The sequence below is a fragment of the Aspergillus uvarum genome (genome assembly GCF_003184745.1).
Source record: "Aspergillus uvarum CBS 121591 unplaced genomic scaffold BO82scaffold_81, whole genome shotgun sequence".
Taxonomy (NCBI): domain Eukaryota; kingdom Fungi; phylum Ascomycota; class Eurotiomycetes; order Eurotiales; family Aspergillaceae; genus Aspergillus; species Aspergillus uvarum.
In genome coordinates, this window is record NW_020291378.1 from 54,603 (window position 1) to 116,910 (window position 62,308).

The 62,308-nt window shown below is 50.2% G+C and overlaps 26 protein-coding genes across 26 annotated transcripts; 17 read left to right on the forward strand and 9 right to left on the reverse strand.

Annotated features, from left to right (window-relative positions):
* Positions 1-453: 453 nt before the first annotated feature.
* Positions 454-2,285, forward strand: BO82DRAFT_321377 (putative 2-heptaprenyl-1,4-naphthoquinone methyltransferase). The gene is made up of 5 exons (XM_025632735.1): positions 454-697; positions 744-806; positions 872-1,492; positions 1,551-1,832; positions 1,889-2,285. The coding sequence occupies exons 1-5, from the start codon at positions 485-487 to the stop codon at positions 2,063-2,065; spliced, it is 1,356 nt and encodes a 451-aa protein (XP_025486817.1). The 5' UTR covers positions 454-484; the 3' UTR covers positions 2,066-2,285.
* A 912-nt stretch (positions 2,286-3,197) lies between these two features.
* BO82DRAFT_436479 (ankyrin repeat protein) lies at positions 3,198-9,085 on the reverse strand. The gene is made up of 6 exons (XM_025641119.1): positions 8,060-9,085; positions 7,769-8,008; positions 7,392-7,713; positions 5,670-7,338; positions 4,590-5,608; positions 3,198-4,534 (listed from the first exon to the last, which is right to left on the reverse strand). The coding sequence occupies exons 1-6, from the start codon at positions 8,987-8,989 to the stop codon at positions 3,510-3,512; spliced, it is 5,205 nt and encodes a 1,734-aa protein (XP_025486818.1). The 5' UTR covers positions 8,990-9,085; the 3' UTR covers positions 3,198-3,509.
* A 1,571-nt stretch (positions 9,086-10,656) lies between these two features.
* BO82DRAFT_358950 (uncharacterized protein) lies at positions 10,657-11,872 on the forward strand. Its single transcript, XM_025636435.1, has one exon. The coding sequence runs from the start codon at positions 10,783-10,785 to the stop codon at positions 11,485-11,487; it is 705 nt and encodes a 234-aa protein (XP_025486819.1). The 5' UTR covers positions 10,657-10,782; the 3' UTR covers positions 11,488-11,872.
* Positions 11,873-12,554: 682 nt separating this feature from the next.
* On the forward strand, positions 12,555-14,559 carry BO82DRAFT_201753 (putative FAD binding monooxygenase). Its single transcript, XM_025630612.1, has 2 exons — positions 12,555-12,617; positions 12,691-14,559. The coding sequence occupies exon 2, from the start codon at positions 12,933-12,935 to the stop codon at positions 14,235-14,237; it is 1,305 nt and encodes a 434-aa protein (XP_025486820.1). The 5' UTR covers positions 12,555-12,617; positions 12,691-12,932; the 3' UTR covers positions 14,238-14,559.
* Positions 14,560-15,581: 1,022 nt separating this feature from the next.
* BO82DRAFT_346633 (flavin-containing monooxygenase) lies at positions 15,582-17,628 on the forward strand (the record flags this gene model as incomplete). The annotated part of the gene is made up of 4 exons (XM_025633762.1): positions 15,582-15,875; positions 15,946-15,956; positions 16,023-16,272; positions 16,327-17,628. The coding sequence occupies 4 exons, from the start codon at positions 15,582-15,584 to the stop codon at positions 17,626-17,628; spliced, it is 1,857 nt and encodes a 618-aa protein (XP_025486821.1).
* Positions 17,629-17,707: 79 nt separating this feature from the next.
* BO82DRAFT_346637 (NAD(P)/FAD-dependent oxidoreductase) lies at positions 17,708-19,338 on the reverse strand. The gene is made up of 2 exons (XM_025633763.1): positions 18,779-19,338; positions 17,708-18,709 (listed from the first exon to the last, which is right to left on the reverse strand). Exons 1-2 carry the CDS (start codon positions 19,313-19,315, stop codon positions 17,858-17,860), a joined length of 1,389 nt encoding a protein of 462 aa, XP_025486822.1. The 5' UTR covers positions 19,316-19,338; the 3' UTR covers positions 17,708-17,857.
* A 458-nt stretch (positions 19,339-19,796) lies between these two features.
* BO82DRAFT_346639 (aromatic amino acid and leucine permease) lies at positions 19,797-21,496 on the forward strand (the record flags this gene model as incomplete). The annotated part of the gene is made up of 1 exon (XM_025633764.1): positions 19,797-21,496. The coding sequence occupies one exon, from the start codon at positions 19,797-19,799 to the stop codon at positions 21,429-21,431; it is 1,635 nt and encodes a 544-aa protein (XP_025486823.1). The 3' UTR covers positions 21,432-21,496.
* A 446-nt stretch (positions 21,497-21,942) lies between these two features.
* BO82DRAFT_358952 (putative 2-haloalkanoic acid dehalogenase) lies at positions 21,943-22,773 on the forward strand (the record flags this gene model as incomplete). Its single annotated transcript, XM_025636436.1, has 1 exon — positions 21,943-22,773. The coding sequence occupies exon 1, from the start codon at positions 22,030-22,032 to the stop codon at positions 22,768-22,770; it is 741 nt and encodes a 246-aa protein (XP_025486824.1). The 5' UTR covers positions 21,943-22,029.
* A 314-nt stretch (positions 22,774-23,087) lies between these two features.
* BO82DRAFT_358953 (uncharacterized protein) lies at positions 23,088-24,647 on the forward strand. Its single transcript, XM_025636437.1, has one exon. It carries the CDS (start codon positions 23,386-23,388, stop codon positions 24,610-24,612), a length of 1,227 nt encoding a protein of 408 aa, XP_025486825.1. The 5' UTR covers positions 23,088-23,385; the 3' UTR covers positions 24,613-24,647.
* On the reverse strand, positions 24,632-26,040 carry BO82DRAFT_425908 (short chain dehydrogenase/reductase SDR). The gene is made up of 2 exons (XM_025640344.1): positions 25,074-26,040; positions 24,632-25,020 (listed from the first exon to the last, which is right to left on the reverse strand). Exons 1-2 carry the CDS (start codon positions 25,713-25,715, stop codon positions 24,652-24,654), a joined length of 1,011 nt encoding a protein of 336 aa, XP_025486826.1. The 5' UTR covers positions 25,716-26,040; the 3' UTR covers positions 24,632-24,651.
* A 185-nt stretch (positions 26,041-26,225) lies between these two features.
* On the forward strand, positions 26,226-27,132 carry BO82DRAFT_295728 (uncharacterized protein; the record flags this gene model as incomplete). Its single annotated transcript, XM_025631879.1, has 3 exons — positions 26,226-26,523; positions 26,588-26,907; positions 26,947-27,132. 3 exons carry the CDS (start codon positions 26,226-26,228, stop codon positions 27,130-27,132), a joined length of 804 nt encoding a protein of 267 aa, XP_025486827.1.
* Positions 27,133-27,809: 677 nt separating this feature from the next.
* BO82DRAFT_321400 (uncharacterized protein) lies at positions 27,810-28,586 on the reverse strand. The gene is made up of 3 exons (XM_025632736.1): positions 28,386-28,586; positions 28,272-28,322; positions 27,810-28,216 (listed from the first exon to the last, which is right to left on the reverse strand). Exons 1-3 carry the CDS (start codon positions 28,504-28,506, stop codon positions 27,909-27,911), a joined length of 480 nt encoding a protein of 159 aa, XP_025486828.1. The 5' UTR covers positions 28,507-28,586; the 3' UTR covers positions 27,810-27,908.
* A 1,131-nt stretch (positions 28,587-29,717) lies between these two features.
* Positions 29,718-30,932, reverse strand: BO82DRAFT_358958 (uncharacterized protein). The gene is made up of 3 exons (XM_025636438.1): positions 30,409-30,932; positions 30,145-30,342; positions 29,718-30,059 (listed from the first exon to the last, which is right to left on the reverse strand). Exons 1-3 carry the CDS (start codon positions 30,455-30,457, stop codon positions 29,881-29,883), a joined length of 426 nt encoding a protein of 141 aa, XP_025486829.1. The 5' UTR covers positions 30,458-30,932; the 3' UTR covers positions 29,718-29,880.
* Positions 30,933-32,113: 1,181 nt separating this feature from the next.
* BO82DRAFT_358959 (uncharacterized protein) lies at positions 32,114-32,961 on the forward strand. The gene is made up of 3 exons (XM_025636439.1): positions 32,114-32,308; positions 32,418-32,530; positions 32,610-32,961. The coding sequence occupies exons 1-3, from the start codon at positions 32,191-32,193 to the stop codon at positions 32,724-32,726; spliced, it is 348 nt and encodes a 115-aa protein (XP_025486830.1). The 5' UTR covers positions 32,114-32,190; the 3' UTR covers positions 32,727-32,961.
* BO82DRAFT_378671 (sugar porter family MFS transporter) lies at positions 32,950-34,671 on the reverse strand (the record flags this gene model as incomplete). Its single annotated transcript, XM_025637638.1, has 4 exons — positions 32,950-33,230; positions 33,299-34,080; positions 34,137-34,524; positions 34,575-34,671. 4 exons carry the CDS (start codon positions 34,669-34,671, stop codon positions 32,950-32,952), a joined length of 1,548 nt encoding a protein of 515 aa, XP_025486831.1.
* Positions 34,672-37,416: 2,745 nt separating this feature from the next.
* BO82DRAFT_369212 (uncharacterized protein) lies at positions 37,417-38,181 on the forward strand (the record flags this gene model as incomplete). The annotated part of the gene is made up of 1 exon (XM_025637153.1): positions 37,417-38,181. One exon carries the CDS (start codon positions 37,417-37,419, stop codon positions 38,179-38,181), a length of 765 nt encoding a protein of 254 aa, XP_025486832.1.
* A 566-nt stretch (positions 38,182-38,747) lies between these two features.
* Positions 38,748-40,596, forward strand: BO82DRAFT_395992 (CMGC protein kinase; the record flags this gene model as incomplete). Its single annotated transcript, XM_025638815.1, has 5 exons — positions 38,748-39,052; positions 39,112-39,449; positions 39,506-39,822; positions 39,868-40,114; positions 40,165-40,596. The coding sequence occupies 5 exons, from the start codon at positions 38,748-38,750 to the stop codon at positions 40,341-40,343; spliced, it is 1,386 nt and encodes a 461-aa protein (XP_025486833.1). The 3' UTR covers positions 40,344-40,596.
* A 746-nt stretch (positions 40,597-41,342) lies between these two features.
* Positions 41,343-42,207, forward strand: BO82DRAFT_436491 (MARVEL domain-containing protein). Its single transcript, XM_025641120.1, has 4 exons — positions 41,343-41,549; positions 41,606-41,718; positions 41,782-41,907; positions 41,964-42,207. The coding sequence occupies exons 1-4, from the start codon at positions 41,403-41,405 to the stop codon at positions 42,097-42,099; spliced, it is 522 nt and encodes a 173-aa protein (XP_025486834.1). The 5' UTR covers positions 41,343-41,402; the 3' UTR covers positions 42,100-42,207.
* Positions 42,208-42,237: 30 nt separating this feature from the next.
* Positions 42,238-42,684, forward strand: BO82DRAFT_358961 (YqaE/Pmp3 family membrane protein). The gene is made up of 3 exons (XM_025636440.1): positions 42,238-42,327; positions 42,390-42,524; positions 42,580-42,684. Exons 1-3 carry the CDS (start codon positions 42,311-42,313, stop codon positions 42,653-42,655), a joined length of 228 nt encoding a protein of 75 aa, XP_025486835.1. The 5' UTR covers positions 42,238-42,310; the 3' UTR covers positions 42,656-42,684.
* Positions 42,685-43,848: 1,164 nt separating this feature from the next.
* On the reverse strand, positions 43,849-44,779 carry BO82DRAFT_378673 (RTA1 domain-containing protein; the record flags this gene model as incomplete). The annotated part of the gene is made up of 3 exons (XM_025637639.1): positions 43,849-44,144; positions 44,229-44,450; positions 44,617-44,779. The coding sequence occupies 3 exons, from the start codon at positions 44,777-44,779 to the stop codon at positions 43,849-43,851; spliced, it is 681 nt and encodes a 226-aa protein (XP_025486836.1).
* A 929-nt stretch (positions 44,780-45,708) lies between these two features.
* BO82DRAFT_369216 (uncharacterized protein) lies at positions 45,709-46,483 on the forward strand (the record flags this gene model as incomplete). Its single annotated transcript, XM_025637154.1, has 3 exons — positions 45,709-45,938; positions 46,156-46,343; positions 46,449-46,483. 3 exons carry the CDS (start codon positions 45,709-45,711, stop codon positions 46,481-46,483), a joined length of 453 nt encoding a protein of 150 aa, XP_025486837.1.
* Positions 46,484-48,329: 1,846 nt separating this feature from the next.
* On the forward strand, positions 48,330-49,831 carry BO82DRAFT_358962 (uncharacterized protein). Its single transcript, XM_025636441.1, has one exon. It carries the CDS (start codon positions 48,383-48,385, stop codon positions 49,694-49,696), a length of 1,314 nt encoding a protein of 437 aa, XP_025486838.1. The 5' UTR covers positions 48,330-48,382; the 3' UTR covers positions 49,697-49,831.
* Positions 49,832-50,874: 1,043 nt separating this feature from the next.
* Positions 50,875-51,687, reverse strand: BO82DRAFT_425922 (uncharacterized protein). Its single transcript, XM_025640345.1, has one exon. The coding sequence runs from the start codon at positions 51,499-51,501 to the stop codon at positions 51,037-51,039; it is 465 nt and encodes a 154-aa protein (XP_025486839.1). The 5' UTR covers positions 51,502-51,687; the 3' UTR covers positions 50,875-51,036.
* A 1,882-nt stretch (positions 51,688-53,569) lies between these two features.
* On the forward strand, positions 53,570-55,725 carry BO82DRAFT_201952 (amidohydrolase family protein). Its single transcript, XM_025630613.1, has 4 exons — positions 53,570-53,586; positions 53,650-54,434; positions 54,506-54,558; positions 54,623-55,725. The coding sequence occupies exons 2-4, from the start codon at positions 53,713-53,715 to the stop codon at positions 55,381-55,383; spliced, it is 1,536 nt and encodes a 511-aa protein (XP_025486840.1). The 5' UTR covers positions 53,570-53,586; positions 53,650-53,712; the 3' UTR covers positions 55,384-55,725.
* A 252-nt stretch (positions 55,726-55,977) lies between these two features.
* On the reverse strand, positions 55,978-56,803 carry BO82DRAFT_358965 (hemerythrin domain-containing protein). Its single transcript, XM_025636442.1, has 2 exons — positions 56,564-56,803; positions 55,978-56,452 (listed from the first exon to the last, which is right to left on the reverse strand). Exons 1-2 carry the CDS (start codon positions 56,648-56,650, stop codon positions 56,009-56,011), a joined length of 531 nt encoding a protein of 176 aa, XP_025486841.1. The 5' UTR covers positions 56,651-56,803; the 3' UTR covers positions 55,978-56,008.
* Positions 56,804-57,198: 395 nt separating this feature from the next.
* Positions 57,199-59,404, forward strand: BO82DRAFT_395997 (flavoprotein WrbA; the record flags this gene model as incomplete). The annotated part of the gene is made up of 10 exons (XM_025638816.1): positions 57,199-57,335; positions 57,395-57,480; positions 57,545-58,277; positions 58,313-58,331; positions 58,486-58,492; positions 58,627-58,632; positions 59,018-59,021; positions 59,237-59,276; positions 59,341-59,358; positions 59,397-59,404. Exons 1-10 carry the CDS (start codon positions 57,309-57,311, stop codon positions 59,402-59,404), a joined length of 948 nt encoding a protein of 315 aa, XP_025486842.1. The 5' UTR covers positions 57,199-57,308.
* Between the last annotated feature and the right edge of the window lie 2,904 nt (positions 59,405-62,308).

A 62,308-nucleotide genomic window follows, 5' to 3' on the forward strand; every position in this document is an offset into this window, starting at 1 on the left:
CTGCAGACTTCAGCCAGCCATGTCGCCAATTTGCCTTGCGGTGAGTGGGTGAGCCGAATGCCCCGGAATTTCCAAGCTCAGATTCTCAAATTTCACACATAGAGCTTTTCAAAAGGTTGCTAACAAGGCTCCAGTAAGGGAAAGCTCATATAGTGAGACATGCAGCAAGCTGAACCGAGCTGTCCTGCAATCACTCCCTATACGAGCCAGCGAAGCTGTCAGGCCGCTTTGTGGCTTGCGCATCGACGTTCGCTTCGCTATCCATTCCAATATGCACCAATCAAACAGCTCCCTGATTTGCTTGGGCTTTGGGCTTTGAACCCTCCAAAAATGGGGAGACAAGCAGACTGAATGATTTGCAAGACTGTACTGTGTGGTCTCAATTAACCAGCGACAACTACTTAACCCCGATCAATGGGCAACAGTGTCGCTTTCACGGTAATAGTGCACACCAGAAAGAATTCACTCGCTCTTAATCACCACGATGTTCGAAGGCCTGATCCAGTCATACTCTCAATCATTTGTTCTGCAGGCTTTGGCCAGCATTGAGCATCAAGAGCGGTTGACAGTAGTGATCAACTGTCACGCCAAGGAGCCAGAAACCGTTGTCTTCGGACCCAAGTCAGCGGACAAAGGTGTACAAATCGTGATCTTGGATCATAACGCTTGGGTTCGCATCTGCCAGGCTTTTGATTTGGTAAGATGATCTTTCACCATCTCAGGACGATCTAATCCTTTTCCAGGGTTTCGCGGAAGCATACATCTACCAAGAGCTTGAATGTGACGACCTCCGTCATGTGTTCCAGGTTAGAATCCCAACCCAGGTCTCCCATACCCTCAGCAGCAAGGCTAGTGTCTAACGTAGACCCAGCTTTACCTCCGCAACCGTACCAGGCTAGGCTTTGGTAACCGTCTCCTCAGTTTTCTTCCCCGCCTCCGCCACCTACTCTTTACCCCAACGAACACTCTCGCACACTCCCGCTCAAACGTGACATTCCACTATGATACCTCCAATGCCCTCTTCGCCGCCCTCCTTTCCCCAGACATGAACTACTCGAACGGATGGTGGTCGAACAATCCCCATGAGACCCTCGAGGCTGCGCAGATCCGCAGCGTACACAACATCTTACAGAAAGCCCGCATCGCCCCAACGGACCACATTCTCGACATCGGATGCGGTTGGGGAAGTCTGGCAATTGAGGCCGCCCGGCTGATCGGGTGCCGCGTGACGGGCATCACCCTTGCGTCGGAGCAGAAGGCGCTGGCTGAGAAGCGTATCAAGGCTGCCGGGCTAGAAGATAAGATCACAATCCTGCTGTGTGATTACCGAAATGCGCCAATGCCGGCAGGCGGGTATGACCGCATCGTGTCGGTGGAGATGGTAGAGCATGTCGGGAAAAAATACATGGATGGATTTTTCGGGACGATCTCTCGGCTTCTGAAGCCTGAGGGAGGTATTCTCGTGATGCAGGCGATCACGACGAACAACATGGTGAGTGTGTCTCTTCAAACTGTTTTGCGACGTATAGCTGATGCGAAGGGATGGGCAGATGCATGATAACAAGCCCGGTATTACCACCTTCACCGATCGATATATTTTCCCCGGCGGGTACCTTTGTTCCACGAATGTGTTCCTGAATGCGTTGCATACCGGGTCGAATGGCACGTTAGAGCTTGACTCTCTACAAAGCATCGGGCCGAGCTATATCAAGACCCTGGTGACTTGGCGAGAGAACTTCCTTGAGAATTGGGACCTCATCCGCAAGGATTACATTGACAGACACCCCGAAGCGACCGAGAATGAGATTGAGGCTTTCCGACGGGTGTGGGTGGTAAGTACCTATTCTCTCGCAGCGCTGCAGTGGGCGTGACCATTGATGGAATCTAGTATTATTTCACCTACTGCGAGGCAGGCTTCCGCTCGCGTGTGCTCACGAACCATGTCATCACCGCTGTCCGAACGCCTGAGCCTGCGATAAATGACCCAATCCCGGTGTTTGATGAGGTCCTGGAGCCAAACTTGGGATTCGACAGCAGCCACTTCAAGTATGAAATTTTCGAGTAGCTACCCACAGGTCGGAGCTTGAGCATGGTGGGTTCGCCGGTTCGGTAAAATGGACAGGACTTGTTCCACAGAGAGCGTGCGTCATAGTATCGGCGAAGACGCTCGCTGTTGCAGGATAATTCTGCTTATCGAATTCTCTCAATTTGCCAAAGTCGCTTCAACGTCACCATGTGAATAGTTACATCTCTCAGTCTGAGACCGGGATTATCGTAGCAAGCTGCTGACTGAAATCGATAACAGAGAGTGCCGATTCGGCTCCCAGTACTGCCAAGTGAGGCGTAACACTTTGAGGCATTCAGGTCGTCAGTAGCGGTACCACATAGACTGTCATCACGTGATGCTGTAGCTCTTTCTACCAAGTCCCCTTACTCTTTACAGATACAGGACGCCAAGCAACCCATAAATTACTCCCAGCGTTGCCCCGAGCTGCCTGAGGTCTCCCACAACGACCTTCCCCACAGAAGAGGTCAAGCACTCAAAGTGAAGTCAACAAGCCCCGACCTCGGAAGCCGTTTCATAAAGCTCGTGCCAGCTTCGCCCAGCCCGCGCCAACCGGATATCTTAGTGCCCTCTTCTCCGGTCTTCGAACATCTCGATGTCCGAGATTTGACCTATCCTCGTGGAGCCACTTACTATACAGGCCAAAGGCCCATCTACCCTTGGCCCTCGCGCATCGCTTCTTCTGCCTTATACTTGTCCATCGCAGTCACCCACATTCTTTCGTGTATACTCCCAAAGACCTACCTACCGCTCTCTCTGCGCTCCGTCAACGACGCCAAGAACGATCCGCCACGGTTCCGTCGCTGCTTCGCATACAAACAGGGAGCATCTGGGTTCGAAGCATACGCACTAGAGAGATTCATTGTGGCGGGGAACATCCAGCCATTGCTCCAAAAAAGACTCTCTGTGAAAAGCACACACAAAGGTGCATCCGTATCTATAGACCTGAAGGTCACAGTCCTATTTAGAATTAGAATATTAGACTGCACAAGTTTATAATGCTCTGCGGTTGATATGATGTTGTGCTCGACTATACAGAGCATGGAATAAAACTAGATTGCTGACAACGAGCTGGCAGACTAACGCCGCGAATATCTAGGACGGGCTCACCCTGGACGTATAATGGGAAGGAGCTGCGTGCTATTTAGGGAATTGACGATGCGCTAGCTATACGACATCATCCTGTGACACAAATTTGATCTGACTCTTAGGGAGCGCACCTAAAGCACATTGACAAGATCTGCTTCGAGGAGATGAAGACATAACACATATGTTGTAATCATGTTTGCCAAGATCGACACCTCGAAGCTGAAGAGATAGAAAAAGCTCATTCATTTATGCTCGGATCACGAGCCCGATGACAAGGACCGTATGAAGAACAACATGATTCTGAACCGTGGGCCTCCTCATCCAATGCCCATGCCCGCATCCACCACTCCGCCTCTCAATCATTATAGTAGAAGGCCCCATAATGCTTTGGGCCTCCATTCTTGTGCCAATAAGTAACCTCATCATACTCATCTTGATCCTGACTCGAAACTCTCGTCCCCTGCTCGCCTCGCAACGCCAGTCGCTTTGTCACCTCCGTGGCCTCGTTCAAACTCACCAACCGTCTCTTAGCTGGGTGGCGAGCAGCTGACTCACGAGCAATTCTGTAAACGGCGTTCTTCGGATGTTCTGGCGCGCGGTAGTTCGGATCAAAGGTCCCCGTCGAACGCTCAAGGACACAAGTCATCTCGGGATTCTGAGCTCCCTCTCGAGTTCGGTCTCCTCTCTCTATTGGAGGGCAGGCCGAAGTTACGTGTGTCACCCAGCTGTCGGTTGCGAGCTCAAGAGGCGTACTTCCCACAGCATTTTCACGGAACAGCAAGTCAGGACGATACTCAAGCAATAGCCTCAGCAATTCAGGGTAGCCAGAGCGGACTGCTTCATGAACTGGTGTATTTCCTGCACCGTCGAACATCTCCAGAAACCTTTGGCTGATTGGGCTTGAGAAATCCAACACGCAACGTGCAGTAGCCTGGAAGTCTGGATTTTTGTCGTCTTGGCTATCTCTCGCCCATCCCTGCTGATTGCTCGAAGAATGGAGCCAGCGTGCAAAGGGGGTGAGAGATCCTGGGTCATCGGAGGAGCGCTCAGTGAGCAGAGAAGAGGCGAGGCGAGGGTCAAGCATACGGAGGAGCTGTTGAGTGCTGTCCGGTGCTAATCGCGGGCGGTTGCATGCGTCACAGAGCGCTAGATGAATGAGGTTGTTGCCCTTCTTGTCGCGGACGGTCTGGTCCGACCCTGCGTTGATAAGAATTTGGGCGATTTCTGGTCGATGAAGGGAGAATGCCAATGCTAATGGTGTGTGACCATCCACCGACTTGACTTCCAGATACTCGGGAGCACGCTGGACCAGGTACTTAACCAATGCGATTGAATCCTCTGACAGATCTGCAAGCACCGCGCAATGTAGCACAAACTGACCTGGTTTCTGTGTCAGCTAAAAAAAGTCTAGAAAGCAATTTTACCCGGCACTCACTCTTTGATGAAAGCCATTTTGTAAGTGCTGTAGTCGTTTTATCCCCCTCTTGAGCCAACACCTTTAATCTCGCGTCGTGCTGGTGCTCCATAATGAACTCTGTGTAGAGCCTTTCCGGCAGTGGACTCAGGTACCACTCGACACTCTTCGAATTTCCTTCAATCGCGGCCAGAAGAAGTGGATGATCGTTCATTTCAGCCCATGAGTTCGTCATCCCTCTGCCAGCCGCCGCCCAATCCGCTCTCTTTTTGCCATGAATGGACAGCCCTTGGTAGAATATTGGTTTCTCCGTGGGATCAACTTCGCACGATTGTAACATAGCATCTAGAGGCAAGTCGGCGCCCGTGTGTCGAATAAGCTCTTCGAGACAAGTCAAATGCCCCTTTCGCATCGCTAATCGTGAGGCATCACATGATACTCGATAGACCCTTTTATCAGGTGAAGCATTTGCTTCGGTGAGTTCCTGACCGGATTTTAAGAGGAAACGCAGCAGCTCAATTTTGTTGACCCAAATTGCATACTCGAGAAGGCCGTTGGGACAATCAGACGTGTCCTTACAAAGTTTGTCGCCGGTCTCCAAAGCGTCCATATCTTTGTCGGTCTGGGCCGCAAGGTACCTAGCCCCTTGACAGTTCCAGTTGAACATTTCATAGGCGGAGACTTCACTCTCAACTTGCTCTACCGCCTCGCCTATGTCCTCAGTAGTAAACTTGCTAGAGACCACATTCTTGCGGAAACCAATACTGTCACTTTCGTCGAGCAACAAATCACTGTCATCTAGGTCCAACTCATATTGTTCATGGACGTCAGACTCTTTCGGCTTGAATTGGGCTTGAGCGATCTTGAGAATAACCCTCGCCAGCTGATAATGGCCACGTATGGCAGCAATGGAGAATGGAGAGAAGTCATGACTATCGCGCGCAGCAATCTGCAGTGGCAGATGGTCGCTTTCTGCGTCTCCAACTGTCAAGGTAAGGCGCTTGACGGTGTCCAGGTCGCCAGCCCAAGCTGCTTGGAATCTGAGGGATTGAGAAACAGTTAGAATGTACCTATAATAAGCCCTGCAGGTGTAATACTTACAGTTCGACATAGGCTTCCTGCTTTTTGTCAGTCATATCGCGCACATTGGGGAATTGGAGCTCGGGCTCGAAGGGCTTGAGCTTCTTCGGTTCCTTTGTACTTTCTTCTCGGAACTCGATAAGATCTGGGCATAGCTCGTGGAGAGGCTTGCCTCCCTTGCTAATAAGAGCAGCTTCTAGGGTCTCGAAATCAGAGACAAGGGTTTTAACAGCTAGATCTTTCTCCGCTTGACCATTCTCTTGCAGGCCCTGGTTGTTGGACTTGCGGCCCAAACGTTTCCCTGCCCTATTCTGATTTTTGGCGTCCCACACAAGGCTTTTGGTCGACCACCGTTGATATGTATTCTCAGTGAGATCAGACAAATAGTCTTTGTCGAAGCTGTATGTCTGCCAGCAACGCTGCTGTGACTCGTCTTCCGGATAAGCACGAAGCGCCTTGAGCTTATTCCGAACGCAGTCTAGCAAAGACATTCCGTCACCATTGCTTCCCAACTGGTAATCTTCATCCTGAGCCCTATAGGCTTCGGGTGTGAGAGTGTTGACGTCAGCTCCAAGTTCCAAGAGCTCGAGAGCAAGCAGTGGTAGATCCTGCTGGATTGCTAACATGATAGGCTGCGTCAGTCGGTGTCGGAATATTTCCTTCAGCCGATCATTTGATCTGTCTCGAAGCTGCTCGTAAGCCCCTTGACCAGGCTTCACAAACTGTTCGAATTGAATGAATGGGCTTGCCCCGGCCTGCAACAACTTTTGTGCCCCTTCACGATTCCTTGACGAGATTGACGCAATGAGCGGCGTCAAGATCTCGGGATACCAAGAAGAACCTCTGCATGTGAAGTAGTTAATTGCTTTCCGCGTTGCGGGGGCGCTGTAGCTCATAAAGACGTCCAGAAGGTTGTTGTACCAAGAGGCAACGACGTAAGTCAAAGGGGTGGTATTGTCCATATCAGCCTGTGTGGGTGATGCGCCCAGCTTCAGAAGTGCTTCGGTCATCGTGGCTGCCTCAGTGGGAAGTAGATTCAGTGTCAGAACCAGGTTCAAGATAGCGGCTTTGGGACTGTTGTCGTAATCATGCACCAGTTTCACCGGCAAAAGCACGTCTGCTCCGAAAGATGACACGAGCTCGTGGGCCACATCAGCATGGCCGTTGAGAATGGCCAGATGAAGTGCAGTTGTACGACTATCCCAGGATGCGGCATTTATGTCGTAAACATCAGGCTCATCTTCTGCGTCTTCAATCGGGAGAGGGTCGTCAATGTCCGTCTCAACATTCTTGTCCACCTTCACAAATGACCCGGTAGTAAAAGACTGTGCCTCCTCAGCGGGACTAGGATCATTCTCCTCATTTGCCTTAAGGCTATCTGCTTCGCCTTCATTTTGGTCACTTTTCGTAAGTAAAATACGGACCATATCCACCGACCCTCGTGCAGCAGCTAGGTGCAGGGCAGATCGGCCATCCGCCAGGCGAGACACCAGCCTTGCGCCATGATCGACGAGGCATTGTACAATTGCCGGTGTTGAGGACATGCAAGCTAAATGCAGCGGTGTCCGGCCCGTGCAATCGCGACTGTTCATACTTAGGGTGTCCGTTGAGACACATCCCCGCACCTTTTCCAAGTCGCAGTCAACGATCGCCTGGCAAAGTACTTCTGTGTGTCCCAGATAGGCCATATCTGTGTCAATCGTTAGTGCAGGCCTTGTGATAAGGAGACTTGCGTGCGCTTACCAGTCCACTCGGTCTCTGTAGTCGGATTAAAACTTCCGATCTCTTGGCGTCCAGGATCGTCCTTGATAAAGGAAACGTCTCCCGAAACATAAATCTTGCTTTCCTTTTCCGCGATCTCACAGTCCTCAGGCGACATTGGTATGGGACAACAACCACAACAATCTTGGATAACATCCTCCACATTCCCAAAGAAAGCAGGATGTCTGTGAAGGTGAACCTGTCTTTCTTTTTTCTTGTTCCATTCCGCGTTGAGTAACAGGTCCTGTGCGTAAATAAGTCGCTCAATTCTCTTAGCGTTGTATCTGGGCCCATATGGAAGTCTCTAATGCTAGAATATCAGCAGGTCAGCCCGTTGTAGAACGAATAAGAAGACGTACGAATGTTTCATATGAAGAGATATGGTCTTCGTTCTCCCACTCCGCAACTTCATCATCCCAGTCGCTCTTGAGATCACCACGCACGCCCTTCCGCCATGACCTGCTTTTGGGTGCCGGCCGACCACGCTCCTCTCGTCTTTGTTCAATGTAGAAGTCTCGGTCAGTTTGCTTAGGTAGTCTCTCTAAAACCAACAAGCGGGCCAAGCCAACTACCCTTGTGAAGCTTCGCTCGAATATAGTCTGTCCAAGGTCTTTAGCTTAGAGATAAGAAGGTTGCAAGGGCCTACTTACTGGATCGACTTGTGATCTGTCTAGCTCTGGCCAGAAGACTTCGAATCCACGACGAGAGTATTTGGAAAGGCGATTTTCATACGAGGGAGAGCGCCTTGTCAGATCAATAGTGTTAATCTGTGTGATATATGAAGCCAAAGCACGAGGCGAGACATAGACTTGCTTGCCGTCAAAGGCGGCGCAAGAACAGTCCACATCGAATCCAGTTAAAATCTCCGCTACTGAGTTGTAGATGCGCAGGACAATTTGAATGTGGCGGGTCGGATGCTGGGAGACGATTGTGATTGTGTTCTTGGTTCTCACCGTTGTCGCCTCGTAGAGAATGGTGTTCTTGATCCGGTCTTCGATCTGCTTAATTTTCTCCAGGGCCTGTTGCTCATTCAGCCCATACAAGAAGAGATCAACATCGGATGCGGGGGCTATCTTCTCATGGTAAAATTTGCGCAGCGAACGCTTCGAGTCATTGTATTTTTCTGGCACGGGAAGTAAGCAAGTCACAACCGCACTTCCTGCGACTACCACATTCGACCAGTCGAAATCACTCAACGCGCCCTCGGAAAAGATGGTGAAGTTCCTTTGGAATTCTTCCAACTTCGGAACCACCGCTGGAGAACCATTGGATCGGCGGTCTTGCTCTTTCAATGGTAGAATATACTTCTCTTTCTCTCGCGGGGTTTCCGAGTCAAGCTGACGTGCCCGGACGTGGATATTGGCTATGCCATTCTCGTCGTACAGTGGAACGACGTTCAAATGTGGATCTCTTAGAAGGGGATGAGACGGCTCCTGGGCGAACAACTTCCGTACCACCGCGTCATATTGATTGTACGGTTGCACAAGGTCATGTACCGAGGCAAGGGGCTGGCTTTGGACCCAACTGGGGAGATTCTGGTGCTTCACAGGTAGAGAAGGAAGTGTAAACATAGTCGCCATATTGGTGGCAAGCGAAGCAGAGAAGTGACGATGTGAAAGGAGTTGGTATGTCTTCAAGGGAAGCGAGTTGAAGACTTAAGTCTAAAGGAAGGAGACTTTCAACCAGGCGGGATGGAAGAAAGATGTAATTTTCAATGATCAACATCGAGGTGGGGGTGTCTTGCCGTGTTATAAAAGTCCAGAAGATCCATCATTGATCGGACAGACTACATTCCTAAAGCGGGCTAGTACAGGCTTCACTTCAGTGCCTGTAGGCAGAAATGTTCACCGCTCTGGCACAAGATCCAGGCACCGACACCTCGTTGCGCTTAGTCTAGGCAGAAGCTCGAAATATGCCTGAGGCATTAGGGACTAGGGCAGCCAGTCATGGCTCATGGCGCAAACGCGACGCTGAGTAGACTGTGACGTCATAACTTGATTCAGCCTTCAATACCAGCTGCCGATCGATTAAACTGGATCCGGTGTGAGTGCAAATCAGATCACCTCGTCCGGATCTCATTAACAAAGATTTGCGGAGTGATCTACATGAACATTTGCGCCACCTCTTCGGGCCTGGACTACATACACATGTATGTCGCGTACATGTGTACTGTACTTAGTAGGTACTCTACCGCGCACTACGAATTACTATGTACTCGGTAACGTGCCTTGAGAACGTAGAAGTGGAACTGGGTTAGATAATCTCAGATCTGCCGGTTTCATCGCAACTCATGATTGGCATTCGTGAAAGAGCTTCAGATCATACCTATAGGGGAAGCAAAAGAGGTAAATCAAGGCGGTCATAAAATGTTGCCACTGGCCCACATTTACGTTGCGAAGGCACCCGGGCATAGTACAAGAAAGCTGGTTTGTCATCTACGGTAAGTAGAGGTGGCTCCAACCATCTCCAGCCACCGGGGGGCGAATACGAGATCTTAGGCTTGTGGCTAGATACTGCAGAATCCTCGGAGGGTTGTCTGATTGTGTCCAAGGACCTTCATACTTTCTGCAAGTATAGATACACCCACCAAGGCCCCTACCTAGGTCTCCTCGTGCTTAATGCATCCGATCTCGGCCTGATCGACCATGTATCACCCTCGCTAAACCTATCCAGGGTTATTTCAAATGGACTAATATGTATGCAGGTTGCACTGAATATAAGTTTGGCTTGGAAAGTTGATAGATAACACAGCTTGGCGAAGATGAATTGATAGACATGCTACTGTTGCTAGCTTGCGTAGACATACGCAGTTTTACAGGTCTCGCGTTCTGATCCGTACCGAATTGAAATTACTGTGAAAACTGCACTGGGTTTCGTGTAAAGATAATAGAGATCTGTTCCGGCAAGACCCGCTACCAATTAATTAACATTATCATCTACTTGCTTGGTCTAGTAAACACTCTAGGGAGTACCAGTACTAGTAGTTCACAATGCGAAAGTGCCGAAGGTATCATAGTGAGTACTATCCGATCATAAAGCATGTCTTACGAGGTGATATTCTGATTCTTGAAAAGGAATCTTTGCTAACTGCATCCCTTGTATAGTTCCTGCAGAGACCAAAACTGTTAGGCCTCTATTACCAAGGCGTTCATCATGCTGTAAGCACTAAGCCTGTTTGACGGGGCTAACTAGCCAAGCAGTAAGTTAGCTGCGGGTAACTTAACTTTTGCTGCAGTTCACTGCTCACCACACCTCTTTCCTTTGTTTCTTTTCTCCACTATCCATTTTCTTCTTCCACCGACAGAGACTCGTTCTATAGTCCGCATTTCTACATCGCAAAGATATTGCTAGGTGCACAAAGAACAAATAATCCATGCTTCAGGAAGTCCAATTCCACCCTCTACAGCCTATTGGCGAAAACATCTACTTCTGCCAGTTTCCCGAGCTAACAAGCAGTGGCCCCGCCCTGATCACCCTCTGTACTCGGCTGGGAGACGCCACGCCTCCGCGGATCCAGAAATATATCTCAGGCTATCAGAACTTGTATCCGACCTCTGCGATTCTTCTGATCACGACGCGCATCCTAGAGATCGGTCTACTCCCTTTCAGCGTCCTGCACGCGCGGTTGGCCCCGGCCCGGGATGTTTTGCGGTGGTTCAACAGCAGCGGCGACCATAATGACAGCTATTCCATCCTCCTGCATATATTCTCTCATGGCGGATGCAATACCGCCATCCAATTAGCCCTCTCTCTCCAGATAGAGGATACGAGAGGTCATCCACCACTCGAATTAGGGAGATACCTGGGCGGGATCATCTTTGATTGCTGTCCGGGTGATACCTCCTTCGGGCGCGCGTACCAGGCCGCAGCGCACTCTTTACCGCCGCGCTCAGTGCTGGCGCAAGCGGTCGGCAGAGTACTGCTTTATCCGGTGATTGGTGTTATTACTGGACTCCAGCAGACGGAATGGATGAGCTCGATTCGGGGCCTGCGACGGCAATTGAATGACCCAGCAGTTTTAAAAAAGACGGCTCCCAGGCTGTATTTGTATGCAACAGCGGATCAAATGGTTCGATAGGAGGATGTGGAGTCGCACCAGAGAGAGGCGGCTGCCGACTTGAAGAAGTGTTGTACAGTGAAACAGATTGCTTTTCCAGATAGCCCACACTGCGCCTTGGTGAGAGATCATTCTGATCGTTATTGGGCTAAAATTGAAGTGTTTTGGGAGGAAAGAGCGACGACAGGAGGTTCTGTGGTGCCTCCGGACTTGCCATTAAGTCATAAGCCTCGGAGTCGACTTTGATGATGTTGACGGTCAGAAACCGGACCGTGGAATCGGACTGGTCATGATTCTCAGTTCCGCGAAGGGAGCTGCAAGCTATGCTGGAAGTAGCATGCCCCCAAAATCAAATTGAAGCCATAGGCCATTCAATGACTGGTCATCTGGGGGACTCATTCGCTGAGGGAGTTGGTCAATGACAAGATTGTGCGGGCGGGTCTGCTCAGCCTTGTAGTGGAGCCGTCGGAGGAAGGCCTTGAAGTCCGCGCCGTCTCCTACTGTCCGACCATGCACCCTCCGCACAGCCGCATTTTTCCACCGCGTTTTTCCACCGCGTTTTTCCACACCAAAGTGTATGCCAAGCATATCCTGAAGTTACTTACAATCATTATTCAGTGTGACAATTACCGGCGAAGCCCACTAGGTATAGATATCTTATCGCTCCAAATATACATTTTGAAGAAGAAGGGAAATCGACTTTCAGACGATTCATCCTACACCCAGGAAGATAGCCGAAATGGCTATTGTATAAATATTGGAACTAAGGTTCGGTTTAGCTAAGTGGTGGTGGACAGCCGTGGATACTCGACCTATCCAGCCTCAGATATACGATATGTATGACGGTTTCAGCATGAACGCTAACTACAAGCCTACTTCCTGTTCACAAATGCTGAGAGCTACAATATATCCAGCTGAGCGACCTTATGATCGGCCTTAATGATCATGGATCTGGAGTACGGGGCCCGCCAGCGGTGGCCGGCCTTGCGAGGCCCACATTTCCCGCCCCATCGGTTCCAACGGAAAGCCGAGAGCCGAGCCTCCTGGTCTCTCCGACCGCTTGTGACTCTTTCCAGTCAGGTGATGGGTGAGCCTTGCTGTTTTCGCCAAGCAATGCGCACTGGTATAAAGAGTCATCGACTTTCCATTTGGTATGAACACCTCATTTGAACAGACAAGCAAGGCAGAAAATGCACGAAACTGAAGTCCTCATCGTTGGCGCAGGTCCCACCGGCCTGGTCACGGCTCTGTGGCTTTCGCGCCAAGGCATCAAGGTCCGCATCACCGACCGAACGGAACGCACCGCCACAACCTCCCGCGCGCTGGCAGTCCATGCTCGGACTCTCGAGCTGTATCGACAATTGGACCTCGGAGATCGGCTGGTGGCACTGGGCCATCCGCTAGGGGCAACGAACATTTGGACACAGGGGGTGCATCGGTTTCGCATCCCCTTCGGTCACTTCGGAATGGGGTTGACGCCGTATCCGTATATCTTGATCGTTCCTCAGGATGCGCAAGAGAAAATGCTGGAAGAGCGATTGAAAGACTTCGGGGTGGAGGTGGAACGGAACATGGAGTTGGTGGATTTCGCGGAGAACGATGGCGGGGTGGTGGCGCGGTTCAGGGACGCGAGAACACGGAATCCTTCGCTGGAGTCGAGCGAAGTAGCAGATGACCTCCAGAAGTGGGAAGCCACGTACATCATCGGGTGCGATGGCGCTCATTCCGCGGTCAGGCACACGGCAGGGATAAAGTTCACCGGCGAGACGTATGGTCAAATATTCTTTGTCGCCGATATCGAGGGCCAAGGGCCTGCCATCAACGGCGAAGGACACCTCCAACTCGACGGCGATGTCACCTTCCTCACTCTTGCCTATGACTCAAAGCGACATGCCCGACTGATAGGCAATGTGGATGGGAAGCAGCTAGCTCACATCCAAGCCAAGGAGGACATTTCAAAGGTTAATTTCGAGGACCTGGCCCTCGCCACACCAGCTATGCGCCAGATGATGGAAATTGACAAGGTGAACTGGTTCACAGCGTATCGAGTTCATCACCGCGTGGCCGACAAGTTCCGGAGCGGTCGCGCGTTTCTCGTTGGGGACGCTGCCCACATTCATAGTCCAGTCGGAGGACAGGGGATGAACACAGGCATTGGTGATGCGATCAATCTCGCTTGGAAGCTGGCTACAGTGTTGCAGCGAAAGGCGGATGCATCCCTGTTAGATACCTACGAGTCGGAGCGACGAGCCTTTGCGCTGACTCTCGTCGAGACGACTGATTCGGCCTTCAACAAACTGGCCGCCAGAGGCTGGCTGGCCAATTTCATGCGCAGCTACCTCATTCCGTTCGTCGTGAAGCTTGCCGTCAAGTTTGGGTTTGTTCGTCGACGAATATTCTTTGGCCTGTCGCAGCTCAAAATACAGTATCAACACAGCCTACTGTCTGCCGGGTCTGCCGGTGCTGTCAAGGGTGGAGATCGGCTACCATGGGTGTCAGTAGGTGAAGACGACAACTATGAATCTCTCAAGGAAATCACTTGGCAAGTCCATTTGTACGGCGAGCCTTCGACTGAGCTGGCGAAATGGTGCCAGCTGAGAAACATTCCGTTGCACTGCTTTGGTTGGTCCTCTGAGCATAGGCAAGCAGGATTGGCACGCAATGCAGCATATCTGATCCGGCCCGACACATATGTGGCTGTGGCTGAGGCCTCAGGTAAACCCGAGCGATTTGATTGTTTTTTGCACGATATCCAGCTCGAAGTTTCATAGCTTTCTCTTTACCACGCTGCCTAATGCCTAATGTCCAAACATCTCAACTCCACGAAGAATAGACTATATATCAGTCTCTTTGCCAACCACATTAGGATTAATTGAAGTCTAGCTAACTCTGCACCTCCCAAGGCCTAAGTAATGGATATGTGCATAAAAGGGTCCACTAAGCGCATCTTCTGAGCGTCATGACTGAGTGAACAACTACAGAAGCCACAATTCAGTGGGCTACGCTGTGGTAGCTGTTCAACCCATAACCTGGAAAGAGCGTCTCTCAGAGGCACCATCTGAGATCCGACCGTATATTTTACATTCCATTTTAACTAATATGAAGGTGCCTGCCTGAAGCGACCTGATGGTTTAGAGCAGCTTTACTGTCAATTTTTTCATGGCATTTGTCTAGATTCTTCGGGCTAAAGCTTAGACGTGAAGCCAGCGAGGGCGATGGGCCGAGATCAGTTGTTCGGATGGGATACACCTGCTTGAGTTGGCTACCTAGTCTGTCCATCGTGTGACAAAGGGACCCGGATGAGTGGAAACAACCTGTGGACAGAATGATTTGACCTCATTCCTGGAAGACCCTACCCAGCAGAGACTAGTGCTTCAAATTCCATCTCATTTGGCACAAAAGACAAAGCCCGACTTTACAGGTGCGAAGGATCGATGATGCTCCGGTAAGATATTCTTTCATGTAGGTCGTGGCGCCGCAGCGGTCGTTGAGTTACGCCATATTTATCCTTCGAAGTCCAGGTGTTTCGACACATGGCGATTTCAGCTTTCGGAAACCGAGCAGATTCTCGAACTGCCTGCTTAAAGAGAATCCCTGCACTGCAGTTAAACAAACTCATATACAGTCTGTGAAGGGTTGGTATTGCAAATTTGTATCTTAAGTTTAGTGTACTGTACACAGAACCGCCGCGACGCGCAACGTGCATACCCGACTCACCTCAAGACAACCTTAAATATGAACTCATGATGGATGAAAGCAACGAGCACAGCCACGTGTACTTACAACCTTCAAAGAGATAAAGAAAGCGCAGGCGTGGTAGATCCGGGCCTAAATCTGGTAAGCGAAATCTGAGTGTAATGTAACGGGCGCGTACCAGAGAACAATAGAGCCGATCCAGAAACAATACACCTCGACTATTGTGTGCACTCGCATGCCTATTATTCTCCCACCCCACAGTTCTTCCCTAGCCAATGCCCTGAAACTTATTTGCTCACAGGGAAGTTTAAGAGAAATCAAATAAAATACAGAAAGACCTCACCGTCCAGAGCGCGTCCTCCAACACAGAACACGGGATATTCAATCTCAACAACAGGAGCTACATCAATCACGCAACGATGACCGAAATTGTAGAATTCAGAGCTCGCGAGCTTCCTATCCGCCAGCAGGGATGTTGCAAGCCTTCAATCCCCGAGAAAGCAAAGCCCGTGGTCGTGGACAAAGAAACCACCCCTGCTGAGGCTGTGACAACACGACCGAGATTCTGCATCGAGGATCATCCCGGTGACCGGCCACGTGGGATTCGCGTGGGAATTGTCGGGGCCGGACTATCGGGGATCACAGCAGGGATCTTACTCCCTGCCAAAGTGCCAGGGATTGATCTGACCATCCTGGAGAAGAATGCTGACGTCGTAGGCGGCCCCTCTGCCATCTTTTCGTTGGATTTGTGTGAGAGCAACTAATCCTAACATGGGCGTCTAGGGCGGTGCATGGTATGTTGCCACCGCTATTACAACTTCTATTTCTATCGTTTCCATTTTCACTTCTCTGTTGTACAGGTTCGAGAATACCTACCCTGGTGTGCGGTGTGATGTGCCCGCCCACGTCTACCAGTCCGGCTTCGCGCCGAATACTCAGTGGAAAGAGGAGTTCGCACAAGGACCAGAGATTCGCGAGTACTGGCAGGGCCTTGCCCGTCGGTTCGATGTGTACAAGTACTTGCGTCTGCAGCGCAAAGTCCTCCGAGCGGAATGGCAGCTGGACGAAGCCAAATGGAAAGTCACCATCCAAGATCTTCGAGACAACAAGGTGACGACCCGTACCTGATCCGATAATCTAAATTAACTCCTGCTAACAAGAGAGAAGATATATGAAGAGACCTTCGACATCTTCATCACCGCCATCGGGTACTTCAACACGTGGCGCATCCCCAATTTCAAAGGCATAGGTCAATTCCAAGGCGCCATATTCCACTCATCCAACTGGGACCACAGTGTCCCGCTCGAAGGTAAACAAATCGCTCTCATCGGTAACGGTGCATCAGGCATTCAAATTCTACCCGAAATCCAACCCATCGCCTGTAAAATCGATCACTACGCCCGTAGCCGCACCTGGATCGTCCATCCGCCCAACGTCGACGGGGACTGGCAACGGGCGTCTCTCGCAGCCGACAAGTTGGAGTCCTTCCGCGACCCGCAGACCTACCTGCAGTACCGCAAGGAGAAAGAGGCGGAGTTCTTCCGCGGGTTCGCCACCTGCTTCCTGGGCTCGCCTGAGAACGACTTCCTGCGGCAGATGTGGACGACCTCGATGCTGGCACGCGTCGAGCACAACGAGGCCCTCCTCAGCGACCTGATCCCGGACTTCCCGCCTTGCTGTCGTCGTCCCACCCCGGGACCGGGGTATCTGGAAGCGTTGATCCAGCCGAATGTGGAGCTCATTCGCTCGGGAATCGACCGCCTGACGCGGGATGGGATCCAGACGGTGGACGGGGTGGAAAGGCCCGCGGATGTCGTAATCTGCGCGACGGGCGCCAACTCCGATCTTGTGCCGCCATTCCCAGTCGTGGCCTTCGGGGTGGATCTCTGCGAAGCCTGGGCATCGGACGGGATTTACGGGTTCCCGTACACGTACCTCGGGACAGCGACGCCCGGGTTCCCCAATGCGCTCTGGTTAGGCGGGGCCCACGTGGTCGGTCCCAGCGGGACAATCCCCAACTGCGTGGAGAACCAGATCACCTATATCGCGAAGATGATTCGCAAGGTCCGCGGCCAGGGGATCCGCACGTTTGTGCCGGCCAAAGCCGCGGCGGATGATTTCTTCGAATATTGCCATGCGTTCTTCCCACGGACGGTGTGGACAGGAAACGATGACTCGACGCCGGGGAAGGCAAACTGTCGGTCGTGGATGAACGGGGGACGGCCGAATGGGTTCGTCCATGGCCTTTTTCCAGGAAGTGCCAGTCTGGCAAACTTTGTTCGGCGGGATCCGCGGTGGGAGGACTGGGAGTATACGTATACGAACCCGAGCGGGAACAGATTCGCCTTCCTGGGCAACGGGTGGACAACACGAGAGATGCAGCCTGATGCGGACTTGACACCTCACCTGAAACAGCCGGACCATATTGATTTGAGATCTTACTTGGAAGGGTGGTGGGATGTCTAGCGACTAGGTAGAATGCTGTTTCCTATCTGATTGACTAGAATGTCAGTGACTAGATTATTTGTTTTGGATGGAATGATTTATAAATGCTAGATTACAGCCGATCTACATGCTAGACCAAATCGCCACAGTCGCGAGCAAGTGTAATAACGAAACAGCCGTCACTCGTTGTATCATCTTCAAGACACTCAATATATGTACACATGCCGTTGTCAGGCTACCTTCCGGGCAATCAAGGCTTGGTGGAAGGAAAGTTGCCCGTCCCGAGAATATCCCCATCGTCCTCCGACCCGTTCATCGCGCGATCGATGCGGAACTGAGACGTCTTGAACAGCCGGGGCATGCACGTGTCCTCGAAGGAAATCTTCTGCACCACCATCCGGGCCAACTCCTGCGCCGAGCGCCAGATGACCGGCATGCCGTGGCCATTGAACCCGGCCAGAATGAACTGGCCCTCCTTGCCGGGCACGGCACCGATATGCGGGTTGGAATCATACGAGTACCCCATGACGCCTGTCCATATCTGGTCGACTTTCGCCCCGGTGTTCTCCCACCCCCGGTACGTGCGTTGCATGTAGCCGTCGTAGTAGTCCTTGGCGGCGTCGATGAGCTCGCTGTCGTCGACGTTGTTGTACCATTGCTCCTTGAAGGGCCGGAACTTGGACGAGGCCCCGCCGACGACGATGCTCCCATCGGCACGGGGGATCAGGTAGGAGAGGGTGTTGTCCTCGGTGCGGTTGATGTAGGAGTTGTTCAGAAGCGGGGCGGTCGTGCCCGCGGGCACGGTGATGCGGCAGCAGATCCCCTTGCACGGGACGATGTTCTTGGCGTATTCTGGCAGCAGGCCTGCGACGTAGGCGTTGTTGGCGTGGATGACGGTGGCGGCGTGCAGGCTGCCGCGCGGGGTCTGGACGGTGAAGCCGCCGTGGGGTGCGGGGGTGATGGACTGGGCTGGGGTAAACGTCTGCAGGTTCACCTTGCCCGACGCTAGAGCCGATTTGAGGAGGTGGAGGATGAATTTGTATGGCCACATCGTTCCCGCGGTGAACGAGGCGCAGGCTTTGGCGCCCTTGACCCCGCAAATCTGCGCTGGGTGATTAGTACGTCTGCTTGAGTTGAGGGATGGGGAGAGCTTTTGGTTGGAGGCACTCACCCCCTCGACATCCTTGCCGGTGTAAAAGACCACGTCATTCATATAATCCAGATCCAGCGACTTCATGCGATCATACACCTCTTTGGCCTTCTGGGCCGCCTCCTCGTTGCACCAGACGTCGATGGAGCGCGTCAGAGTGAAATCGCAGTCAATCTGCTCCTCCTCAATCAACTTCTTCATCGCGTGGAGGTGGGAGATCTCGAACTCCGCGATCTCTGCGCCCGCGCGGACGCCCGCGCGATCGATGTACGTCGGAATGTGGCCGTAGAAGTCCGGACGAAGGTGTCCTCCATTGCGGCCAGTCGCGCCGGAGCAGGCCCCTCGCGCTTCCAGAATGGTGATTGATTTGATGGCGTCTCCATGGTCGCGAAGCAAGTGGTACGCGGTGCTCGTGCCAGCGTACCCGGCGCCAATGATCACCACCTCCGACTGCTCGGGTAGTTGTTCGGTGGACCGGAAGTTGTGTATTTCATGGGGTTGATTCTGCCAGAAACACTCCCCTGGATTGGGGCCTGGAAAGCAAGTGGAAGTTGTCATGTTTAGGAGAAAGCTTGGGGGTGTAGATCGATGGGTGTAGAGTTGTGGTGGTGAAGGTTATCGCGCGCCCCGTGCATCCTTTTTAAGGAGTCGGCGATAACAGCCGAGGCTTATCGTTGTATCGTTTATCGTATGTATTGCTTGGTGGGCAGGTGGGCTTATCGCGTCGATTATCTTATCGGTCGCTGGTCGCTCCTTCTCACGCACGCACACACAGACGGCGGGCCGTCCCGAATAGGTAATTGGAGCCGGTTCTAATCATCCGATAAGCTCCTAGCAAACACAAACCACAACAACAGCGGTCACGGATAGTCGATCCTCACCATGCTAGCTAGCTTCATGTTGATGGACCAACAAGAGAACTTCGATTTGCAATGCGGGGTATTGGGCATCCATGTGCACAATACAAAATGGCGCCACTCTTGCTCTCTCGTTTCTGTGAATCATGGCCTCCATTCCTCTCACGCAATCTTCTGTCGCCATGGATGTTTCCGCCCCCTCGGAGAAGAAGCCGCCTTACCAACAGACCAACGAAAAGTATGATGGGGACCTTGAGGCCACCGCGCCCGGCCACCTCGATGAAGCCCGTGATTTTCATCAGGGGCTGCACCAGCGTCACATTCAGATGATTGCCCTGGCCGGGACGATAGGCACTGGGTTGTTTTTGAGTTCCGGACGGGCAATTGCCCATGCAGGGCCGCTGGGAGCTTTTCTGGCATACACGATTATCGGTGGGGCGGTGTTCAGTGTGGTGGCGGCGGTGGGAGAGATGGGCAGTCTCGTTCCGCTCCAGGGTGGAGTCATTCGCTATGCTGAGTTGTTCGTGGACCCAGCCCTCTCCTTCGCCAATGGGTGGAACCAAGTCTATTCCTATCTTGTCTCCATTCCATCCGAGATTGTTGCGGCCGCCGTGGTCATCGAATTCTGGACCACCATCAACAATGCTGTCTGGATCACCGTATTTGGTCTTCTCATGTTGCTCACGGCCTTGGTGTTCGTGCGCGTCTATGGCGAGCTTGAATTCGGCTTCTCCATCCTCAAGATCATGCTGGTCATTGGCATCAATCTCATGGCGCTGGTGATCACCTGTGGTGGAGGCCCCAATCGGACCAGCATTGGATTTCGCTATTGGCGCGACCCGGGCCCGTTTGTGCAATACCTTGGCATTGGAGGCTCCCTGGGACGTTTCCTGGGTTTCTGGACAGCACTGAACAGTGCTCTGTACTCCTACAGTGGAATTGAAAATATCACCGTCGCAGCTGCGGAAACACGTTCTCCCCGTCATGCCATCCCTATGGCCGCTCGTCGCATCTTTGTCCGGATCCTACTCTTCTACGTCTTGACCATCTTCATGATCGGGCTTGTCGTTCCTTCCGACGATCCCAATCTTCTGGGGTCCTCGGGAACTGCTTCTGAGTCCCCGTTCGTTATCGCAGCTCGGAACGCCGGAATCAAAGTCGTGCCATCCATTATCAATGCTGTGGTACTTACCTCCGCCTGGTCCGCCGGCAACTCGAACATGCTGGGCGGTTCGCGCATCATGTATGCGATGGCAGCCGAAGGTCACGCACCCCAGTGCTTCAAGCGCATCAATCGTTTCGGCATTCCGTACGTGGCTGTGACAATTCTGGGAGTCTTCATGGCGTTGGGCTACATGACGCTGTCGAGTTCGGCTAGTACCGTCTTCACCTGGCTACAGGATATCGTATCGATTTCCACCCTGGTCAATTGGGGATGTATCTGCATTGTGTACCTGCGCTTTCTCTATGCATGCAAGAAACAGGGCATTGATCGACACAAAGAGCTGCCCTGGGCTGCCCCTTTTCAACCATGGGGTACCTGGTTCGCGCTGGGACTTTTCAGCGTCCTATTCCTGACTGGTGGGTATCAGACCTTCATCCACCGTCAGTGGTCCACGGAGACATTCATTTCTTCATACTTGAATGTCCCCATTATCTTTGCCCTGTATTTCGGCTACAAGTTTTGGGCCAAGAGCAAGATCATCGGGTTGGAGGATGTGCCCATTCGGCCGTTCATCGAGCGTTACCAAGCCAACCCCGATCCTGAGCCGGAACCGAAGCGCGGGCTCAGGCGGTTGAACTTTCTCTGGGGATGATGCCACTTGCTTTGGTGTGATTTGATCGAGTATAGCATGTCTGTAATCTAGCGACTTATCTGGCGTGTTTGTTTGCATAACTGTCATAATCAATCTTGTATTATTTCTGTGATAACTGGACCTGCCGTGCCTCGCCACTGTACCATTTACTTTCTCCTCTTGATTGCCGAAAAGGGCAATACTGAAGTAGCAGTAATAGAAGAAGTGTTATCTAGCACCAAATGTGTCAAGCATAGACAATACAAGATAAGCCATCGATTACCCCTGAGCTTATCAAGATTATCGAGTGCTCCGCATATCCACCCACCCCATATCTCATATCGGGGTCAATATACGACCGTGGGGGCCATGTCGACTAACGCTCCCTAAGCAAACTAGCTGCATGCGACAGATTGCCCGGCCGTCTATCATGCGCGACTAGATTTCCCCGCACGGCCGTTGGCCCGGTATCGGCTCGCGATAAGACCGAAAAGCAACTCCGACCTCATCTGTACCCCTCTTGAAGTTCCCCCCTCCTCGACCATCACCGCCACCACCGAACAGCTTCACTTCCAATCTTCCCCAGCCCACCCACATACCACCACACCACCACGCAAAAATGACCAGCAAAAACGTCGTCTTCGACGTAGTCGGCACCTGCGTCTCTTTCAGCGCCTTCTACGAGACCATCCAACAAACCCTCGGCCCGCAACTGGCCGCCCACAACCTCACGGCCCAAACCTTGGGCTTCACGTGGATGACCAACGCGGAGCTGCAGTTCACCTTCTTGTCGATCTCGGAGAGCTACAAGCCCTACAAGCTGGTGCTCACGGAGCTCTTCTACCAAACGCTCTTCATGATCGGCGTCGCCAACCCGACGGCCTTCGCCACCGCGGCCCAGCGCGACGCCTGCGTCGAGGGGTACAGCGCGCTCGCCCTCCGTCCCGGCCTCGCCAAGTGCTTCGCCACGCTCCGCGCCGCGGGTTTTACCGTGTGGTGCCTCACGACGGGGGACACGCAGCGCGTGCGCGGGTACTTCCTGCGCGGCGGGGTCGACATGCCCGCCGAGAACTTTCTGAGCTGCGATACGGCCGGCGTGGCGAAGCCGGCGCTCAAGGCGTATCGGCCGGCGCTGGAGGCGTTGGGGTATGCTGAGGGGGAAGACAAGCCGTGGTTCGCGGCGGCGCATCTGTGGGATGTCGCGGCGGCGACCAAGGCCGGTTTCCGCGGCGCATACTGTACGGTCTACGAGGGGGAGCCGTGCTATCGCGTCTTTGAGGCTGGGTTGGATGTTACGGCGGATGATCTGGTCGGGATGGCGGAAGGGATTGTTCGGGCGACGGAGGGGAGGGCTGAGTAAGGGGTCTAGTTGTTGGTCGGGGAGGGTTGGGTGTAGGGGTTCATAGATTTTAGAGTTTATAAAGCTTGTGTTGTTTTGTGCGCTTGCAAGGGAGATTACGCAGAGTTCGACGATACTAGCTATCGGTATATTCAATCACTGGGTTTGTTATGATATGAGACTGCTCGAGGCCCGATAAGGCTTGTTGATCCCGCCTGGCGGTGTAGCGCCCGTGGTGATCTGCGGCAGATAACATCCACGTGACTAGGAAAGCAATGACATAATCCAGGGGTCTGACAATTTTCGACCGTATAATCGGTGTTTCAGCTTCAGCGTCAGGCTCCAGTGCACCAGCACTGCATGGCAAGCAGCTTCATAATTCTGTCAATCCGCTCAACGCAGTCTTCATGCCTACACACAGACCCATAACTGGAACCTCTGTTACTCAGCATCCCAGATCATGGATGAAGACGCCACGCTCACCCATCGCATGGTGAGCGTGGGCTACGATGGCCGAGACGAGAAGGCACACGTGATCACTGCCTGCAAGGGTCGCCGATGCGTCGTGCGGATCTCCGGGGACTATTCTACAAGTCACCGATCACGCTGGAGACGTACAGGGAAGTGACACAGACAATGTTCGATGCAAATGAGGACCGCGTCACGTGTGACCACGCGACGGACCAGCTGTACCGATGGGCGCTGCGCCCCTTCGAGGACTGGATGAAGCGGCTGGAGCAGCCCACGTACGCGGGCCCCTTTCCGACGCTGGCGCACTACCTGGACCCGCCGGAGCACCGGTGGAAGCTGTACGTGGTCGAGGAGGCGCCCGAGCCGTTCCTGGACTACGACGTGCCGCCGCGGCGGGATCAGCAATTGGGCGTGTGGCTGCCGCGCTACGAGCTGCATCCGGACTGGCGGCTATTCAAGCCGGAAGAGATTCTGGCTTCCCCGGCGGACGATGACGAGGAAGAGCTTGCAAAGCTCCCCACGACGGTCTGGCCGCGCAGCAGCACCGTGGCTGGCGATATGCCCATGTGCTACTTCAAGCCCCTGCAGCGCTGGCGGTGGCAGCACGCCGTACGCGAGATGGAGACGTATAAGGCCTTGCACGAGGTGGAGGACTTCGACGACTTGCGCGTGCCGCGGGTCTGTGGCGTGGTGACGGGGGACAGAAAGGGCTCGTACGTCGGGCTGCTGATCTCGTATGTGGAGCACGCGGGGACGTTGGAATCGCTCGTTGGGCCGGAGATGCCGCTAGACTATCGGCGGGACTTTTTGGTCCAGCTGACCCAGACGCTGGATCTTCTGCACGAGCTGGGGTTGACGTGGGGCGATGCGCGCCCGTCAAATGTATTGATCGATCTTAACGATGGCGCGTGGGTTGTGGACTTTGGCGGCGCGCATGACGAACCGCCTATTGGCGATTGGGTCAGCAAAAGACATTTGCATACGCCGTTGGGAGACCGCGAAGGCTTGTACAATATTACGCGCATGTTGATGGCAGGTATAGTAGATATGCCGTCCTTGCCGTTGGATGACGATGCAACCACCGATGAAGAAGTGGATGAAAATGATGATGATGATGATGATGATGATGATGATGATGATGATGATGATGATGATGATGAGGATGACGAGGATGAGGAAGAAGGACTGGACGAATTGGAGGAAGTGAGGAAGTCTGAAGACCTAGAACAACTAGATGGATTGGCAAAATTCGATGAATTGGCAAACGACGACCATTTAATAGCATGTGACCCTCACCCGGGACTTGATAACATCCGGCCCGGATACCTTCTTCTTTCTATCTTAACTTGCTTTTCGGTTAACATGTACATACCATTTCGCATTTACCATTAGATACCCCTCAAGCCAATTCACATGCGAAGTTTCTACACATCAGCTCTGTGGAGCAGCATCTCGAAGTACAGTATCCTCGGCGGAAAGACCACACCACCTCCAGCAAGCATCCCACAGCTTTTCCCCTGTGTCTGAATCCATACTAACAGCCGCAGGGATGTCTTCTTTTCGACCTATATAGTAGCCCCTCGTTCCTTGGAAAGACGGGTCAAGACTCAAGGCAACTAAATCACGCCCAGCGTCTTCAGTGGTCCGAAATATCGTGGTAACGTGTTTTAGAACAGGCATGAGGAAGTTGATCACCGCGAAAATCATTCGAGTGGACTTTTTCTGCTGACCCTGTGATCTCGCGCTTGGTAGACCACCCGGGTCCATCGCTATCGCCGTGATGCTTGATAACCTATCATCCTGTCAAAAGTTAGCCAAATCCTATTCTGCACCTCTGGTGACAGTCAACATACTCTCTTCAAACGTCGATTGAGATCATTCGCCAACGTGACATTCGCCAACTTGGCCGTGGCATATCGCTGGAAGCCCCTATCATGTACAAGGGCAGGGGGATCTGGTCCCGGTCTGAGCAACTCCTCCATATTAGCTGGAAACCGTGGTCGAAGCGAACACAACGGGTTTGATTTCTCTGGGTAGTGCGTGATGGAGCCTAGCATGACAATGCGGCCGGATGTGACGTCCATGCTTCCGAGAAGCTTCAGGATCAACAAGTAGTGCGCGAGGTGGCACACCTGGAAGGTGGCTTCGTAGCCATCGGCCGTGAACTTCTGTCCTCCTTCAAAGCAAAGCGAGGCCGCGTTGCAGACGATGGCTGAAATGCGAGGGAGTGCTTCCGAGGAAATCAGACGAGAGAGCTTGTCCGCAAAGGAGCGCACGTTGGCCAGCTTGCCCAGGTCGAGGCTCTCGAGATGGACTTTTGCATTTGGGAACCTTGCCACTAGTGCTAGAAGCTTTGCGGTATTGAGATCCTCTTCCGGAGATGGGTTGCGGACAGTTGCAATCAATGTATTTTGAGGGTGAGATTCTAAGAGGGCTTGGACAAAGCCCAGGGCTAGAGAGCCGTTGGCGCCGGTGAGGACCACTGTTTCTTCCATGGCTGCACTTTCGAAATAACTGAGGAAGGTAAAGATCTCAAATCGAGGTAACTATGGCATTGCTGGCTCTTTTTATACCTCCCAACCTTGAATTGCCCACCGTCTGTGCACTCTCCAGAGTTCGCACGACAATACCTTATGGTACCTGGTAGTCATTACTAGTCTACAAGTAGTAGGCGCCTGCCTTGGCGATGAGATCACGGTGGCTGCAGGCATCACTCGGTTGACTCATGCGATGAGGCTATGTCAAAATCTTCAGGGTTCCAGAAAAAAGCATTCCAGAAGGAGTCTACGAAGGAAGCCGGACTTAGCATCCATGATAAATTCCGTAACCAACTACCAGTCGGGCGCTAGGCTACTCTGAGCAGGCGCAGGCCTTGGCATGGCTTGACAAGACCGAGATGCTTTGTCAGCCGTCCCAAGACATCCAGCTCCTGCTTGAACTTCAAGGAGTTACCCAACTCCTTATCCTCCCCTGTGCTGGAGTGAGAAATTTTGCCCTTGCCCAACATGGCGCCCAGAGAAGTACCATTCATCATCAGTACATTCCACCCGACAAAGGCGACCGAGTCGCAGCGGAGAATCGCCTTGTCGCACGCCGCTCGCTCAGCGCATGCCAAGGCCAGGCGCCTGCGGACGCTTCAATACCAGGCACAAAAGAAACAAGAATACCATGCAAGCCTCTCACGAGAGACTCAAGGCCTTCCGATCACTGCACTGGACACATTCCTGCCAGCAGGGAGGACAGACCCGTTCATCAGTTTCGCAAGGGTCTTAGACCCCACCGAGCAATTTCTCTTCGATCACTGTATGTGTCCAGTCGCGGAGTTCTATATCTCTCTTTGCTGACCCTGAATGCGCGCGATTTACAGACGTCAAAGTGGTTATACCTCTAATGCGCTGCAACGAGACGCAGGTGCTCTTCTCGCAGCGCATGAACAGTCTCTGGGTCCCTGTCGCGATCACCGAATCCAGTCTTCTCGACATTGTGCTTCTTGCTTCGAGTCGACATTTGTCGTGTTGTTACCCGCAACAGCAGCAGGAGAAGCAACGTTTCTTCACGCAATTGACACTCCAGTACAAGTCCCAAAGTCTGCAGTCACTGAGACGCGCTATCTCGGCCGAGGTGCCGGCTTTGGATGATACGACGGTCGCAAAGGCAATCATGCTCGCTTATGACGAGGCACGTCCCGTTGGTGACTGGTGTAGATAACAGGCTAATCGTCAATAGTTATATGTTCGCGATGCCACTATGCTGAAGCATCATATCGACGGGGCTGTCAAGATTGTCGCTCTGAAAGGTGGACCCCAGACCTTGGGCTTGGAGGGACTTCTCGAGCACTTCCTTTCTAATCTCATTGCCAAAATGAGAGGTGACTTAGGGGTTCATGTCATGACTCCCTGGGATGTGTGCTGAAATTTACCTTGTTTGGTCTGGGTTTGACGTGCTACGGCCGTTGCACTTTCATTGAGCTAGACTATGGACGAATATCTCGATTGAGCAAGCCTGATCCGGTGCCAACGATTTCGAACTCGCATTCTTCATAACCCCTGCCACTCTCGTGGATTCCTACAGATCTTGCTTGAGCCTCCGGCAATGATCACCATCCTCCCTGGTGACCGCCCCGATTCTGTCAGACCGCTTTCGAAGGGGCAGGCGGTCGCCATTATGGACGCAAGGCAATGGAACAAAGTTGATTCCATGACCGAGAGATGGCCCGCAGTTAGCCGCGGCTTTTGTTAAGTTAGGTGCGATGACGTACCCAGTCATCGCCCGCGGCCTTCCGCCCAATTTCCGACCAGGACGAAAACCGATACTCTGGGCATTCCACCCCCTACATAGTGGTAGCCAAGAAGTGCGACGTGAGTTTCTATCGTTGGGGACGGTCTCACACTGCTCGAATATTGTCCGACCGCCACCTATGTTTTCAGGTTAAGTGTTCTGTTGTACAATCTAGAAGCGAGACTTTTTGATACGAAAGACCGTCCATCAACTCACGAGTGACACAAGAATCAAGCGATATAAGAATCCATGAACAGATACTTTATCGTATCATCTCAGAAGCGGAAAGAAAAATTCAATGATAAATTAGTCACAGTCGCCTATACTTTAAACATACTGCTCAAAGTCTTTCGATATATATACATCTTTCCAGGGTTTCCCCTCTCAAAGTCTGACTCCGCATCACTAAATCAAGCAGCCTTGACCTTCAGGTAGGCAGCCATGTACTCGGAGCTGTGAGCTCCGTACCAGTAGACGGTCTTCTCCTCGACATCGCCGTACCCATCGACGGCAAACCAGGCCTTGTCACCGTGGGTCAGCTGGCCATCCTCGTTGACCGCGAAGCCGGTCATGTTAGCGCCCTCGGGCATGTTGCCGGAGTGGGGGACGGTGAACTGCACAGCGGCGACGGAGTTCTCGACGATGTACAGGTTCTGGAAGGCGGTGGGAACGGCGCCGTCGGCGAGGTAGGTGAGGGCGCCGGCGGAGTTGGAGGTCACTGCATAGGTGATCAATCCTGTTGTTCAGGGAGGGAGGATAGAGCAAGAACTTACGGACGACGGGAACTTGGTCGTCGGAGGTGGCGTTGCCAATGTAGAGGTATTCTGCTATGCGTCAGCATTCTGTAGCAACAAGGCGTGGTAGGTAGGTAGTTGGGGAACACGTACGGCCATCAGTGAGGACGGCGCTGTTGTCGTCGGCGACGAGAGTGAAGCGCTCAGGCAGAGAGGCGGCAGTGGCGGTGATAGCGCCCGCGAGAGCAGCAACGGTAGCAATAGAGAACTTCATTGTGGCGGGAGCGAAAGTCTGATTTGTTCTGGTTGGACTGAGATGAGAAGAGATTGTCACTTGCTGGAATGCTGTTATTATTGTTGTCTTTCTTTCTCAGAAACCCAGTAGCAACAGCTCACTTTATACGTCCGACGCTCCCCTGAACAGCCCCAACATCATGATTCCACCACCCAAGAAATTTGACATCATCGGTCTCAAATATCAGACCACGGAATTAGGGGCGCAGCGGGTCCCGTTGAGACATTGTTTCAGAGCGCCGTTGGCTGCACTGCATGTACTCAACTTATGTCTCCATCGCGATGTGTCAATCGACCTCGTACCGTGGAACCCACGGAAGGCGAACCACGATATACTGTATTGAAACAAGATCGATCACGGTCGCCCCAACTCAGTTCCCGGCCCGTTTGTGAGCGACGGGTCGGTGGATATCCAAACGGCGCCTTTTCTGGAATTATTCTTCTTGGGCTGTGATTGTCCGGCGGGAGGGGGTCTTTTCCCCACTTGGTGGGATGATCGGCAGTGTTGGCGCGCGGGGCGGGGATGTTTAACGTTGGGGTAGGGCGGACAACTGCCATTAACTATGAGTGTATATTTGTACCTCGGTTCTTGAGTCTGGTAGCTCGTGGGGACGGAGGAACTAGACTGATCTGCGATTATGCTTAGTCGAGGCCATTGAGTTAGTTCACATAGTGACGGGGGAGATCGTCCGAGACACGGCTCGTAGAGCCAAAGTCAGGTCGATAAGATCTGCAGGTAGGCAATTGAGACATTCCAAAATAGTAATTGCGTTGAACGTGTTTTCGAACAGGGTGCTAGAATTTGTCTTGTAGTAGGGTGCTACTGATTTCTTCAAGTGGTTTGGTATTCTTGCCGAATAGCTGTCTTCTTAGACACTGCATCACGCCTGTCTATAAATGGGTCATGATCTTCCTCTTCCGTTTCTCCGCGGTACCCCTGACGATATGCACGTAGACTCGGACATAATCCTGATTGCCATTCGGTCAGCTCGTCAGGTACGAGAGACGTCTGCGGAGGTAGTCGCAACTATCCGCTCAGGTGGGTGGAAATACTGGAAGAGCAAAAGGGCTTTGCCCTGCTATGCAAAGGCCACTGTTTTGGCCCACTGCTAGAAACTCGAGGCAGTATTTTACCATTGGAGTCGGAAGACTAATGTATACCTCTTACTGAAATATATTGCAAAGGGTCTGCGACGCTATCATCATCATAAAAGTCATAGGGACCAAACACCCAATTTTTCATCATCTCATCAAGCATCAACCCGACCCGGGTCCCATCACATCCCATTCCATCTTATTTTCCCATCCCAGTCATTACCTTACTCTTCGACAACACCCTTCAAGACGAATCCCTTCACACCCCCCGCAAACAAATCCCAGCCACGCACTTATTCCCATAGCAACAATCCGCATCCCCGCGACACACCCCCATATCTTCCTGGCAGTACGGCCAGTTGGGATCGGTATTCCGACAATGACTGGCAGCACAGTACCCGGAACAGCAGCTTAGTCCGCTTCCGAAGGAACATACCTCTTTTGTTCCCGGATGTTCGAATTAGCCACTGAGCTTGAGAGACTGAAGCAAAGAGACAGGGATTGGGTTTGGGGTTGAGCTCACCGTATACACCTAGGCAGGTCGGCTTCGGCACGCAGGTCACGGTGGTTGTATAGGAGGCGGTCGGAGTGAAGAAGACGGCGGTTGTGCAGGTTTGGGATTCTGGGCAGGAGGGAAGGGTCCCGCAGGGGGTTGGAGGTGTGGTTGTTGTGGATGGTGGCGGCGGGGTGGTGCTTGTAGCGAATGTAGTTGTCTGGGTTTCTGTTCATTCTGTTAATACCCACAGTGAGATCCAGGAGGATAATGGTTGAGAACGGGGACACGCACTGCCTAGGGCTAGAAACAAAAAGAGAGCAAAGAGGTAAAACATGGTCATGTGGATGCAGTGAATCGAGCTGAACAGATTGGAGTCTTGCTCTGGAACAGAAACACACGCTCAAGTGGCGCAAGATCCTGTTCTTATATACTTGCAGCCAGGGTTGCACGGCATCTCGGAGGCAGCGCGAGGGGGGCCGATCAGATGCAGATGCAAATGCATCGGTGTGTACTGTGACCGGGCGGGATACGAGGGACTCGTATGCGATTGAAACATGTCGCGCTGGTTATATGGGCGGATGGGGTGTCTTGAAAATCATAAGTTTGTTCGCCAAGTAGGGAGTGATTGGAGCGCTGCGAATCGAAAATTGGCGATAGGTTCTCCCCGCGGAGGAAGATCGACGGCGCATGAACGAGGACTGAGACACTCCCACACGTGATGCTATTTATACTCCACACTTCATGTCCAGCTCCCTTTACCAAGTCACACCGCGAGCCTCCAACCTGAACGTTATCGTGCGGTCGCTTGGCTTGCATTCTGCTGCGAGGGGGTGTATGTCAACGTCATCAATGCGAGGATGCGAGGTCCTTGCAGGGCGACAACGCAAGCTCAGAGGGACGTTCGACGGCTGTTTGTGACAGTGGTGAGACTGGAGCCATGGATAATCGCATGGAATATGTTGACAGACCTATGGCTGTTTGATGCGATGGATTAAATGAGGTAGCTCGAGCTGTTATGGTCTAGTTGCATTCCTCGTGTTCACCTGCCTTCCTCACCAGATCCCAATGGCAGTTCTCAGCATCACGTGGCCGAGTAAAGATCAACAAAGACACATCCACAACTCTTCGGCCTTTTTTTTTTTTGCCTGTCGCCCAAACTCGCAAATAGTGACGATTTGACGGTAACCAGCTTTGAGTTCCAGTAATCTTGCTAGCGGCCCTTGCAAGAGATCACCTAGTGCATGCTCCATTAAGGCGACGACGCCTAGACCCAGATGTCGACTTCATCCATGTGAAGGGAACGTTGAGACTCTTCCATGTACAACGAATGTACTGTACAATAGACTGAGCTCTGCCCAATCAATTGTCGTCGAGGTTGTGTATAAATGTTGCAGATACTTTCATTCCAGGTAAAGGACCGGGGACGCTTTCTGGTAACAAAGCTTCCTCCTCGAGCTGTTCGGATCTTGCCAACGACGGAAAGTCCCATGAAAGTCCGGGGTACAGTAGACAACAAGCTATCAGTGATCAGTTCCGATGCGCGCCATGAGAGATCGCGTGTGCTGCAGTGAAACATAAGCAGGTATGCCTGCAAGTCAAGCGCTGCTGGCAGATGTGTTAATACTGAGAGGAGCTTTCATCGCTCCAGTAATACAGCTCAGGAGAGCAATAGCCTATTTCCGGTGCTCCTGTCAGTAATCCATTACCTACCCCACAGTCGATCTAATCAATCCAGGATCTACAGCACACCCAAAGCTTATCTTCTTCAACAACAACCCCCATCCCATTTCAACCACAATGAAAGATACACCTGCGAGCGCGACACCACCACCAAAGTCACCCGAACACTTCTAACGCGAGGTAACACGAGTCCGTCGCCACCCCGGTAACTCAACCACCTCCCCTGACATCACCAACTGAACCTTGTTGTCCTCCCGCCCACCCCATCGAATCCCATATTAACCCCACCGGCCCCGAATCTCATCCGCAAACATCACTCCCGTTACTCCCAAACAACCTCCATCCATCGAAAACATCACTCACCACGAACAATAAACAACAAAACAAGACACAATGAGCTCAATCCTCAAACCCACCCGCTCCTCCCCTCTGTTCCTCCGCCCCCTCCTCCTGCGACCGTATCTCACCCGTCCGTACCACAAAGAGTTGCACAGCAACAAAGGCGAAGAGTGTACGTTCTTCTGCTCCGCTTTCCAGCCGTTCTGACGTTATATCATCGTCTAATTTCCTATACACCTCGAAGATTGTCGATAATGCATAGTAACGCTAAGGTGCAATAGTATTCATCCCCCCGTCCTACCCAGACGACATCGAGCCTCCGAAACTGATCCACAAGAAGGAGACCAAGGAGAGCATGTGGGATGAGCTACAGGCTACGATGAGTGAGACCTCGGTACGTTTGCCTCGTCCATCCGTCCAAAAAGGAAGGGATGCGCTGCGAGAGAACACATACTGACGAGGTGATGTGGTAGGTCAAAGCCGATCGAGGTGATATCAAGTTCGAGCCCAAGAAAGTCGGGCAGAAAGCCAGTGCGAAGTCGGATGGGGCATTTCCAGAGCGAGAAGAGCCCAGGATCGATGAGATGTGATTCCTCGCTTTCTTAATCTCGGTGTCGCAGATGATGGCCCGGCTGGGGGAGAAGGTTAGGCATGGTTTGAGGCCGGGTACTTGCAATGTTGACATGGTCTTTTCTGCACTGTACTGTACTTGCGCGGTTCAACAAATTGTATGTAATCAATAAGTGATGTCATCATTCAAGCATGCTATCTATGCTCTAGCTCTAGTTCTACTTCGTTTCCAAAGTTCAATGATCATGCACACGCCCCAATGGAGATGTGATCTACGTTCTCGACCTGCTGCACGTCTGTTTCCACTTTCTGGTCCACGTGAGACTCCTGTGCATGCTGGCCGGGCATGACCGTCCGGCCACCCTTGGAGCTGAATACCCCTCCTGTGATACCCCCCTTGGCAAAAAGCAGAGGGATATCCTCCAACTCGATTCCTTTAGTCTCCGGGTAGAAGAAGTAGACCATCGGGATGAACACCGCATTGAGCACGGCGAAGATGATGAATGTTTTCCACCCAATATTCTCTGCGGCAGGTGGTTAGCTAGGATTCTGACACCGTTCACTCTCAGCAAAAGGAAAAGACTGAACGTACCGAAAGCGATCGGGGTGATCTTCACCACGGCAAACACAGCCATCCAGTTCCATCCAGACGCAATGGCCGACATTCGCGTCCGAACTCGCGTTGTGTTGATCTCAGACGGATAGAACCACGGTACAGGCAGCCAGCCAATCCCGTAGAAGATCTGGAAAATGAAGATAAATGCGGTCGCGCCGTAGGCACAGTCGGTGCGGTTAAGCGACAGCAGAATTGTGACCATCACGAAGCACAGACACAATCCTGCGGAGCAGATCATCAACAATGAGCGACGGCCGAACCTGTCCATCAGAAACACTGGAATTGCAGAACCGACGAGGTAGGTGCACTGCATGCCGCCGCCGAGGAGCATCGACAGGTTGCGGCTCATCCCCATCGTTTCTTGGAACAAGACCGGTCCGTAGTAATTTATCATATTCGAGCCCGTGAATTGCTGGCCCAGTTCGATTGAGATGGTGATCAGAAGACGGCGGAGGTTTTGAACCTCGCCCCATGAGAAGAGCTCCGCAAAGTGGAAAGGCCCTTCCCGTTGCTCTTCATCGAGGACGACTTGAATGTCGAGGATGGTTTTAGTTACAGTCGGATCGTTGAGATGAGTGTCTTGGATGGCGGCGATGACGGCGCGGGCCTCTTCGTGTCGGTCGTGTTGAACCAGCCAACGCGGGGTTTCGGGAAGACCGATTGTCTGTAAAACGAGACAAACGGCGAACACGGCTTGGAAAGCGAGTGGAAACCGCCATTCAAAGGATGAGGTGTAGAAGCTGGTGCCATAATCGAGCCTGAATAAGAGCAGCATATGAGCAAACGTCTAATGTCACGGAGAAAATTGACATGCCAGTACGCAATGACCACACCAAGGATCGTAACAGTACCCTGAAGAGTCAGGAGAGCACCTCGATAGGACGCAGGTGAGCATTCACTTTGGAACACGGGCGCTGTCGATGAGTTCATGCCATTGCCGATTCCAGTGACAATCCGGCCAACAAGCAGCTGTGCTATCGAGTAGGATGAGGCAAGCAGAGCAGAACCAATAATCATGATCGTCGCGCCCGTCAAAAGCATAGTTCGTCGCCCATATTTCTCGCCCAAGAAGTAGCAAACAATAGACCCCACCACGCAGCCAATATCATATAATCCGGTGATGTCGCCTTGCATCGAAGCATCGGGGTTGTTGAAGTCCTTGGCGAAACGGTTATCGGCTCCGACGATCCCAGACATGACGCCTAGATGCGTATCAGCACATGGTCCCCGGCCTTCCAGCAACGGCACTCACCCTGATCATATCCTAAAAGAAGGAAAGCCTGGCACGAGGCTGCGGTGATAGCAAATATCAGGGGTTTCCCCCGAAAATCATGTTTCCAGAGCCGCATCTTGAGTGAAGCGACGGGCAGAGCTTTCGCTTAGGTATAAGGTAGGCAGATGAGCTGAAGGATGATTTAAGCTATCACGCCTCAGCCGAGATGGCGTCCATCTAATACTTAACCAGCAGCTTGGCAGCATCATCTTCAGAAGCTCGCCCTTGATTGTCCCGAGATCAGGAGAGGGTGGAATCCACTAAAAACGAAAGTTATTGGTTGGCTTGCCTATCGGAGTCAGGATAAGCAGCGGGCTTGCAATTTCGGTACACCAAGTCGGTGGATCATCGCGCCGAAACGCGGGGTACCCCATGGGACGGGCACACTGGCGTAATGCTGGCACCGGCCACTCGTGCTCACCGAGTGCCCGCCCCATCGGTAAAGAACTCGGCATTCCGTTTTGCAGCAGAATGATGTAAGCGCAATATCTGCAGTGAGAAATGGTATCAGCAAGTGGTATCTCCTCGCATTCTCGCATTTCAAGGTGGTCTTATCCAGATCATCAAAGTGGAGTAAGTTGTGAGCATTCTGAGAGACAGGATAAATCCCCGGAATTGGCCCAAGAATGGTTGAGTCACGTGCAGGACAGCTCCCAGATTACTCATGATGATCTCTGCACTCCCATTGGCTGGATTATTCGGACTTCTACTCTGACCACCTTAGTGCAGTGCAGTGGTCACTAAGACTGTACATTACGTTCGGCCTGACCATGTCCCTCTCTGCGCACCTCCATAACGGGTCAGTTAGCCTCTGTAGGCAGCCTGAGCTGGAGTGACCTTTAGCCCACAAAGGTCTTTTAATCATGGTGCCTTTTATAACGATATATATCATCGCAATTGGATGCGAATGCGCGGCAAAGTTGTCCAAGCTTACCTCGCCTATGACCTGCCTCGATACACCTGTGTAAGTCGCCGACAAAGCGCTGAAAGAGTTCGTATCTGCTGACACCTAGCAGAAGCCAGAATGAACCTCTACAAAGTCATCCGGAGTAGCCACAAACCATCCATAGAAGGGGGCACCGCACAAACGTCCGCCAGGTGTTTATCCTGCATGTATCTCAGAGAAGCCCGACCCAGGCAGTTCTACTAGCAGATTTACGTGATTTTTGGGCATTGCTTTGACCAAGCTATCTGTACGATTGAGTCACGGAAGGATGAGTAAATCAATTGAACGAACATACAGTACATCGATGCATGTAAGTATTTCCAATCCGAGCAACAAGAAAGCGAGTACCCAAGTTCATTCAATATGAAAGATCCAAGACCCTCACTGGTATGCTTCCTTACATCATGATGATGAAGATTCCAATACAACAGCCAAGGTATGACAGATATACAACCCCGCTACAAAGAAGCTTCTTCGACATCCTCAGTATCTGTCAATCTGTCGGCACCAATACCCCTCCAATGATGCGCTGTCTGATTTCACCTGCTAGACGATAATATCATGTCTGATTAGCTGTGGCCTGGAAAGGAAGGTGTGCAGGATAGTCCATACGGCAGAATTAACGCCTCCAATTCCAATATAGCAAGTACTGGCGGGTTCAGAGCGAGGTACATCGCGAGTAGATTGTCGTGGATGGCATGAAGGGCATCAACATCATCGGTGGTCTGAAGATGGTCCAATCCATTGGCAATGTTCTGCCAATGAACAACCAAATCATTGCTAGCCCATGGCTCGCCCAGGCTTTCCAGACGAATGCGCGCTTCCATGAGGCCAAATCTGATCTCAGATTGGCACTGCCGAATGGCAATCTCCAAATCTTTATCATGAGACACCACATGGTCTTTCAGACGCTGGGCGCATTCTACAGTTATCTCGCTGATCCTGAAGGATATCCCATCATAGAGATCCTCGAAGCACTCGATGAGGTCGGATATCTTCCCCTCCATTTTGTAATAATAACGGTTAGTGGAAGCTACAACTGTTAGCACAGTGCCATATATCTCGAAGAAATTCGTGATATACTAACATGGTGATGATATGCGTGTTTGCCAGGGCTTGGATGGAAGGAGGATGTTAAGAAACCTTTATAAGCGAACAGAAAGCCGAAGCCCAATTTCATATCCATAATCTCCACACAAACTCACGGAACAGAAGTGAAGCCGAAAAAGAGACATGGTGAAGATATTCCCCAGCTAAACTCACGTACCAGTGAGTCTAGACTGGGGCTGACGTCGTGAAGGCACGCGTCACGAGTCTGTTAAAATTATCTCAAAGAATTGACGGAATACAAGCAAAGTAAAAGGAAGCCGTACTACGAAGAACTTCACCAAACGTTTCGAACAGGCGGAAATCTAGACAAGGGCTGAAGTTGTTAATCCACACGTCGCACCCTTCTGATAGTCTATAAAGGTTCCCCGCCACCATCTCACCACCTCTTCCATCATCACCCGCCTACATTTTCTCTTCCTGAACCCTTTCCCTCTTTATCATCGATTAACCACCCTGCCACTGTCTTGCTAGATTTCTTGTGGCTGTCTTCACACATCCATCCTCGCCTTGAAATCAAACACCACTACCACATATCGAGTTATCGACAGGAGGCTTCCACGTAAGGCAATGCTGGTGAAGTGCTCTATATTGATTAGGTTGATGAGCTAGAAACTAACAAAGTATCATCTTCGAGCAGAAATCATATCTATCAAACATCTTACATCTTTGTTTCATTCCACCAGGACTTTGCTCAAACAAAGGTTAGTCTCATCCCGGTTTGATATTTCAGCACGTCTCTGATGAATACGTGCAGAGACAAACACCATGGACAAAATTACCTCACATAAAGCTGCGCCTGGAGATGCGTGTGCCACTGAGGACCCAACTGCTCGTGCTGGTGTCAAGCACCCCTTGGAAAGCACCGCCTTTGGATCTCTGGGATGGTTTCTCAACGGCGTTTCACGCCCCAAAGAGCTCCCGGTGCCCGTCGCGGAGCGCCTTCGCCAGAAAATCACCGAGTCGGACCCAACCATCGAAGGTGTCACTAACGAGCGGCTCATCCTGGTTCGCAAGGCCTTGGTCGAGAGTAAGACCGCAGTCGACTCCGGATCTGCCTTTGTCTTCCTGGACGTGGCGATTTCTGAGCTTATGGAGAACAAGAATGAGACTCCAGACTGCCTTCTCGCCCGCGCCGTCAGAGCTTTCAAAGACCTTCTCCATGGAAACACTGTGGATTGTAGGAGTATCACAGAGGGCTATGTCGAACTTGCAGCATTCCGTGCGCAGTTCAGACATGCGAACAACGAAATCATTCGGGCTTGCAATGAGTATCACGCTGCGGTCGAGGCGGGAGTGGATAGAAAGGAGGCGATGATTGTGCAGGTCTCGAAGGCCTTTGATCGGATCGGAATGGGTACTTTGCATCTGCTTTGGGATGAGGCGAAGGGATTCTACCCCAAGGAGGAAGCTGCCAAGTTCGGAAGCTCCATCACCTCGCTGGACCACTTTCAGGAGATGATCGAAGATCTCAAGTTTCTCAACGATGGTTACGACTATGCTGACAATGAGTCCGAATGGGTGAAGGCCTAGGAGCCGTGGTCATCGTGCCAACTGTCTCTTTTGCTTGGTCTTGGACCTTGAGTCTTTGGAGAAGTGGATTGGATGATCGAGATGATGCTTCTTGGTCGGGATTGATGACGGCATTTGCTACCATGTATCTAAATTGCAAAGCTCTTTGCTAAAGTTCCGCTCGCAAGGATCCGTACTAGTCTTCGTAGCCTTTACTTCTGTAGGTCTTTTGTCTCTTCAGATACGCAGGAACAACACGTATCCTGCAGAAATTGAAATCGTCTATCTAAATGAATTCTGGCTGGGACAAATTCAGCTTGAAAACTTTGAAAGAGTTGCTCGCAAATGAGTATACCTGGGCCACAGCCAATGACGGACAGTGCATCACGTGATGTTTACATTCAATCCACGTCGAGTGACACAAACAGTCTTCCAAGTTACGAAGTGAAGGTAGAGCAACAAGTACCACTCTCTAGCTACAAGCACTGATCATCGCTAGAGCTCTCTTTCTTGATCCTTTGATACTCGGAACCCTTTTGTGCACACACAAACTCACCCCTCCCTCGAAGGGTAAACCGCCCACAACCATGGCTAGCCTTCGATGGCCAGCCAATCCCCTGTCCACCTGTACAAGACTGCACAAGACAACACGCATTACCCAGTTATGCACGCGCAACCTCTCGATCCTCCGCAGGAAGCCTCTTATAATTCCGCACTCACTGAACCCTTTATCACGCGATGAACCTGTAGAAGAGGAAAAGTCCCCCGGCTACAGGTCCGAAGATTACTATCCCGCCAAGCCGGGCGAGGTACTTGCAGACCGCTACCAACTTATTACCAAGCTCGGCTGGGGGATGGCCTCAACCGTATGGTTGGCGCGCGACATGACAGGGTACATTAAATGTTTATATGTTATTCAGTGTCACACTACTAATGCTAGGAGCAATGCAGTTACCGGTGGCAGCAGGAGACAGTCGTCGCGCTCAAGATCGGCAACACCAATTGTGACGCAGAGGAACACGAACTCGCGCTCGAAGGACACATCCCGCAAAGCGACGCGACACGAGAGGGCCGGATCTTTCTGCGCACGGCGCTCGAGTCTTTTATTTTTGAGAGCAAAGCGAGTAGGCATTTGTGCTTGGTATACGAGCCGATGCGGGAATCGCTCCGTGACTTTCGCTACCGTTTTGTCGATGCTCAGATACCTCTCGTGTTGATAAAGCTCTACATTCGAATGCTGCTTCTTGGGCTAGATTATCTCCATAGTGTCTGTCGTCTGGTCCATACCGGTACGATTTGATAAACATTTGTTCGTCTGATTTTGAGCTGATTAGATGCTCCCCAGATCTCAAACTCGACAACATCATGATGTCCTTCGAGGATCCAGTGGTTTTGGATGGGTTTACGACATTACAGTTTCAGGTACCCATGGAATACAAGATCGACTCTGCCGGTCGACATGTTTATCTCTGCCATAATGAATTTGGGCCCCTGAGAAAAGCTAGAAATATCCCCAAGATTGTGGATTTCGGATCAGCGATCAAGCTCAATCCTGATGCCAAGTGCATTTGGCCGATTCAACCACATCATTACCGTGCGCCTGAGGTAATTCTGGGCTGTGGCTGGAACACGGGCGCGGATATTTGGAACATGGGGGTCCTTGTACGTTGATGTGCCTACAATGTGTCCACTGCTAACACTTTGCAGCTCTGGAACCTCCTCCAAGGTAGAAACCTGTACACCCAGGTTTACGATGTCCACGGATACTATAGTGCTAAATCGCACCTTGCGGAGATGATCGCCTTGTTCGGCCCGCCTCCCCCGGAAATGCTTGCGAGAGCCCGGGAAATGCGGAATCAAACGTGGTCGCCAAAGATCAGAATGACAGGTTGTAATGGGAAGTTATCGGACACGGCCGAAGATTTGTTTGATGGTCCCTTTTTTGATGAAGAGGGTAGCTCATGCCCTTATGACAAATAGAGAATTTTGCTAATCACCGGATAGGCGAATTCCTGTATCCGGACTTGATCCCCGAGCGTAAGCTCGTGGATACCCTTCCCGTGCTTGAAGGCAAAGACAAAGAGATGTTTCTTGATTTAGCCAGGAATATGCTTGTATGGGATCCAACGGAGAGGTTAACGGCTGCTGAGCTGGCCGAGCACCCCGCCCTTCAAGATAACTGAGGCTTGCCCCATCGACTGTACTATTATGATTAAGACACAGAACATACTCCTCTCTTCAACATAGCCTCCCCATCAACGGAGACTAGATCGAAATCCATGGACGGTGCAAGAAACAGCCAACTAGCTTGCTTCGCCTTCATAGAGAATTTTGGACGACAGTTGAGCGGCATGGTTGTTGACCTAGACAAAAAAGTCAATGGCCAGCTCCTTTCCGTCTTGCTTCTCGGTATGTATGTAACCATGGCATTTTGGCTGGGCATGTAACAGAGTGAGACATGATGATCGGCTTTTAGCGCCATCTGGGCTCGAAATTTCAGCATATCAGATGCCTAGACGACATTAGATGCGGAATCAATGATCCGCGGGTGCTGAACTTCGTACTGCACCATTGCATTTTGGCCTGAACCACGACAGATTCAGCCCACAAGCCGCAATACGAAAGCAAAGGGGTTTGAGGGTTGATAGTCTTAGCGTGAGGCTTAATGCCGTAGTATTATTGCCCCGTTGTGCTTCTATCCCCGGACTTTTCAAGCGAGAGTATGGAGCCACGCCCATGGTTGAAAATATCTTGATGCGAAGGTAAGACAATAACAAACCTCCGAATCGTCAATCACATGCACAAGTAGACAGAGGGACACTTTACAGACTATACGAGAGAGCGAGCAGGTACTGCAGCTGAAGACCTTCATCCATGGCCAGACTCTCGAGAACCATGGGTCGTGGTAGCACAGCTGACTGAAACCGCAGCCGGTTAGAATCAGCACTGGCTATAACTCGCCAGCCGCGCCGGATGAAGCCGTTCTGACTCAGCATCGCTTGACTGTTCCTTTCAAGTGGTGATTTCATTGGGCTACTTATCATCTTGGTATTCCCTTCGCGACGCTGTAACCAACCTCACTTCGGGTAATGAGGTCATGGACTTTTGAGATAAAGAAATCGCGGGGAAGCTCATCTTAATTGTCCTTACCCCACCCCTACAACTTATAACAGCCCTAAGCTCCCCAAACCCCTTGGCCAGGTCTGCGATCTGCAAGCAAGTTACCCTTGTAAACTTTCATCATGGACAGTTTCTTCAATAATCCTCTGGGCTTAGTGTCCTACTTTCCCCGGGTGATCCAGTTCATCAGCTCCGTGGTCGTCCTCGGAATCACTGCTTGGGCTGTGCAGGAGACGAAAAATGTAACGGTTATTTACAGTTTGGTTATTGTAAGCCGCCGTCGCTGTTTAGAACTCGAAACACTGCCGTGCTGACACAACGCTAGTCTGTTGTTACCATCGTTATCACTTCCGCGGCGCTTCTGTTCAGCTGTATGATCAAGCGCCAGAGATGGCACATCTGGCCAATACTGATAACTGATGGAGTGATGTCTTACTTGTAAGTAGTATGACACCACACGTGTGGAAATAGCTGGAGATATTCTGACGCTTGGCGTTGCAGGTGGCTCGTTGCCTTTGTGTTCTTGGCGCAGAATTTCAATGCTGTGAACTGCCGTATCATCCTCTGGAATGGTTTGACAGCCTGCAGCCGAAAGTATGCCGCGGAGGCATTCAGCTTCATCGCATTGTACGTCAATCTGGATCGTACGGTGAAACTTTCCCATCGCATGCTAACGCGCTTAGTTTCTGTGCTCTGGTGGCACTCGGGCTCGATATAGGATACATTTACTGGGCCAAGCCGAAGATCTCGGCCCCGATGCAAGAGCGGGGGCGCGAGGATCAGTTGGGCCAGAACCTGGCGAATGCCGGGGTGATGTAGTTTGGTTGTGAGCGCGGTGCCTGTCTCGGGATTGCTCGGTTCTGGAAATACGGGCCGTTTGAGTCTATGATGTCAGTTTCCGGAGGCGCACTTTGTGATTCTGTGTATAAGACAGCTGCTGACTCCGTGTAATCGATATGTAATTTCAAAATATTCCGCCCGAAGCATATAATAGATTTAATTTGACTCTCTCCTGTGCGCTATCGCCGTCATGCCAGCCACAGCTTCGTAAGTTTTGCCACAAAATGCCCGAACGGGCGCGACGTGACTAACCCTGCTTGCCGCTGCAGAGACGTCTGCCTCGTCATCCTGGCGATTTTCATCCCCCCACTCGCAGTCTTGTTGAAGCGGGGATGTGGACCCGATCTCTGCATCAATATCGTACTGACTTTGCTCGGTGACATCCCGGGCATAATTCATGCATTGTAATCCCGCCGTCCAGGAATCGTCGCTTCACAACTATTTGCTAATACATCATAGGTTCATTGTTTTGACTTCGCGCGATAGACGGGACTGGAATCAGAACCAGTACTACCATCAGAGTCGATACTATTAGTCAGGGTTTTACATAATATTGTCTTTGCGAGTTGTCAGCGTAATGTGTGGGGTGTATCCTGGGAAGGACTAGCTCTGACAGATTGTACATAAATGATTTTTGTTCCTTGAACTTCCTCCTGCGTAAAGTACTCGCCTATTAATCCAACTCATCACCTGAAAAATGCAGGGTCGTGCGATCCCTTAACCACGTAGACTGATTTTCCCAAGGTTTTAGAGCATGCAGATCCCAGCAGCCCTACAGTTATGGCCAACCTCAGCCTTTGCCCTCGTGTGTGGCTGTCCTCGCCTTCCTTTCCACGTGCTTGGGAGGCTTGATTCAAACAGCTAGGGCGGTAGGAGCTGGTCTCGCCCGCACCTCCACACAATTAGTCACCTTGCGCGTTGTCGCAGGCTTGTCTGCCTCTTTCTGTCTTCTCGGCGCAGTTAGCGTCGTCACCGCTTATGTCTTCACTGCCAACAAGAACCCTCGCAGACGCAGCATCGCCTTCGCTGCAATGGATGGAGGCCAGGCGTCGGGTTTGGCCTAGGTCTAGCACTAGGAGGCATCTTCTCCGACACTGTCGGCTGGCGCTGGGGATACTAGGCGACCGCCCTTCTCAACAGTGTCGTCCAGGCTCTCACCCTGTGGGCCTTACCCACCACCACCACCGACACCCCCTTTGGAAATCCACCTTCAGACGGCTCGCCCAGAAAGTCGACTGGGTCGGCACCCTGCTCATCAGCACCAGCCTCGTGATCTTCTCAATATATATAAACTCGTAACCTACCGGATGGGATAGAATAGTGTTTGTTTTGTGTGTGGTGATAGCCAGCGTGCAGACCCACAATAGAGACGTGGCTTTCCTCTCGGCTGAATACCGTGACTGTAACCATCTTCACGCAGTAAGGCGACGCGAATTTTGCCAATATTCACTCATACTCAGAACTGTTACGATCATAAACTCGACATTCTAGTTGACCATGTATGAAGTACATATTTCTCACCCTACTTGAAGCCTACACACCGCTACTGAGTTACAATATCTTTCCCACTCCTTAAACAGATTCAGAGGTTGATCACTCATGCAAGGGCAACTCCGCCCCCGACCCCGTTCCATAAGCCATCTTCAAAAGCTCCGTCACCTCCGACGGATAAATCTAATTGAACACCGCCATAACGATCAACATCATCGCTGCATTAAAGATATAGATTCAATACTCGTGCTGCAGCAGGGCGCCCGTCGTCCCCTGGTCATATTCGATCAGACGGAAGATACATCGGATGAAGATAAAGACGCTGCCGATGTAGAGAGCGTGCATGTGTCGCCTCCACGGCACATTCCTCGCGTACCGCTTTGCGAACCCGGATTTGACCAGTCGCACGTGGAAGAGCACGCTGGTCAAGATGAATAGCCCGAAGAAGATGACCTGGATTATCAGGCCGATTTTGATGATTGTCTCGCCGGTGGAGAAACTGCTGGCCTTTTGTTGGACGAGAATTGCGGCGCCTGATTTAGGAATTTTAGTGTGTTGGGTTAGCGACCTTGCTTGATGGAACGAACGAAGGGAGAGGGGGTGAGGAGTGTTTACACCTCCAGCCTGGGTAAGAAAGGCTACAATGTCTCCCAATACGAAGATCTTGGTCAGCCAGGAGCGCCGAACAAGGCAGAATTGCTCGCCCCCGGTTATGTAAATGATGCGGCCGAGGGTCATATAGATGCTGGCGGCGAAGAGGGAGGGCGCGATAAGGATGAGGATCGTCTGGACGGCTATTGGGCCCAGCTTGTAGTCGGGGTATTGGCTACCAGAGATAGCTCTCTATACCAAGCATTATGGTTTGCTCGCATGGAATGCATATGAGATGAAAGCATGAGGGATGGAAATTGGCCGCAATGTATCCCGCCACTTCAACTACTCATCCCCCGGTCCTTGTATCAGCGACGACCGCTCCGAGGAACATAATTGATCGTGCATACATACAGTAACCCCTAATTGTGAAAGCAATGAAGAACCAGGTTCTTGTTCGATACAGTCGAAAGGTGTGGTAAAATGTTGTTGCTGCGAAGAGGACGGCAAAGACAGACGCGGCGGCAACGGAGGGTACATAGTTGTACTCTCCTATGTACTTGACTATGAGAGTCATGATGTAAGAGAGAAATATACTGAATAGCTCAAGTATGTAGATCGACTAGTCTTCTAAGGAATAGTAAACATCTTGCATAAAGCCTCTATATATACAGAAATCGGCTTCGGGATTCCGCATCATTGTCTACACTGGCACTCAGGCTAGATCGGCCTAGCAGTCTTATGCCATCCTGAAGCCAATTATCTGTCGCAGTTCCCTTATAACGTAAACGGAATGAGAACCGCCTATGTAAGAGGCTGGATAACCTATTTACAGTTTAGTTGTACCTGGGCGAGTCTCCGTATACACGAGATTTTAACTGCATCGGAGCGTCGGGGCTCCGAGTTTCCGACAGTCCGACCGCCGATGTTTGAGGATCTTTTCCCCTCCACACATTGTCTACCCGTGGGGCCCTGAATGAGGCTGTGGGAGCGTTTGCGGAAGCGGGTGCCTGGGTTTAGTATGATATTCTATCCAACAGGCGAGCTGCTTCAGTACGGAAAGGCCCAGCCCCGAGCCTACCCATGAAGTATTTTAATCTCTTTAGGCGAGGCCTAGGTCAGTCGGGGGACCACACAGATATACAGCTCTCCATGAGTGATGTTCAGTACAATATTCAGCATCCTTTAATCGCCCATAAAGCAGGGTGGTATGCATTTTGAGATCAGGTATGCACCACTACATTGAATGAAATTTAGCCGAGAGCGACTAATGAGGTCCGAGAATAGCAATTAGGTTACGCAGTTCACGCCGCGGGCACCATCCAAGGCTAATAATATCATGAATGCTTATTACTTCTTCTGCTGATTCGGTTTTCAGAATGCTGTCGAAGCCCATATTAGGAAAAATTATTCTTTCACCAAGACACCTGCCTTTCCGCCTATGATGATTCCTCCTTCGACCCGCATTGCCTTTTCAACACTCTCTGAACACCAGGACATATAAAAATGCGTGCACTATCTCGATCAACATTTCGCTTGTTGCTCATCATATCTTCCTTTCGAGATATTCTTGCTGACGAGTTCACCTCAACGTCTGCTTTGGCAAATTGTGGCCCTAACACAGCCATTAGTGTGACGTACTTCGATGCCAAATTGACACGGTCTGGAACCATGGACATCGCTTTTACTCTCTATCTCGACATATCAGGGAATGTCCCGCCTGTGGTGCTGTTAGTGTAAGGATACCGGATTCTCAATAGCACGATCAGCCTGTGCGATGTGGGCCTAGACAGCCTCCGCCCACTTGCATACAAATGTTCCAGTGGACTATTGGAATCGGGTCCAGGAGCCGTCGATGGTAGGCCAGAGTGTTGTAGTCGGAGTCCTCTAGGCCTGTTGCAGCATATTTCTTGTGCCACTTCTTCAATCATGCTACCAAGTCCTTGTCCTTAGGATCGACCCCGTATTTCTCACAAGCCAGCGCCAGGAACCACACGTCCACGGGCGTAACTTCGCTGGTGGTCACCTCACCGAGAGTGTGGTGGAGCTGACGCAGGAGGATTTCCATCGCCTTCAGATTGTCGGTCTGAGCGTGATGTACGACACGTTTCCCGATCTGGCAGACGCCGCGACTGCACTCAGTAAGTCTCGGAAATATGGAGCCGCTCCCAGGAGTGTCTCACCTCACTTCTATTGTCACGCGGATCTGTCTCCTCAGTCGGTGTCCCTGCTGCACTAAGTATGAGGCTTCCTGAACGACCAGGAGCTTCAGGTCGGGTGAGCTTGTCAAGGAGATGCTGTCGGCGTTCTTGATTCTCTTCTTAGAAGAGGTAGCCGTATCGGTAGTTCTGTATGCGAGGGGGTAAGGAAGGAGGAGTGGTAGCTAGTGCACTGATCAAAGCCTGCAAGGCTAGCGAGATGAGGTGTGGGGAAGGATGTCGGCTCAGTGAAGAGGAATGAAGCTGGAGTGGAAGAGAGTTATGGAGAAAGAAGAGTGCGTTGGAATGTCAAACAACTCCGGCAAGCCGACCTGGTGCCTAGTAGTAGCTTGTTTGTGTTGTGACCAGCCAGATCACCAGTGGCTAAGGTACCACTGCCAGTAATACCTTCTGAATGAGTCGGTTATGATAGACTATATGTGGATCCCAGTGTTATCTTCTACACTGTAAGGCTCCATCTGACGTACCGGTGGTGTAAGAGTGAGAATATACTAGCAGCCTGAATAATCACGTCTGAGAATTGAAAGAGAAATGGTAGGATTATATCCCATTGCGGTGAGAGCCAGGAGTAAACAGTGATTCTCAGCCCAGGCACAGATACTATTTGATTTCGATGCTAAGAGCTTATATGGGATCGGCCAAAAGAAGTTTACCCAATGGTTCGAGGCATGGGGCATTCACAAAGAACGTCAGGTCAACCCAGGCAAGGAATTGAGCTTCTATCGAGAGATCCTGCTTCCCAGTTGCGCTATGGAACATGCGACAATTTTTGCCCGGGCAACGAGAGCCCTCGTGTACCAGAGCACACAGCACATCACCGCGGGGTGCCCGGCTGATGTGGGAATGCTGATTTGGGCGCCGATCCTGTGTTAAGTTAAATTGTGCCATGTTAGGCAATTTTGTCCGATCTGTCTCCTTCCCACAAACACTGCCACGTCCTCCTTGCTGACTCCTAAGTCGCATGGATTGAACAGGCCAGTTGAACGCCGTCCGTCTTCGTCTTCGCGATACTGTGCACCGGGATCTTCTTGGCCGCATTTTACAGATGCTTCACGAATCAATGTCACCCTGCTGCAAGTGTACCATATTTGAGAGCTCCAGAGAATCCAAGTCTAGCCTTTCGAAGACTACATGAAGACCACGGGATTGACGAGTTGATCAACGCTTGTCCCGCTTTGAAGCAGAACAGAGGCGAATGTATATTGTTCCTTCAACGAACCAACCAGTGAGTTGTGCTGTGTGCACCGCAGACTGGAACGGTGTTGTCAAATGTGCAGCGACTCGCGCGGCAGGCTACTTTGATGGGCTCTGTCTTGATTGCGTGTTCAGGACGGCCGAGAAGGACCATCTCCGTTGTGATCAGCACTATAATGAGAAAGACTACAGGGGTTGCTCGGATGGGTGCAACAGATTTGATCGTGGGTGTCGGATCCAGCACGGGGAGCCTACGAGTTGTCAGCAATAACCACGACAGGGGCCCTCAGGTCACTCAGGTGGTCTCCCTTATCGCCTTGCAAATCAAGGTTGACTAGGCTCTTCCCATTAGAAAGCGTTCTGGGATATTTAAATTCCCTTTCTGTTCTCCTGGGCGGTCTTCCAATGCTTCTTTTTTGCAATGTTTATTTTTATTTAGCGGATCTTACGAAGAATCGACTAACTTTAAACTTAAAATCCTAGATGTGATTTCGTGATCGTTATCGAGCCACAAAGATTGGATAGTCATAACTTCAAACAATGTCAATACGCTTCGGCTTTCATTTCCACAGTATGGCAGGTGCCATCCGCCGTGCACGGACTTGAATTCCATGTGTCGTTACCAGCATCAACCGACGCTACACTCACCGCCCTCATCCTCATATCTATCCTGTTTGTCAATCTATCAGAATTCATTCCTTCTCTTTACCATATCCGAGCAACACTTTCCACCCTATCCGTTCATCTCTGTCTTGTTAGTCACGACCATGTCCGGGACCAAAGACGTCACTCGCGATGGCTTCACCTCTGCCTACGGTCGGCTCTACACTACGCAGGGCCGCATCGAGCGCGTGGACGGCGCGACACTCCGGTCGATGTTCCTACCCAAGCTCAGCCGCAGCGGCCAGCAGGCGATGTGCGGCCGCCCGGACTTTGTGCGCGGACAGCTCCATCACTACGATGTGGCCTTCGACCAATCCAAGTTCACCGGCAACGGCACCCTTTTGCTTAAACAGGCCCTGCAGGCGGGGCAGTGTGACACCGTGCCGCCGCATCGGCTCGCGTTGGAGGCGCAGCTGCACCGCGAATGGCTGGCGACCTGCACGCCGGAGCAGCTGTCCGGGCAGCCGGACTGGGTCATCCAGAAGTACTTTGGGAATGATCCTCAGCGCCCGGATCGCAGCATCACAAAGACGGTCGTGGGGATCCCATTCGAGCCTACCAGCGAGTATCGCGTGAGTCAAATGCGAGAGGCGGCTGAGAAGGTGGTCGGTCTGCACCACGAGACGGCCCGCGGCCCGCAGACCAAGGTGATCTTCATGGGGTGGAACAAGGCTGCGGTGGGGAAGGCGGCCAAGGGCCATGCGGCGAAGGAGAAGAAGGAGATCGAGGCTGCGGAGCGGAAGCGCGAGACGGAGCGTGCAAAGCTACACGCGGGCTATCGGTGCCAAACTCGGAAGGCCCCATCTCCGGTTGGGAGCTACATTATCGACTGTGAGGAGATCAAAGACCAGTGGCCTAAGGATGCGGATGGTTTGACGCTCGACATCCACGAAACTGACACCCCTGGCGTCTTTGAGGCCGGATTCTATTTTGGGGTTCTGGAGGGTGCCATGATCATCTGTGCGAATGAGGAGGTCTTGAAGCGGTACCGCTCTGAGCTTGAGCGAGAGGAAGAGGGTGATTCTGAGGAGAAGGGCTTGACTGATAACAACTGGGATGAGAGTGGAGTCGAGGGAGATGGAAGCCCTGATCTGGGGGTGAAAAGAAAGATGCCAGTTTCTCGGGGTGGCCGCTCATCAAAGAAATCCAAACAGAGCCCTAGCCGCATATATCACCTGAAGTTGAGGGGCCGTGAGACGGGTGAGGGCGAGAGCTTTTGTGAACCAGATGATGGCAGGATCAAGTTCAAAGACGACAAGTTCGACATGTTCAAGGGGGAAGCCAACATGACGTTTATCGGTGATGGCATAGCCTTTACTGGACGCAAGGTCTCTGATACCCCTGGCTCTGGTGGAGGAGTCTGGGACGAGTACTCGTGGAGGCACCATGAGAATGCAAGAGTCGGCCGGTGGCACTAAGTCCCTTGATGAGGGTGCAGCTATCCAGAATCCGATGCTTTCTCATGTCAGATGGCTGTTGTTAATTGAAGAGTTATGTACATTGTCCACAAACGCATATAGTTGCGCAGACACAGACAACCTGCCATCGCCCGTTTTGTCCCATCCTCTGTTCGCTGAAGTAGTATAGATACCTCTAGGTGCGTGATAGCTTCCGGCGCTATCACGATAAATATCCCACACAGACAGAAATCGCACCATCTTCGCATTGTCTATGTGAACAGTCGGCTTTCTCGATGTCCATTTCCTACCTGTTGTAATCGGCCCCAAATTTCCAACCATGTGGGCCATACTTGTCATAGGGTCCCATAATGTACTAAAACTTATATCCAAACATAGATAGCGCGCCCGAGCCAATGTTTTGCAAATTTATGTCTGTATTCAGCATCGCTGCCTAGATTAGGCTCCTCCAGTCGAAGGCTCAAGGCAGTCGGACATCTCACCACCCAAGTGGGTACAGTGGGTCCCCGTCGCTTAGATCCGCAACCTTGATCATGTGAAATTGTGCAACGGCTGTGTACAACGACGGCTCATGACAACATTAAGCTCTACATTTCTCGAGATGAACATCCGACCCAACTAAACCGATCAAGAAAGGACAGAATCTCTTATCAACCTGTCCGTCCTTTGTGGCAGTCAACGCTGCACTTGCCTTTGGGGGCATCTCAGTCCTGCTTATTATTGAACACTAATTGTTAAGACCCGTGGTCCTAACTGACACCGGTGAGCTGACGCCTCTACACTTCCCACACTAGGGTCCTGGTCTCACGCAGGGTCCATGAACCCAGTGGTATTTCGGTATTTCCGCGACGTTGTGTAGGCTGTGATCGGTACATACGGAGTCCTCGATCGTATGTTGTTTCTAGGCGAGGTCCTTATCCGAATTCAAGCTTCACATCTCTGTAAAGACAGCTAGAAAGTACAGTGATCCAGGCAATCCATAGGCATGGCTATATTCCATGGGAACCTCATGCAGTAACTATGTAAGTCATAAATCATTTTCAAGACTGATGCCAGTACCCAGCCTAGATCACTTTCTGCTCAGTGCATTGTCTCTTCGAATCCCGCTGTGCATTTCCGCCAACATCCCCCTTCAGTGCCCTGCCCCTCTGCGTCCCACTTCCTGGCCCGTTCGCTACATGATGGGGGTGGTCATCACCACAATAGGTGCGGTTGCACCCCGGACCATCCTGGATGGGACATATGCGCTTCATATTGGACGGATAGTCGTCCGTGTCCCAACACATTTGGTGGTAAAAGGCCTGGATATGATCGACGCCGACCTTGAACCATCCGTGGTATTAGGGGGACTCTGGTGCCCCATCACGCGGGTCGTAGAGTAGGTCGATGGCTCTGACGAACACCTGTTCTTCGTCCCACCCCGTTGCCCGCCTGGCGGCTTGCGATGGGGCGGGGTTCGGCGACCGCGATAGCTGCTGCACCACCTCGTCGTCGATGAGCAGACAGACCTCGATCAGGACGCCCGGGACGAGCGGGGGGCGACTCCGCGAGAGGAGGATGCGATTTTGACAATGCCGCCGGATCTCGTCGATCGAGGGGGGTGCGACCCTCGGTCGCAAGAATTCGTACACGACCAGTCCCAGGCTCTCACGGACTTGCTGGGGCAAGCCGCGATCGGCCTCGTCGGTGTCGTTGACTTCGCAGTGGATGTATGTCTTCAGTAGATCGATGATCTCGTCTGAGAAAGCGGGGCATTCGTTTGAGAAAGGTGCGTAGTAGACGAAGAATCCCCACTTAGGATGCATTTGGATATTGGGGTCGAAGAGAAAGTCACCAGCCCAAACAACTATGTTGGAACTTTTATCGGGGTTGAGTCTGTGATGGTCATTTGCATGGAGTCAACCAGAGATAGAGGATTGAAGCTTCACGACAATGAGGGACTCGGTGGGTCATTGTTTTTTACGGAACTAGGTAACTAGTCAGTGCAGGTGGAGCAGAACATGTGCGGCAAAAATCAAGATCCACAACTCAGCCTTTGGGCTGACTACCTACTCACCAACAAATTATCGTTCTTGGTAATAAATGTTTGTAAGCCTTGGTTACCTTTTTAAAGAACTGTATTAGGAATTGCGAATAATGAACCATCTCTTTAGAAGTTGATCTTCGTAGTGTAGAAGTAAGACGATCGGGAAGGTTTCAAATCCGATAAAGAGAATGCCGTAGCTAAAAGCGATGAATGTTCAGGTTGATAAGGAAACCTGTCGGCTCCAGAAAGTAGAGTTGGAAAGGTCGGATCAGAGCTTGCAATGGATAAAAAGGGGATGCTCTCAGGAGAAAGACGCAACAGCATATGAGGACCTCTCGAGATATCTACAGCAGCTGCCAAACCGTCCATGTCAAACCCATGGCGGAGGGGGCAAAGCTGCCAATTCGAGGCCTCAGCAGAGACCGCAAAACAACTCCAGATCGTTTTCATATAGTCGCGCACTTGAGCATCCCAATTATCGCCTATGGATGTCGCCTCATTTCACCACGAAACATGCCAAAGTCTTCGATGTACATGCCCGAAAATCAAAGAACACGAGGAGGGTCCGGGTATCCAGGGAAATGGACATCCTCCTGATAATGGGCAGCTCCCCAAGCGGCGACCACACCATGAGTCTTGCTCAGCAATAATCAGTTGACGAGGGTCTCCTTAACGCCACTGTGGAAGGCAGTGGGTTGCCAACGTAGCTGCCACTTTATTGACGTGCGTCTGCTCGCCAACAGCGAGAATTGATGTAGATAGCAAGCCTGAAAGACACCAAAACCTGGACGCTTACGAAGAGCTTGCGGCCAGCGGCTCATTCTTGATGTTCTAGATGTGATGTGTGGCTGGCGGAGTTGGATGTTTGAAAGCTGGCTCCTATGAAAACAGCCGGGCCAAATCTGCCTCTTTGTCGTCGAAGTTTTCCACACCGACTACCATCGCCTGGCCATATAACGAATCGCATTTAAGCGAAACTTTGGCAGACAACAAATGCCTAGAACAGCCGGGCTAGTCCAGCCATACAAATCTTGCTGGATCGCCTTATTACGGCGCTCGTTCCAACACCTTTTTCTCCCCATACCAAATTCTCAAATGTTGTTATATCGAAGGGGTGAGAAATCACCCCTGAGTAGGGAAGAAATGGGTCAAAAGAAATCCCAGCTTCGTCAGCATGTCTCAGAATCTCTAGACGAGTATCACGCAAATGTCTATTTACACCTGTTAGATCTTATGAAAGATATAGGTTGCGCCTCTATTCATTCGGTTTACCACAAGGTGACAGGTACTAGGTAGGTAGGTATGCTGGTCGCATTGCCCGACCGGGGCGGGGCTGTGCCGATCAGTGCATACATAGTACAAAGTACAATCTGAAAGAGACCAGTCCATAAGGTTCAGTCTACTCCACAGAGTTGTCAAGCTCTGCATCTTCCCCTGGTAGGCGCTGCATAACACAGAGGCCAGGCCGATGGAGAAGTTTCTTCAAGATAGGGCAAGACCGGACCGAGCGGATTGAAATTGCCGACAGCCGTTGCGACCGGGTGGGTTTCCACGTTGTTTTCTAGAAGATACCATCTTTCCTTCATATTTACACTTATAAACAGAATCTTTAGGACATGTGACGAAGCACTCAAATCACCAGCGGAGACGCCGGAAATGCTCAAAGTCCGCCGGAAATAGCCAGAACCGCCCCGCGCAAGCTGTAAATCCGCTCCGTCTATTCGGATTTGATCCATTTTCCACGTAATCCATCTCTTACGGTGTCCCGCAGTTACTTCCTAGGAGCTGTTTAGGCAAGATCACATCTGCATGCTTACATCTGCATGCTTAGTAAATGCAAGATATACCAAATTCTCGGAAGCAGGTCTGCCGGCCCAGAGCGTCATTGCTCTTATCATTTAGTATAAAGCTGACAGCAACCTCTAAGAATGGTTGAATCGTCCATCGACCTACAGGGAATGAAAACCCCACAGAAGCCGACGCCGTCGCCATGATCTTCTCTGCTCTTACATCTTTGGTTCTCACGGGCATCTTCACCAGCACCGTCGGGGCGAGGGGAGGGGCCTTCAACTCTACCTCCAAATTGCTGACCGGTGGAACAGTGATTGCTTTCGATGCGGAGGCCGAGAGTATTCAAGTGATCCGAAACGGCTCCGTCTTGATTGTCGATGGCAGTATCGAGGCTGTCTACTCGGGACATTACAATGGCACCGTTCCTTCCAGCCTCGACATTGTGAATACCACGGGCGACATCATTACCCCCGGCTTTATCGACACGCACCGTCACAGCTGGCAAACCGCTTACAAGACCATCGCCTCCAATACCACCCTGGCCGAGTATTTCGATCGGTACGGAGAGTTTGCTGTGAATGGGGAGTATTCGGCCGAAGATGTCTACATCAGTCAGTTGGCTGGCCTGTACGAAGCGATGAATGCTGGGGTCACCACGATTCTAGACCATGCGCACCACACCTGGTCCAACGAGACCACCGACGCGGGTTTGGCTGCCACCATTGACAGTGGTGCTCGGATGTTCTGGTGCTATACCTTCCACAATGTGACTAATTTCACTTTTGCCGAGCAAGTGAACAACTTCGAGGAAATCGCCAGCAGCGGCCGCTTCGATGGCACGGTCACCAGCCTCGGGATCGCCTACGATGGTTTCAACCCCGGTAGTCCAGCCCAAACCGAAAGAGTCATTGAGTTGGCCAGGTATGTCTTTTCTTACCTGTAGTCAGATCAAAGCTTGCAAGGTTCATCAATAACCGAGGTATTTTCTCTAGAAAGTATAACGTCTCCGCCATCACCACTCACTCCCTGCAGGGTATCTGGGGAGGTATATTGCCCTATTTGAGATTACAGTGTAAATGAATCTGCTTGCTAATCAAGTCCGCTTATAGCCATCAATTCGCCGGAGGATCTCAATGCCCTAGGGATCTTAAACACCACCATTCCCGTAGTCTTCTCGCACGCAAGTTTCTTGACCGGCGAGGGTGCATCCTTGTTGCGCAGCACGAACCAGTATATTTCCATCACACCCGAATCAGAGATGCACTACGGCCACGATCATCCCCGCAGCCACCTGATTCAAGACCAAACCGCCTTGGGGGTCGACACGCACTTCACCTACTCGACCGACATCCTAACGCAGGCACGGCTCTGGCTCCAGAGCGCCCGCGTCGCCTTCTACCGCTGGGTGCTGCAGAACTGGAACATTCCGGCCAACAGCCCCATGTCCGTCGACCAGGCGTTCCTGCTGGCTACGCGCAAGGGCGGCCTTGCCCTGCGCCGACCCGACCTTGGGATCATCGCTCCCGGGGCCAAGGCTGACGTGGTCGTCTGGGACGGTAACACCCCAGGTATGCTCGGCTGGGACGACCCCGTGGCGGCCATCATCCTGCACGCCAACGTGGGCGACATCAAGCATGTGCTTGTTGACGGGGACTTTAAGAAACGCGACGGGAAAATCGTCAGCAGCACTTACCCTGCCGTACGGGACCGCTTCCTGGCCACCGCGAGGAAGATCCAGGCGATCTGGAAAGCCAAGCCCTACCCCGTTTTGGAGGGCGATTTCCCGGAGTCGGGCTTCGCGTACGGTCGGGTTCCGTTGGCCGATACGCAGCGTGGTGAGGGTAATGGCTACGGAGAGCAATTTTTGTGAGTGACTTGCTAGGTCCTGGGTATAATGAAAAGGTCAGTCAGCGTGTAGGGTGCCGGTATGGCTGTGGGTGGCTATGGGGGGAGTGTTATAGGTCTTTCTGTATTGCAAAAGAATGTAAAATAAATCTCATCAGGAGCCCTTATGGGATTGACACTGGAGAGTTTGGCACCCATCGATGGTGTATGATTTGTCCTCGGCGCGAGTCCACGGTCTACTCCAGCGCTGGTTGTTTGGTAATTCAGTATTCAACTCCTATGATCCTTCTCTCACAAAAGAAGCCCAGATCTTGGTCTGAGTCAATTATAATGCTTGTAGCTCAGATTGCGTTCCGTTAATCCCACCACTGTATTGGGGAGACAAAACATAGAGCAGTCAATCTTCGAAACTGCACCAATACAAGAGTCAGTTTTGGTTTAGGGGACATTCATGATTCTCTCGTCGAGGGAGTCGGAAGAAACGGACTCACGTCTCCGAATGTACCCAAAGATGAGTTTAGGAAATCTTCAGCTTGTCTGCGAGTGTACCAGCACAAGGTATACCGTGAGTGCAAGGGGCCATTATAGGTATATCTCACTTCAATTGTACTGTATATATCCCATGTACACATTACCCCGACGTGTAACCCTTACATAGGTATTCTCGCCATCTCCTCCTTCGTCCAGTACCGTCGCATATTTTCCGCCCCGAGCGTCTTGACCTCCTGATCGAGATGTGTCCAGAGCACCTCCCTCCATCCTTCCATCTTGCCCCGCAACACATGCAGTCGGAGCTCTTCGTCCCCTCGCAGACAGCTCTTCAGATACTCCTGGAACCCTTCCAGCCCGACATGGATTTCCCGATGTTGCCGCAAGAGCTCGGCTGCTTGCCGACCACGCCCCATGCGGAACTCAGGCATTCTTTTCGCCAGGTAGGGGAAGATCCGCGTCTCTTCGATGTCGTGGTGGATCTCGAGGTGCTCGGCGAAGCGCAGCCCCTCGCTGAGGAATTGTCGCATGCTGATGTGTGCTGGTCGTCGGCCACTGGTTGCAGCTTCCCACAGGATGTTCCACGAGCGACGCAGGAATTCATGCTGAAAGAAGTCGCACAGATATGTTAATGATGACCTATTACTCCCTGCAGCAAAAAAGAAAAAGAAAAAAAAGCAGACAAAAGGGCGGTGGGGAAAGAAGAAAAAGCTTACAAAGTAGTCCATGTGTTCGGCCGCACGATTGTACACCTTGAACTCTTCCGCAGACAGGGGCGGATAGTCTTGTGTCTCGATAGCCATGGTAGGAGCTGTCTCCGCCGGGCTATGCGTAGTCAGTCTGAACAATTGTGGTGTTCCAGCCGTGACAATAGGACGGACACTATCTTTCAACATGGGGAAGCGTTGAAGAGGTCTGCAAAATTGATGGACGAGGGCAGCTAGGATAACATTAACTACCACGACGACACGACGAACTAATACCATGACCGCGGCGTGGGCGAAAGACGTTCAGAGTCCTTACCTTATCTTGTATACGAGGCTCAGTACACACGCCACCCTCTCCATCCTTCGGGCGCTGGTCAAGATAGCGTTATTTTTCAGCATTTATCAGCAGAAAAGAAAAGATGAGTGAAGCCGAGAGAGATTCTACACGTAAGTCCGCAACCCTGGCCGGATAGCGGATTTGCGGACGGAATTAACTGGTCTGGGCCTCATACGCGGATCATGACATAATCTCCAACCATGAGTCCAAACTGCTCGGATCCACTATACTATGTTAATTACTAGGTGGCTACGCAAGGTTCATTCATGTGTTGACCTTTGTTTATGGATAAGCATCCGAACTATTTATACAGGGGTGCTCCTTATCCCAGGAACACTTAGCCGTTTCCTGTCAGCGCATCATCACCCTCACCAGTCCTGATTTCTCTAGCAAATCATCCTTTTGTTGCTCCTCACCATGGCGCCACGGGTTGCTATCGTTTTTGTGAGTGTGTTTCCTTTCCCAGGTCTGACCTTCGAGTTCTGACCTAGATCGCTGGATAGTACTCCATGTACGGCCACATCGAGAAATTAGCTCGGGCGGAATTGAAAGGAATTCAGGCGGCCGGGGGCTATGCCGACCTTTACCAGTAAGGCCTTGGCGACTGATTCTTTGTCGAAGCCTTCCATAGGATGCTAAGTCAACATCATCAGGATCGAAGAGACGCTGCCAGCTGAGGTTCTGGCCAAAATGCACGCTCCCCCCAAGTCATCTATCCCTGTGATCAAACCGGAGCAACTAGTCGAGTATGATGCGGTTCTCTTCGGTATTCCCACGCGTTTCGGGAACTTTCCTGCGCAGTGGAGGGCTTTCTGGGATCGCACGGGCGGCATTTGGGCGACAGGCGGTTACTGGGGCAAGTATGCCGGCCTGTTTGTCAGCACCGGCACCCAGGGCGGTGGTCAAGAGTCCACTGCTCTGGCGGCCATGAGTACCCTAGCCCACCATGGCTTCATATATGTACCCCTCGGCTACAAAACGGCATTCCCCCTCCTCACCAACCTTCAAGAGGTCCATGGTGGAAGCGCCTGGGGTGCTGGTACTTTTAGTGTTTGTGCCTCCGCCTTCTTCCTTCTTTCGCCCGTTCACGCCACAGCTAATATGTCTCTTTGCTGCAGGATGCGGATGGATCCCGCCAGCCTAGTGAGCTGGAGCTCTCGATTGCCGAGACACAAGGGAGATCGTTCTATGAGCATGTTTCCCGTCTCAACTCCACTTGACTATATGATAGCTCGCACACAGAGACGCCAGTGGTGGGGCCAGATCCGCCAGGTCACACAGTATCACAAGAAGCCATGCAGCCCATACAGCTTCACGAAAAAACTTCGGTTTATCGTACCATGTCCGGAGATACCAACGAGGGACCATGCGGCCTCCCTAACAAATGTATCATGTCATAATATTTCTGTTTGTTCTCGTAGTACATAGCGGGCCGAGGGGGTAAGTTACAGTGGTTGTACTACAGTTTTCTCCGGTTATATAGAGGTTTCATAAAGTTGTATAAAATTCTTACTAATTATAAGCCCTTCAAATCTAGGCATACTAATCTTTATGTAAATAATAGATTATACTAAAACTATATTTTTTTAACTAGATCTAAAGTAGTTTTTATACTATTTTACTATAATAATATACTTTAATCTTAGAGTTATACTAACTGTTGTATTTTTTATTTATACTTATTTATAATAGTAACTTAAACTGTTAATATAACTGTTCTACTCTGTGAACTGAGGTATAAGTAAGTATAACCTTATCTAAATCTTACTAAAAATAGGTATAATCTCATCCAAACCTTACTAAAAATAGGAGTATTACCTTATTAAAATCTTACTTTACCATTTACTTTTTTCTTAATATGGTTTTTCTAATTTCTTATACATATAATTATTTACTGGAGGATAAAATCTCTTCTTTATATAACATATCTCAACTTCTACATTTTTTTTTTATATAATACATCTCAACTTTTTTACTTTTTACTACTTATCTTTTTATTCTCTATAACAATCTTTCTCCACCTTTTTATTCTCTGTACTAATCTTTTTATTTTTTAAAACATATTCTAAAGTCTGTATTTTCTGTATTTTTAATATTTTTAATATCTACCTTCTTTTATCTGCAAGCAAGGTAAGTAAAACTAAGTTTCAGCTTCTATTTCAGCTTTAAAACTAAGATTTTAATACCTTTTTATAAGCAGTTCTTAAAATTACAGAGCAACGCCCAGTAATCTTTTATAATATATAGTAATACTTCTTCTTTTTTACACCTAGCAACCTTTTATAATATACAGCAATACTTCTTTTTTTCTATTATGATATACAGTAATCTTCTGTAATATACAGCGACCCCCTGCAACATCCAGTAATATAGCTAGACTATACAGTAAGTCAACCTGTCTATTAGATATATATAAAGAGCTTTTAGATAATATATATTTAAATAACAGCAATAGGGACGAAAATAAGTAAGCAACAGAACTTAATCTTAAAAAAAAATATACAGGGTTATAGAAGATATTGTGCTTAACTTTATATAAATTATAGCTTAACTAGCTGAAGTTACTATTAGTTAAGCCATATTAGATTAAACTGTAGGACAACTGCTTAAAATATATAAAAAGAAAGAGAAAAGGCGTCTTACTAAAGACAGTATAAAAGTATCTAATCTATAGTAAGATAGGCAGGCAGTAATAATTCTTAATACTTATCTTAAATAAAAAAAGCTGGGATGAAGCTGACTATCTTACTTACTTTTTATAGGCAGTAAAGCATACTAATAAAATAAATCATAAAAGTGTTTTCTTCCGGCGGAATATAAGCAACAAGAAAAAAAAAAAGACTGTTTAGAAGATCTATACTATTCTTATTATAATATACTTACCCAGTTAAATCAGCTAAAAGTCAGAAGGAACCTCTGTCTTTGGAACTGTTCGCTTCGGAGATAAGCAAAATAATTAAGAATATTAGGTATTAGACTAATATAAAAAACCCCTATAGCAGACACAAACCTGTATAAGATTAGAAAGTCAGATTGTTATATTAAAAAGAAGAGAAAGACGAATACAGGGGAGGTAGCAATAAAGCTATTAAACAATATAAAAGACTTAGAAACTGGAGTTTCTAAATTAGATCTTAGTAAGAACAAGCCCCAGTAGCAAGCTAAGGCTCTAAGCAGAAAAAGGCGGCTTAGACTGTCTTGTAAATTAAATATCTACAATCCGACTGAGCCTTTCTGACTAGCAGTAAAGATTAATTAAGTACTAATACTAAGCAAGCTAAAAGATATTCCTAAAGCTGAAAGACTAATCAAAAAGATAAATAAAAGTAAAAAGGGTAAGAATAGCATTAAGAAGTTTGCTAAAAATATTAAAAATAATATTTTTAAAGTATTAAAGTACTTAGTTATATCCGATTTTAAAGCTCCACTGACAATAAGTAAGAAAAATAACCTAATAGAAATTATTTCTAAAAAGCTTAAGAAGCTGGAGCAAATCCAGCAGTCTATTAATAATCTTAACTATTAAAGAAAGAACCACAACAAAGCCTGCTAAAACCTTGGGATTAAAAATCTGGTATGTCTATATTTACTGGGTATAGTTACATCTGCAGTACTAAAATTCTGGCAACCTATTAGAATTTAAACTATTATTAAAATTATAATTCAGAAAGTGGTATAAAAAGTATTACTAGCTAATACAGTTAGGCTGGGGAAGATATAGCAATCTGTTAGTATTATTCTTACAGTAAGTAATTAAAAAGACCTTAGTATTAGGCTTTTATAACTAACCCCTAGAAGTATATAGTATATTTTAAAAAAAAAACTAAGTCTGGGGACAAACTTACTGTAAAGAGGCTAAAAAAGCTGATTCTGGTGCTGGTACTACTATATTTTATCTACTAATAGCAGACCAAGATTCTAAGTATTACAAAGCAGTTAATACTGTATATATACTATAGAGAAACACAAAGCTGGAAGAATATTAGATAGATTAATAATAAGCTAACAGCTAACTATAAAATCTTTACTAAATAAAAGCAACATCCAACAGTTGTATTAAGCAGTTATAATATATTTAAAAACCGCTATAGTGTTTTAGATATTAAAACCTGGTATATATATAAATATAAAAGTAAGTTTCAGAGTGGAGAAAATTGCCTAAAGAACTATTCTAATAATATTAAAGATTATTTTAGGCTTATTATTCTAAATAAGGCCTATAACCTGTATAATAAAATATTAGGAATATCCTAGGCTGTATAGTAGGCTAGAGGCGACTTTAATCTTCTACTTACAGTAATACCTTTTTTTAACAACTGTAACAGTGATTTTATTAGGTACTTATAATTACTTTTTAAAAGATGTTTAATATTTAAGGTAATAGGACCGGCAACTGTAAAAAAGGCCCTAACTATATTTCCAGATACTTATTATACAAATCTTATTCTCAGCAAAGTTTTCCTCGAAAGGCATATTATTCGTACAGATCTAGATAAAAAAATGTAATCAGTACGGTTTTGTGTTTTTTTAAAATATTTAATAATCCAAAGGACTCTTACGTCTGCAATCCTATTTAAAAGTAGCTGGATAATTGGTAAGAATATCCCCCCTGCAGTATATAAAGTGTTTAATACAGAGTTTAATCCTAAGAAATAAAAAGCCTATAAAACTTACTGGATTAAAAATCACTGTATTATAGTACTAGACCAGTTAGACAGAGAAAATCCACAGTACCGGTAGGCTATAGTATGTTTTTATTAGTTAGTCTTAGAAGCCTTATAGCTTAGTATGATTCTGCTTAAACCAATTTTTCTAAAGGCAGATTTTTTTAAAGCAGTTAATTTACAAAAGAGATGCAAGCTGGTACCTAGGTAGATACAGTACTTATAAAAATAGATATAAGTTAAAAATACTGCTGCTGTTAAGATATTCTATACGCACTCTAAACCTCAGCAGAAAAGTAGAAATAATCTATAAGTAGATACAGAGCAACTAGCTATACTTATCTAAAAAGCACTAAAAATGCAAGTTATACTGGGAGTTCTGTATATATTAATATAGTTTAAAAAGGAGAAGTTAATTGTATGAATACAGTTTCTAAGGGAAGAGCTTTATATCCTAGCAACTTTATAAGAGGCTGGATTTAATATAGAGATAATCCACAGTAGTCTGGCAGTAAGAAAAAGAGCTAATATTATTATATACTTTATAAAAAAGCCTAAGAAATATATAATTCTGATTATATTCTTTTAACTTAACTTAACCAGTCTTAATCTTCAGAGATTTTGCTGGAATATATATTTTTTTGGTATACTGCTGTCACACGCCTAAGAAGAATAGGCTATAGGGTATTTTTAGCAGTTAGATTAAAAAAAGATTGTTTACATCTTTAAGTATTGTATTCTTAGTATATTTTA

What these genes read in the sequence shown, in the direction of transcription:
- BO82DRAFT_358950 (XM_025636435.1), top strand. Translation starts at nt 10,783, where the DNA reads ATGCTTCAGGAAGTCCAATTCCACCCTCTACAGCCTATTGGCGAAAAC.
- BO82DRAFT_358953 (XM_025636437.1), top strand. Translation starts at nt 23,386, where the DNA reads ATGTTCGATGCAAATGAGGACCGCGTCACGTGTGACCACGCGACGGAC.
- BO82DRAFT_358965 (XM_025636442.1), bottom strand. Translation starts at nt 56,650, where the DNA reads ATGGCTATCGAGACACAAGACTATCCGCCCCTGTCTGCGGAAGAGTTC. An exon ending in CCGAACACATGGACTACTTT is followed by an intron (nt 56,453 to 56,563) that starts GTAAGCTTTTTC and finishes GACTTCTTTCAG; the next exon opens with CATGAATTCCTGCGTCGCTC.
- BO82DRAFT_358961 (XM_025636440.1), top strand. An exon ending in CCGGGCATAATTCATGCATT is followed by an intron (nt 42,525 to 42,579) that starts GTAATCCCGCCG and finishes AATACATCATAG; the next exon opens with GTTCATTGTTTTGACTTCGC.
- BO82DRAFT_425908 (XM_025640344.1), bottom strand. Translation starts at nt 25,715, where the DNA reads ATGGAAGAAACAGTGGTCCTCACCGGCGCCAACGGCTCTCTAGCCCTG. An exon ending in TCAATCGACGTTTGAAGAGA is followed by an intron (nt 25,021 to 25,073) that starts GTATGTTGACTG and finishes AACTTTTGACAG; the next exon opens with GATGATAGGTTATCAAGCAT.
- BO82DRAFT_321377 (XM_025632735.1), top strand. Translation starts at nt 485, where the DNA reads ATGTTCGAAGGCCTGATCCAGTCATACTCTCAATCATTTGTTCTGCAG. An exon ending in TCTGCCAGGCTTTTGATTTG is followed by an intron (nt 698 to 743) that starts GTAAGATGATCT and finishes ATCCTTTTCCAG; the next exon opens with GGTTTCGCGGAAGCATACAT. An exon ending in ACCTCCGTCATGTGTTCCAG is followed by an intron (nt 807 to 871) that starts GTTAGAATCCCA and finishes ACGTAGACCCAG; the next exon opens with CTTTACCTCCGCAACCGTAC.
- BO82DRAFT_358962 (XM_025636441.1), top strand. Translation starts at nt 48,383, where the DNA reads ATGTCCGGGACCAAAGACGTCACTCGCGATGGCTTCACCTCTGCCTAC.
- BO82DRAFT_436479 (XM_025641119.1), bottom strand. Translation starts at nt 8,989, where the DNA reads ATGGCGACTATGTTTACACTTCCTTCTCTACCTGTGAAGCACCAGAAT. An exon ending in ACAGATCACAAGTCGATCCA is followed by an intron (nt 8,009 to 8,059) that starts GTAAGTAGGCCC and finishes GACCTTGGACAG; the next exon opens with ACTATATTCGAGCGAAGCTT. An exon ending in CAGGAAGCCTATGTCGAACT is followed by an intron (nt 5,609 to 5,669) that starts GTAAGTATTACA and finishes TCAATCCCTCAG; the next exon opens with ATTCCAAGCAGCTTGGGCTG.
- BO82DRAFT_436491 (XM_025641120.1), top strand. Translation starts at nt 41,403, where the DNA reads ATGGACAGTTTCTTCAATAATCCTCTGGGCTTAGTGTCCTACTTTCCC. An exon ending in TTATTTACAGTTTGGTTATT is followed by an intron (nt 41,550 to 41,605) that starts GTAAGCCGCCGT and finishes ACACAACGCTAG; the next exon opens with TCTGTTGTTACCATCGTTAT. An exon ending in GCATTCAGCTTCATCGCATT is followed by an intron (nt 41,908 to 41,963) that starts GTACGTCAATCT and finishes TAACGCGCTTAG; the next exon opens with TTTCTGTGCTCTGGTGGCAC.
- BO82DRAFT_358958 (XM_025636438.1), bottom strand. Translation starts at nt 30,457, where the DNA reads ATGACCATGTTTTACCTCTTTGCTCTCTTTTTGTTTCTAGCCCTAGGC. An exon ending in TTTGTTTCTAGCCCTAGGCA is followed by an intron (nt 30,343 to 30,408) that starts GTGCGTGTCCCC and finishes CAGAATGAACAG; the next exon opens with AAACCCAGACAACTACATTC. An exon ending in GACCTGCCTAGGTGTATACG is followed by an intron (nt 30,060 to 30,144) that starts GTGAGCTCAACC and finishes CGGGAACAAAAG; the next exon opens with AGGTATGTTCCTTCGGAAGC.
- BO82DRAFT_346637 (XM_025633763.1), bottom strand. Translation starts at nt 19,315, where the DNA reads ATGACAACTTCCACTTGCTTTCCAGGCCCCAATCCAGGGGAGTGTTTC. An exon ending in CCGGCAAGGATGTCGAGGGG is followed by an intron (nt 18,710 to 18,778) that starts GTGAGTGCCTCC and finishes CACCCAGCGCAG; the next exon opens with ATTTGCGGGGTCAAGGGCGC.
- BO82DRAFT_201753 (XM_025630612.1), top strand. Translation starts at nt 12,933, where the DNA reads ATGGGGTTGACGCCGTATCCGTATATCTTGATCGTTCCTCAGGATGCG.
- BO82DRAFT_321400 (XM_025632736.1), bottom strand. Translation starts at nt 28,506, where the DNA reads ATGAAGTTCTCTATTGCTACCGTTGCTGCTCTCGCGGGCGCTATCACC. An exon ending in CGCCGTCCTCACTGATGGCC is followed by an intron (nt 28,323 to 28,385) that starts GTACGTGTTCCC and finishes GACGCATAGCAG; the next exon opens with AATACCTCTACATTGGCAAC. An exon ending in CGACCAAGTTCCCGTCGTCC is followed by an intron (nt 28,217 to 28,271) that starts GTAAGTTCTTGC and finishes TCACCTATGCAG; the next exon opens with TGACCTCCAACTCCGCCGGC.
- BO82DRAFT_425922 (XM_025640345.1), bottom strand. Translation starts at nt 51,501, where the DNA reads ATGCATCCTAAGTGGGGATTCTTCGTCTACTACGCACCTTTCTCAAAC.
- BO82DRAFT_358959 (XM_025636439.1), top strand. Translation starts at nt 32,191, where the DNA reads ATGAGCTCAATCCTCAAACCCACCCGCTCCTCCCCTCTGTTCCTCCGC. An exon ending in CAGCAACAAAGGCGAAGAGT is followed by an intron (nt 32,309 to 32,417) that starts GTACGTTCTTCT and finishes AAGGTGCAATAG; the next exon opens with TATTCATCCCCCCGTCCTAC. An exon ending in CTACGATGAGTGAGACCTCG is followed by an intron (nt 32,531 to 32,609) that starts GTACGTTTGCCT and finishes GTGATGTGGTAG; the next exon opens with GTCAAAGCCGATCGAGGTGA.
- BO82DRAFT_201952 (XM_025630613.1), top strand. Translation starts at nt 53,713, where the DNA reads ATGATCTTCTCTGCTCTTACATCTTTGGTTCTCACGGGCATCTTCACC. An exon ending in AGAGTCATTGAGTTGGCCAG is followed by an intron (nt 54,435 to 54,505) that starts GTATGTCTTTTC and finishes TATTTTCTCTAG; the next exon opens with AAAGTATAACGTCTCCGCCA. An exon ending in CCTGCAGGGTATCTGGGGAG is followed by an intron (nt 54,559 to 54,622) that starts GTATATTGCCCT and finishes GTCCGCTTATAG; the next exon opens with CCATCAATTCGCCGGAGGAT.